The sequence below is a fragment of the Pararge aegeria genome, chromosome 13 (genome assembly GCF_905163445.1).
Source record: "Pararge aegeria chromosome 13, ilParAegt1.1, whole genome shotgun sequence".
Lineage (NCBI taxonomy): Eukaryota > Metazoa > Arthropoda > Insecta > Lepidoptera > Nymphalidae > Pararge > Pararge aegeria.
In genome coordinates this window covers 10,302,718-10,374,806 of record NC_053192.1, presented here as the reverse complement: position 1 = coordinate 10,374,806, position 72,089 = coordinate 10,302,718, and positions in this window count along the sequence as shown.

The window sequence follows — 72,089 nt, the reverse complement described above, 5'->3', positions numbered from 1 at the left end:
AATATCCATTGCATCGAATGCTGTTGGTGTAGATAGCATTACCCGTAATATGATCATTCCAATTCTTGACGTTGTTTCCCCTATTCTAACCCATATCTTAAACTCTTCCATTCTCTGTAGCATGTAATTCCCTGAAGAATGGAAGTTTGCTCAGATTATTCCTCTACCTAAAAAAAACAACCCTTCATCGTTTTCTGATTTTCGCCCCATTTCTATATTACCATTTCTCTCAAAAGTTCTTGAAAAACTCGTATCTCAACAACTTAGTCTCTTTCTTAATAAGAATAACCTTCTCAGTTCTTTGCAATCTGGCTTTCGTCCTGGTCATAGTACGGCTACTGCTCTTGCTAAAGTAACTGATGATATTCGATGGGCGATGGATAACAAGCAGCTAACAATTCTTATTCTGCTTGACTTTAGCAATGCCTTTAATACAGTTGACTTTGACATCTTGCTTAGTCTTTTACGCTCTATTAACATATCTCCATCAGTAATAGACTGGTTTCGGAGTTACCTCAATGGCCGTCGACAGCGCATTCAGATTGACGAGTCCTTTTCGTCTTGGTGTGATGTAGCGGCTGGGGTACCTCAGGGTGGCGTGTTATCTCCTTTACTTTTTTCTATTTTCATTAACTCTATTACTCAAAACATCTCTTCTCTCTATCACATGTATGCAGATGATATCCAAATATATCGCTCATCTACCCTTCAAAATCTTGGTTCTGCTATTGCAGCTATTAATAATGATATGGCTGCAATTTCTGAGTGGAGCAGGCAATATGGGCTAAAGGTCAATCCTGCAAAATCAAAAGCTATCGTTATTGGTAGCTCAGGAATGATCGCGAGGGTTGATTGGCTGAGCATTCCTTCTGTTATTTATAATGGCATCGCTATTCCTTTTTGTGACTCTGTGAAAGATCTTGGTGTATACCTCGACCGGGAATTGTCATGGACAGTGCATGTCAAAGAGCTGAGTCAGAAAGTGTTTGTGGCGATGAGCTCGTTGCGAAGGCTGCAATCATTTCTTCCAATTCCGACCAAAGTTATGCTAGCACATTCTCTTTTTCTATCTATTCTCGATTATGCGGATGCAAGCTTTCTTAATCTGACCGAGGATCAGCTTAATAAACTTGAGCGTCTTCAAAATCTGGCTATTCGGTTCATATTTGGCCTTCGCAAATATGACCATGTTTCCGTATTTCGACAAAAACTCAAGTGGCTTCCTATTCGTCGTCGCCGGGATATGCATGTACTTTCTCTTCTGTACTGTGTGTTATTTCATCTAAATACTCCCTCGTATTTAAAAGAGAAGTTCACTTTTCTTGGTGAGCAATCTGGTGTAAGATCGTGCCGTGCGCTGACGCTGTGTATGCCTTATCATAAGACAAAATTTTATAAGCGTTCGTTTAGCGTACGAGCTGTGGAATTGTGGAATGCGCTTCCATTGAGCATACGACGATCCAAATCACTGGCGATATTTAAAAGAGCAGTTAAGGCCCATTATATTGTTAACGACTTTTAATAGTATGTATATATGTACTTACTCATTTATTGTATGTTAAAGTATTTAATTATGTAAGTGTTGTTATTATATATATTAGTTTATTTTTATATTTATTTATTTATTATATTATTTACTTTTTATCTATTTGTGCACACTAGTTTATGTATTGGCATGTAGTTATTTGCATGTATGTATTTTAATATTTGTACCACCAGCAGTCTATTCTCCTCTTCTTTTTTTTTCCTAATTCTAAGGTTGCCTGGCAGAGATCGCTATTAAGCGATAAGGCCGCCTTTTGTATTACTACTTCTTTCGATGTTTCTGTTTTTGTTATATTTTAAATGTTGTGGTATACAAATAAAGAGTTAAATAATAAAAATTGGTATGCTTATGAATTTTTTCACGGAGAAGGTTTATATGCTATGCCCATTGATGTAACTCCCCACCAGGCGGCGCTGTCAAGTATCGACTTCCGCCCCGTTCAACCGATTGTCATAAAAATTGGTATGACCATGTATTTTTCCACGGAGAAAACGAACATGCTATGTCCATTGATGTAACTCCCCACCAGGCGGCGCTGTCAAGTATCGACTTCCGCCCCGTTCAACCGATTGTCATAAAAATTGGTATGACCATGTATTTTTCCACGGAGAATGTAAATATGATGTCCATGTTATTAAATATCACCATCATATTCGTAAGTAATAATTTCGATAAACAATACAAATTTAAGTAAGATTAATTATAAGTTACAGTGTAAATAGTTTTATAAAGTAACTAGCCGTTTCCAGCCCGCTTCGCTGGGCGAATTGAAAAAGGAAATAAATTACATTTTATGTTTCATTTTTATTTTATTTTTTCATATTTTTACCTTTCCTGACTTTCTTCCAAAAATTAATAATAATTGACATGAAGAAAAAAATTTGAAATGAGCATTGAAAGTTTAAGTTAAAGTCATTGCAAGTCCATGTGAAGTTGAAATCTGTCTAGGTTCAAGTGCGACGAATTTTCTGTTAACTAAAATTTTCTCCGTGACATCAATTTTTTATAGAAAATTAATTGTGCATGTTTTTTATGAATTCTATTAGAATAAGTAAATTTCTTTTCCACATCTCATGTGCTTGGAAAATGCATTCATTTTAATCTGTTACATTTCCGCGGTCCCGCAATAAAAGAATTCGTCGGTTATGTAGTCTGCAAAAGTAAAATGAATGTAAAATTCTTAGTCCGTTGATTGGATAGCTACATGTAAAGTTAAGTTTTTGAAACCTCTCAATGACTTTTTCTCCGCTGCCAAAAAGACTATTGTTGTAAGGAAATACACGAATATCCCTACATACACGAAGATCCCCACCAAATTGGGAGTCTGTAGAAGTTACAGGTTAGAAATAAAAATTTTAGATTTTAACACCCACCCCCGCAATTCCTGTCGGAAGTAGACTTTATTGAAATCCATTTTGAGATGTTCTTTATGTGAATAATAAAAGATTCCTACCATATTTAGAATTTTTAGAAGCTATATTTCGAAATTGAATTTTTTATTGTTAACACCCACCCCCGCGAACCTTATTGGAGGTGATTCATTGTAAAATCCGCTCGAAGATCATTTTTATATTACATATAGAACACTCTCACTAAATTTGGAGTCTATAGGAGCTATCGCTTGGAAATTAAAAATTTTCATTGTTAACGCCCCCGCAATCTTCTTTGGGGTGAAATATCGTAAAATTTGTTCATAAATCGTTTTTACATCACTTATAGAAAATTCCTACAAAATTTGGAGCTTGTAGGAGCTTTAGCTGAAAAATTAAAAATATTAATTGTTAATACCCACCCCCGCAACCCCCTGTGGGGTGAGCTATTGTAAAATTCGTTCATAGCCTATTTCTACACCTCTTACCAAATTTGAAGTCTATAGGAGCTATAGTTTAAAAACGGGAATTGTTCATTGTTAACGCCCCCGCAATCCCCTTTGGGGAATAAATTTCTTAAAATCTATTCATAGCTGACCTCTACATAGCAAAAGTAATATTCCTACCAAGTTTCACGTTTCTAAGTCTTATGGTTCCCGAGATTTCGTGGTGAGTGACTATATAGATGGGAATTCTTCGATTATCATCGAAATTTTTAACTTTTTATCGGGCTTTTTTAAAATTTTCTTACATACAAAACTTTCTCCTGACAATTCTGAAGATAAAAAAAAAGCCCAATTGGTCCAGCCGTTCTCCACTACCGTGAGTAGATTCTTAGCTGAATGTAAAAAACCATAATCCGTTTAATACACTCTGTTGAAATCCATGAAAACAAAAGAATCAAGAGAAAATGCTTATCTTTTGTTTTTATTAGCGGGATAAATGTTCATAAAAGAAAAACAGCAATAAAAAAATGAAGGAATGTTGGAATTCAAAAAATAGATAGCCATAAACCATCTAGGAAAAATTTCGCATCGAATGATGGTAGTTTCATGTCGATGCGATCAGTGGTTTAGGCGTGATTGAGCCTCAAACGTAGACCATTTTCATTATATATATATAGATAATGACATAATAGGTTTTGAGTAAACAACTTCACACTTCTATTAAATATAGAGTATGAAACTGAAATAGATTTTTTTTTATCAATATAACCTGTTTTTGTCTTTATTATTTATAAATAAAAATAACATAAATTAAGCTGTCATTTCAAGCTGAGAAATTATTTTAATCGATTTTTAATTAAATATAGCTACAATTTTAATCTACATTTAATCATTTATTATTCACATTTCTTATTTACAATTATCGTTTTATTTTAATTCATTTTTTTTTAAATATAAATTTAATTTTATCTTATATTTTTAGAAAGAAGATTATTTTATGAAAAATCCCTAATTTTTTTGTTTTAATTAAATTTATCTTTTAAAACATTAATTACATCTAAACGCGAGTGATAATATCATTAATAATTACCATGTCCAAGCTATTGGTTGTACAGGATATTGCAATAGTTGTCTCTGTTTCGTCAACGTAATCTTAGAAAATATTTTTTTTTATTTCAAACGCACTTCATCGATTAAAAAACTAAAAGTTATCATTTTTGCTTTAGTACTCACCGATTACTTGATTGGTAATTGTATATGACCAATTATTTTCACCAAACGCATTATCAGCATAACTGCACAAATTTTCGAAAGTATACCTAACCTACCCTTTTTGCGTAAAATATTTATTGAGCAGCTGATAACTTGTATATTATCAAAATATATAAAAGGTCACTGACTGACTGACTGATTGACTGATCTATCAACACACAGCTCGAACCACTTGACGGATTGGGCTGAAATTTTGCACACAGATAGTTATTACAACGTAGGCGTCCGCTAGGAAAGGATTTTTTTAAATTCCATCAGGGTTAAATATGGGATGAAAGTTTGTAAAAAATTCTTCATTTATCAATTTATTTTTCAAGCTACATCAATTAAACTTTGATTTTAGGTTTTCGATTTATAATAAAGAAATACGTATTTCATAGGGGATCAAAATTTATATGAAAGTTTCTGATTTTCTAAGTAATTTCCGTTCATATTTTTCTATAAGCAGCAAGACCTTTTTTTAACCCTTTGTAGTAAATTTAACAAATCAAAAATAAAACTTAACGTGAGCGAAGCCGCGGGCAAAAGCTAGTAATATTATAAAGGCGAAAGAATCTCTGTTTGTTTGTTTACTTGGCTCCACCATTGAACAGATCTTGATGGAATATGGTACACATGTAATTTGCATCCTGAAGATGGACATGGGATAATATTTATCCCAAGAAAGCTGCTGGTAAGAGTCATCCACGGGATTCAAATAAACAGCATTTTATTACTTATGCATGGCTTGACAGTTTAACTTATCAAGGTCTCATTTTAGAACAAAATCGTTTGCATCCTGCCATAGAATATATTTTATCCCAGGAAATAATGGTCAATAAAGGGTTTCTAAAAACCCAAAAAAGTCGCGAGCGATAAATATTACAAATAAATCCATTGCCTACTTTTTTAGTTTGCCACATGCGTAATTTGTACGTTAAGAGCTTTCTCTACCTTATACGTCTCGTGGTCTTCGAAAAAAGAAGCCTATACCCAGTAACTGGGACATTATAAGATGAAGATGATGATGTTTAGAGCATCTCTCTAGCTGCAGTAATTAGAAGCACTATGAACTGCACGGGCCATGTAGCTACAAATATCAGTTAACCCTATGTAGACTAAGGATTAAATAAATACCATTTACGTAAAATGGAACGCATTGTTCGCAAGCATAGAAACATAGGCAGGCCGCTAAACTGCACCCTTAATACCAATACAAACTGCAGTGGAATGCTTGTTTTACAGAATTTACTACAAACTTTGTTCTAATTTAAATTGCTTTGTGTCTGAGAGGATTCCGGCTACGGTATGCGGAATATTACGAGTCTGTTAATTACAAACAGCAAGTAATAAAGTTTAGAACCATAAGCTGTAGAGCGGTTCTATCATACGGGACGAGATCTCCAAATTCTAAAGGTACTATGGCGTACGTAATAGGTATGTGTAGACTTAAACACGTTTTAATTTAAAATTATCGAAATTAGTAGAACGGTTTAGTCATTAGTATTTGAAATTAGTAAGTACCTATTAGATTTCAAATACTCATATAAAATCATGATTAATCTATAATTTTATTCACGCACTATTTGCACGCAATGCAAACTGAATAACTTCATCTGGATAAGCATTAAGGCGATGCACAAACAAAACACTGTAACTAATCTATAAATTTATTCTTACCCAAAATGAACTACCTGTCAAGTTGTCAACAGATGCTGTATCAAAAGAACAAAGTTTCTGCAGGTACTTGCATATTCTGTTAAACTTAACGTCTCGTAAGAAGCTTATTTGAAAAGTTTCATATACTAGGAAAACATCCCAGTAGAGACTTAAACAACTTTAATTTAGCTTATTTTGACACACTGAGAAAATAATATGAGTGATTTAACTAATCTTTTTATGTTATAAAATTTAAAATGAAATTTAGTCTGTTAATTTAAATTTCAATAATAAATATTTAGTTTATTCAATGGAAATTAAAGCCAAAACAACGGAGACCAAAATAATGGTTTGCATTTAATTCTCATAATAGTATAAATTTTATCGCATCATTTATTTATCTTAAAAAGTCAAGTGGAAAACCTGAATATTAATATTAAAAGTGGGGTATCTTATATCTTTAAAGCTCAATTCTTGTAAATATATAATTGAAATCTCGGAATCGGCTTCAACGATTTTCAAGAAATTTAGTATACAGGGGGTTTCGGGGGCGATAAATCGATCTAGCTAGGAATCAATTATATAGGAGTCTCGGGCAAAAACTGCAAAAAATATCCTTTTTGAGAGATTCTGATGTGTGCGATTCGTAAGTATATCAGAATTGTCGGATTTTGTCGGAATTGTCACGTTTCTTTAAAGTTCTATAAATCAGTCGCGACAACATACGAATATTTTCTTAAGTCGGCTCATTCGCGGCCAAAGTCGCGCGGGTCCGCTAGTGGGGAAATAAAAAGTGGGGAAACTGAATATTAAAATTCAGTTTCCCCACTTTTCATTACTAAAGTAATTTATGATGCTGTGAATAATAACTCGTAAGTATTACATACACTTTGACATATGTAAATATTTATATAATTAGATGAATCACATTATTTATTAATAAACTGAAAGCTACAATTAATTATGTCAATTGCAATACTGATAATAATAAACTTAATTAGTTATACTATATAGCCTCACCATTATAGATCGTAGTTCTTAACATATTGTATAAATACGAAATTTCCATTCACGTAATGCAAACTGAATAACTCCATCGGGATAAGGCGATGCGCAAACAAAACACTTTTTGATATCCCAACATCTGTGTATCCTATCTCACCTTTTCAAATATTGCTTCAAATAGGCCTATGGGCCCATACGACACTTTTGATGGTTACATTACAAAAAACAATTATGATAAGTAAGTGAGATAATTGCGATAACCTCATTCGCAGACTTAAAACTCGGTTACCATCACGCCCTGGTATAACAAGAAGCCCACACCAAATTTGCCGGGTTAGCCCATTATAATCACTTGTCATTTAAAACTACTTTGAACTAAACCTGGCGAGAGCAATAATTCATAACCAAGCTTTGTTTCCGGTAATGTCCGTTTTCACTTAACCTGGTGATGTAGGTGAAACCTACAGACAAAAAAAATGTTTTACCAACTCTTATGTGATGATAAACGACTAAGACACCGGGAGGTATCTTTGCATCGTTCGACTCCATGTGTATTTGTATGGAAATACCCATCGACTCAAATTTAATTTTAATTGTTTCTTCAAACTATTTAATTATTAAAAAATGATTCTTAAATCCTTTTTAATAATCTTGAATAAATATGCAAAATTAAAAGTATGATAATACAAACACAAAATACCACACCTTGTGGCAAGAACCAAAGATAAGTTAGTTTATATGAGTTACTAAGTGAAATACACAGATTTCAATAAATATATTTAAATACATTTTCCTTTCATCTCTCCTTTGGTGAAACGAAAATGTATGCCTAGGAATCTTAAAAACGGGCAAAAGTGCCTTTGTTTGCGCAGAACCTTACTATCGGATGATCAATATTTGATTGGAATTCATCATTTATCAACATTGACACTATCAGTCATTGCAATAATGGCGTTCAGGTTTATTGCCGTGATACCAACGTATTGTGACAATGTTAATTACTGGCTCATGCTATCGGGCAACATACTTCGATTAGATTACACTGCTATTCGTAATAGCGAAATTTAATCAAGTTAATCGTCAAATAACATTTACCGATGCCAAATGCCAATGTACTGTGCGATGATGGGTGCCGTGTGGAGACGGCAGAGAAGAATACCGTTGTCACTGCCCCTCGTCATCCCACAGGTGTCGTACGAGACGACAAAGGCAATATAGCGGAAACCGGGCAGCATCGTCCTCTTAGGTGCTTCCGCCATGTATTGCGATCCAACCAAAGGTCTGCACAGCGAGGTGCTTATGGGTAAAACCTCCCATCGCGAGAGGCCTTTAGTTAAACAGACTTAAACAGTTGTGGATGCCAAATGTAGTGTAAAACAAAAAGCTGTTTATCTGTGTATTATTAGTATTTATGTATATTATGTTCATAAAATATTCATCTATCTTAGTGCCCATAACACAAGTTACGATTACTTTGGGGCTAGATGGAGGAGGATTATTATTTATTATCATTTTTAATTATTGTTCATTCATTCATTAAAATAAGATTAAACCGGCGCTTCTTTGACTGACTAGTCGAAGTATGCTGCTGTAGGTACTTTAACTAAGTCACGTTTGAGAACCTAATGTGCCTAACATTAGGTTAATTATTATGATACAGATTAACATATCTATCCTGCCTTGTATACCGAATTAAAACGTCTAGCGCTAAAAACTTCTAGCATACTAATATTTTGATAAAACTTATAGATATAGATTTGTGGAAAAAGATAAAATCAAAGTATTTTCACACACAATCCCGGAAATTTCCATATCTAAATGGAAAACCGACCCTGCACAATCAATTTATCCCCCCAATATCCTCGAGCGGTTTTATATCACCTGTACAATAAATATTTATATTTCTTTCTTCTCTCGATTTGTATCCTTCACTTTATTCTTGAATAGAATACAAGAAAATGTTAACAAATGTAATCAAACTGCAGTGTATTTTTTTTTACATATACCTAAAGCCAAAAGTGCGGTGCTGCATTTGAATGTTAATAATCTTTTTTTGGGAGCGATAATCCAACAAATTTAGAGAGCGAATTCAAAAATTAAATGCAACGAAAAAATCTGTCTCTAAATACTAACAGACTCGTAATAAATACTAGGTACATGTTGGTTTGTTTATCAATCCTCATTTTCTTATGTAATTGCATGTTTAACAGTTTCCGTTAAAGAAATTACAACAACAAAACAGGCTTTAAAATGGACTGTTTATTTCTGACGCATTGACGTATCACAATGTTTAATGCAATTGTATATCCTGCTCTCTGAGTGACAGTTTTTATTGATTTCGTAAATAAACGTCTACTTTGTTGGGCGCCTCAATATATTTGCAAATCCTATCAAAACAAATGATGTACGACTTATATGAGATGCAATAAGTTTATTTTAATTTAACGTTATAAATATGATATTTATCACACAAAAACTAACAAAGTTTCAAGAGATTGTGCAAGCTTGCTTTAAACAGTACAATGATATAAGCGATTATAAATAATAAACACCAATCATCATCAACCTATTAAGGTCCACTGCTGGACTAAAGGCTACCAACTGGAGGATTTGCCCATAATCACCACGCTGGGCAGGCGGATTGATGACCGCAGTCAAAATCAGAGATGACTCCAAATTCAAATTCAAATTCAAATTCATTTATTTCAAGTAGGCCTACTATATAATCACTTTTGAAACTACCACCGGTTCGGAAAGCAGATTCTACCGAAAAGAGCCGGCAAGAAACTCAGTAGTTGCTCTATTCCAACATCAACATTTACAATCATGTTTCTATCTTGCGGGAGATAAGAGCGAGGCTGGCTGCTTCCTATCTACCTTGTCATTGAGGAATTCAATCAAATCAAATGTATAGTAACCTCGCTGTACTAGATGTGTTTTTACACATTTTTTTAAATGTATGCATTGGTAGGTCAAGAATTTCCTTAGAAAAAATGTTGTAAAAGCGTATACTCAACCCCACAAAGGAGTTCTGCACCTTTCGCAGACGATATGCAGATATCACTAATTTATGTCCGTTTCTGGTAAGTCGATTGTTAATTTCCGCTTTTTGTTTATAAAGAGTAATATTTTGTCTCACAAAGACTATATTATTACAAATATATTGCGAAGCTACTGTAAGAATACCTATTTGTTTAAATTTTTCACGAAGCGATTTGCGTGATCCAAGTTTATATATTGATCGTAAGGCTCTTTTCTGTAGTATAAATTTACTTTCAATATCTGCAGCTTTTCCCCCCAGCCTCCGTTATATTCCCTTAGTCGCGGAAGAAGAGGGGTGGTAACAACTGTATTCCGATCTACCGTCACCACACGGAAAAGGCACGGTTGGAAGGTCCGTAGAGTACCTACTGAGGAAGCCGGTGCTGAAAGGGAGACAGCCTACTTCCAGTACCCTGATAAAACACCTATATAATCAAATAAAAGGTTTAAATTAATGGTTCACACATATTCTTTTGCATCAGTATGAGTTCGCTCTTCCGGCTTCGGTGTTTCCTGATACATACATACAACTTGAATGCTTTCGAGAAGAGTGAATAGGCATTTACTAGGCAAGCGCGACCCAACTTAGACCGCATCATTGCTTTTCAGGCATGATAGTTGTCAAGCGCAAGTCTGTCAAGTATAAAAAAAAAAGAGTTGATAGTGCCACTTATGTGTAGTGTAACTGTTGTTACCAGTCTTATATTAAATTATAACCACAATATTTTCTATTTTTAGTCTGAGAGTTTTTTGTATGTCGTTGGTTCTGTGATAATCATGTTCAACTACGGAACTCTAATCCAGGGTCAGGCCAAAAATTGTTATGATGGGCATTTGTATGTAAAAAAATCTCAGTAGCAGGAATTTGGCAGTGCCAACTATAGTTTTGGAGAGCACGTTAAACCATCGGTCCCGTATCGGTCGGTATAATACAAAAAAATTAAAGATATGATTAATTTTTTTTTTGCCCATTCGCAGCAATATCATGAATTTGCATTTAAAATAAAATATTCGAACCAGCCAACCCTCGACCGGAAATTAATAAACTTTATACTTGTGAACTAACACCATTTGAATTATTATTTAGATTGACATATAGTTTATTCAAATAATAAATGTCTAAATATACCACTCTTTCCTTTACTATCTAGAGTAACCGAACCTTATATTGTGATAACGACACCGGGAGGTATTTTTGCATCATTCGAATCCATTCAGGAAAGAAGTGTATCGATAATGCAGTCTTATTTATATCGAAATACCCACCAACTGATTGTCATGAACATTGGTTATTAATCAAATATAATTTTAATTGTTTCTCGAAACTATTTATTAATTAAATAATAATTGTTAGCGTTATTAGCGTGTGAGAATTTAATAAAATATCTGGCTAATATGAATTTATAGTTATCAAAAGTTTAATTATTTATCTACTTTATAAAATTACTGTAACAGTTCTCATTTGATCGTAATCACTATAACAAATAGGCCATACTACCCTCGGTTTACAGCTGCGTAACAATATATGCACCCCTTTTTTTGGGCGTCAGCTTAAAAAAGAACTCGACTAATACTTTCCTGAAATCCCTAAGATTGTGTCACGTCTACAGTAAGCATTAGATAGGCTTACGCGTAATGAAACCAGAAACTAAAATAAAACTTTGGACTGTGATACTGATAAGAAAGGCTTTACCTTCCTTGGCAGTGAAAAAGAAAGGGATTATAGTGCGGGGAGAAACATAAATAACAAAGTAGATACGAGGAGTATCTTCACTTGTGGTCGGGAAACTTTTTATTAGACCACAGTTTTTGTGACGTTTTGTCCTTTGTCTTTTTCAAGATGGATATGTTTGCCTCTAAAAACTTTGTACCGCAAAATAAATAAAAATACTTATTTCGTACACTGACTCATCACTAGTGAATATCATGTCCACATACATTTCTTGGATGTATTCTATAAGTTTTATTCATTGAAAAGTTAAAATCTCGCAAAATTAAGAGAGGTACTACAACTTATATTTTTTAATGTACGCAACAATCCACGCTAGATTCCAAATAGTTTAAGTTTAAGTTAGAACATATCGTTTAAAATTCATACCAATTGCTTACTGAATAATCCATATCGTAAAGGTCATAAGTTTGCTCAGGGTGATATTATTTTGAGAAGGACCCGAATTCACGACTTCATTACACAGGCTTATAATAAACAAAGTTTTGTAAAACGAGTTACTTTTGCGACTGATTTAAACTAGACTTAAAATACTATATTATTGCTAAACAAAATTTTTATTATAATAATGTTGTATTTTATTAAAATGTTATAATTAATTTATAAGATACATGTTATAGTGATAAGTTCTTCTGTTGCATGATATTTACTGTTTAAAATATGGCAAGATACCTGATTGATTGACGCTGATTCCCTGGGAACAGGGACGGTCGCTTTTGACGAGCGCAACATGCGTTGACACATTGACCTCATCTCAGGGAGACAGTATCAAGAACGGATGCCGTGCCGTAGCTGAGCCTCTCCAAAAGAGAGTCTCAAATTTGTTCCCTTTGCTGTGGAGACCCTGGGGCCATGGAGTCTAAGTGGGAAAAAAAAACGTGAAAAACATTTCACCGCGGTTTATTGAATCATCATTTCTGCGCAAACAATCAGTCTGCCTTTTCAGTGCGTAAATGCTGCCAGCATTTTTGGCACCATTTTTGGTAATTAGTTTAGTTATAAGATTTATAACAATAAGTAACACGATAAAGATGTTTAAATAAAATAACTAAACATTATGTATAAATATTCTGAAAAGGAGGTCATTTTACATTTGTATTTTTTATAGTAATCATTGAAATAGCAGATGGCCTACCTATTAGTATACAGAAAAACCATCGCTTATAATCAGAGCAACTAATCGCAGGGCATGCAAGGAACGTATCCCACACATTGACATGTGTCCGCATAGCGGAAGAAATAGGAATGGTGGTAATAATTACTAAAATTGTTCTAAAATTGTTATATCTATCTTGTATTGTCTCTGTCTTTTATTATTTACAAGATATTTTTATTTTAAATACGTTTTATTTATATCAAAATAGTAGTTAATAGTATTTTAGTAAATTTATATAGTTATTGAGTTGTTCATCATCAGACGCTTAATGAAAACCAGCGTTACAGCTTGTTGCAGCTGATGCTGAATGGGCGACCATAATTGGACCAGTTTCGTTGCGGTAATATAAATTATGTTAAAATAAGTATATGTATTAGCCTAATAAAACAATTTTCCTTTCTTTCTTCCTATCACAAATGCTCTGCTAGTAGTAAAGTATACTTAGTTTTCAATACGAAAGAGTAAACCAAAACCAACGCCACTCGACTGTAAAATACATTAAGAAAGATAGTGTCCATTCTTTAGGCTACGTAGGGAAATTGGTTGAGGTAAAATAGTCGATTTGTTCCATGGCTTTAGTATTTAAATAAGGCACGTCTGGTTTGACAATCCTCGTGGGAAATCAATGAACCACATTCATTGCAAGCTGCTGTCGTTGACCCACTGAGAATTTCTCTTGGTCGATAAAAATTAATGAAGTGTACTTTGAATGAGAAATAAAATAGGTGTATTGTGAAAAAATACAGTTGCCTCCCTCACATTAAGTTATTTATTACCTTTATTATAATAAACTCTTATTTCTCTGTAAGCTTATCTATGCTTCTTTCATTCATCCTTCTCTTATTCCGTCCTTCCGTATGGCCGTCAATTCACTTTTGACTCCTCTTACACGAAAATACGTCATAGATTTGTACTCAATTGATCTGGGGTGTTTGCGTGGGAGGGATGTGGATCAAATTTTATAAATGCTAGGTCCCTGGTTCAATACAATGCAGGTTCAGTTTGTTTTTAATTTTCTTGGTATGTTCTGGCTGCGACTGTGGCCGGACATCCCGCCAAGCGATTAAGCGTTTCAGTACAATGCCGCGTAATTACCAGTAACGGGATAAGCTTAATATGACTTCAATACCTCTAGGAAGTTAGCCCACTCTCACCTTAGACTACATTCTAAATTAACAGGAGGTGAGATTTCAGTCAAAGTCCTATAAAACTTATTTCGGTCTAGCTACCATTCGCTCAAAGCGTTACAGGTTCGAGAAGGAACTTCATTCCAAAATCTTATTGGACACCTTCTTAAATGAGAGCCTTGTCTGTTTTTGACTTTAGCTTATACTTATTAAATATCATCAGACAAAACTATATCTATACATATAAAGGCAAAGGTAACTGACTGACTGATCTATCAACGCACAGCTCTAACCACTTAACCGATCGGGCTGAAATTTAGCACACAGATAGTTATTACAAAGTAGGCATCCGCTAAGAAAGGATTTTTAATAATTCCAACCCTAACAGGGTTGAATGGGGGATGGAAGTTCAGATAAAATCCTTCATTTATCAATTTATTCTTAAGATAATTCTATGAAACTTTGATTTTAGGTTTTCGATTAAAAATAAAGAAATACGTGTTTCACATATTTCAAAAATCCAAAGGCTTAAAATATGGGGATGAAAATGTTCATATACATTTTCAAGTTTCTGATTTTTTAAGTAATTTACGTTCATATTTTCTATTAGCAGCAAGACATATTTTTAAACCTTTGTAGTTAAAATTGACAAAATCAAAAATTGAACTTAACGAGAGCGAAGCCGCGGGCAAAAGTTATTATTATATATTAAGTATAAACTGCTTTCAGGCAAAATTAAAGAAACGTTTCTTCTTTTCTTTCTTCCGAAATTGCTTTTTACCTATTACTCGTTAACAGTGTTGCTCTAAAACGACAAGTATTGGCCTCACAGCGGCCATTCGTTATAAAATGCCTGGGGTAGCGTAAAACACACTAATCCTCACCTGCGCTCAGCCTAATAAATAAGGATGCTTGACCTACTTCAGCTTATGAACAAACTAATGGTGGTTCGTGACTTCGGAACCGTTAGTATAAAATTTCTTATATCTATCTCAACCACAGTCTATTAATAACACAGTCTCACTGTTTCGCATCCTCTCGTAAGGGAGAGAGCCTTTACTCTTCAAACCTCAGCTCTTATAAGGCTTGATAGGTTTTGACGATCATTATACTTACTGAAAATTACCGGGACTTTTTTTTCGAACAGGCTTAGTTCTGCTGCCTATGCAGTAAAGAAGATACGCCACCTGACAGACATAGAAACTGCTAGGCTAGTCTATTTTAGTTACTTTCACAGCATTATGTCATATGGAATTTTACTATGGGGTAATGCTGCTGATATTGGCACTATTTTCGTGCTGCAGAAGAAGGCTGTTCGTGCGATCTATAAAATGGGTCCGAGAGAGTCATTGAAAGATAAATTTAAAGATGTTAAAATAATGACACTCTATAGCCAATACATATTTGAAAATTTAATGTATGTTCACAAAAATATATCAAAATTTAAAAGAAAATGTGACTGCAATAATTTGAACGTTAGAAGCAAAAATAAACTTGCAGTGCAGTACACTAGGCTACACAAAATAAGCAATTCATTTAAAGGAAATTGTATACAATTTTACAATAAATTACCGGTTGATATCTTGGGGATGTCACTAAAGAAGTTCAAAGTTTGTATTAAGCGAAAGCTTATAGAAAAGTCCTATTATAGTATAAAGGATTACGTAAACGATAAAAAAGCTTGGGTGTAAACAATTGCTCTAACCAGGTTGCTTCTTAAATATTTTCTAATGACAATGTGAGATGGTGATAACAAAAAGAACACCCGGCTAAGTTTGTTGTGGGCTTCTTCTTAGACCAGGGCGCGATTGGAACCCTCGTAGCTTTAGTTTTAAGTTTACGATTGTAGTTATCGTCATCACTACTCACTGCTATGTACACATTTTGTATATAATAACGCATCAAAAGTGTCATCTATGTGCCTATTTGAATAAAGAAATATTTGAGTTTGAACTTTGATTAAGAACATACAGAAACCGTGTACACGACTAATATTGAAGCATCAAAAACCACTCCACGTTAGAATGGTTTCTCGAACAAACGGTTGGTCACTTCATACCATTTAGCGGATGGCAGTAATTATTTTACCTCTAATGTTCACCATAAAATTGGAAATAGGAAAAAGTTTGTGAGCTAGTAACATTGCGCGGGTGTCAAGCAAGACGTGTGCCGTTTTCACTGTTTTTGGAGAGAATGCACTGCATACAATAATGGCTGGAATAAGGATTCTGTACGCTCTTAATTCATTGTCAATATAACGTGATCTCAACGGAAGGGGGTAGATTTTACCAATTTCCACCCCAACTCCGGTGCTGTCTGGTACTGTGAATTTCTCGGCACAATACTCACGAAAGTATTTATCCATCACTTTTATCTTATTAACTTTTGAATGGATGCTGAATTCCCATTTAAATTTGCTAGTAATAAATTAGATATCACTTTGACATAGGTGGAAGTACACTCGCATCATGATAATTAGTCTTTTAATATCCCAATGTCGAGTGCTGGCCTCCTTTCCCATAGGAAAGAGGGTCTAGAGCATAAACCCAACACGCTGCTCCCATGCGCGCTGGCTTTGATTTTACCGGAACCGACGTGACCAATGCATACATTTAAAAATGTGTAAAAACGCATCTAGTACAGCGAGGTTACTATACATTTGATGAATTCCTCAATGACAAGGTAGATTGGAAGCAGTCAGCCTCGCTCTCATCTCCCGCAAGATAGCAAAATGATTGTAAATGTTGATGTTGGAAAAGAGCAACTACTGCCGGCTCTTCTCGGTAGAATCTGCTTTCCGAACCGGTGGTAGAGTCACTACAAACTTGACGTTTCAAAAGTGCGTTACTTGACGTTTCAAAAGTGCTTATAAAATAGGCCTACTTGAAATAAATGAATTTGAATTTGAATTTGAATTTGATAACGTGCTATCCGACTCACGGTGGTAGACACCGCCAAATTCTATGCTGCCATTTACCTCATGATATTAGTGCCTAGCTATCTAGCAAAATTGAATGCTTATTTATATTTTTCATCAACAATTTAAGTAAAATAAACACGAACATTTTTTTCGTAACATTTGATCGTATCAAAACGTGTTAAGTGAGCTGTCACTTTTCCTTAACCTTTTAGAATTAATAAGCACGAAAGAGTATGAAATTCGGTACGTATTTAGGACAGAACTTAAGCTTTATTCGGTGTGATGAATAAGAAATAATAAGCTATAATTCTCAGTAACCTTCGTGATTACTGTGAAAACGTAAGCAATAAATTAAATCTAATTGTCTGACTGTGATTTCGAAATAACTGTATATTTCTAATAAAGGTCAAACGAAAGCATAACCACCATAAAAACTTTGTTTTTAAAAATATTTGGAACAGCTAAATCGAATAGAAGCTAGGGTGAGCAAGGTATCGAGTTTTACCAAGAAACCTACTACTAAAGGGATATATACTCGTATATGGCTTTATAGGTTGCGTTTTTTGTATCAAATTCAAATTCAATACTCTCGGACAAAGTCCCAGCACTCGCAGTTTTAAAAATTTCAACTTCAATATAATAAAAAGTTTAAGTCACCTTTAAATTTCAAAAGGTAATTAATATTAATAGGAATAAAGAAATCTCATCAAAGATAGTGAACAGACTAATTAGTTTAAAGCGAACATTTACATTTTAAAGTAATAGCGAAGCGTTTTTCCTTTCATTTCAATATTCGCTGTGTATCTACAAAATGTGAACAATTTAAAAAGAATACCAACTACAATGTCCTCCAAGCACACTGAATTCAGGCACAAAATTGGAAACCAGAAAAAGAGGCCCTAAGGACCACGACTGGGTCTTTATGTAAATTCGAACCGTACAAAAGGTGAAAGTGAGATTGGAATTTCCATACATTTTCACATCTGAACGATAAAATAATCGAGCAAAATTTAAAACAGGATTATTATACTTGTGCTCGTCGTTCATCTCTTAGTTATATATTCTTTTTTTCTAATCATTAATCGAATTTTGATAAGTACAAAGTTTGTGTACATTTAGTGTTTTTTCTCTACAAACTTAATGATATAACCTTGTTACGTATCAGGGGCATCAGAATTTTCAGGTACACTATTGTGACTGCAATTTGTTTTTGTTTCACATAACGTATCAATAATAATATAGTTATTAATTAATGATAAAAGTTAGACAAGACCGACATCGATAAAGAAATTATACCAACTAAAAAGTAAATACATATTTGTAGCATAGCTTGAATGCTTTGTGCTAATTTGCAACTCCTATTAAATTGGATAGACAAGGTTAGTGTACCCCGATAAACTTAATATGACTGTACAGGTGGGATGTTACATTGTGTAATTGCGTAAGCATATTTATGCGATCGCGGTTTATGTGCTATAATTTTTTCGAAGAGTTCCGTTCTCTGTATCCGAAACTTAATCCGATCTATAGCAGCAATTGAGAAAGCAGCACTCACGGTGGATTTGCTGTCGTTTTTTGCAGAGTTCTGTCTCTGAGACTCCTTTCGAACAAAAAAAAATATTGCAAATCCGCCTTAAAATGACGTTATAAATTGGGTGTTTTTTTTATGTATGTTCGTATACATAAAAAAACACCCAATTTATAACCTCCTCCTTTTTAGAATGAAGATGGTTAAAAATGAAACTTCCACCGATACCGATTTCTTTCATATGAGAGGAAACAGACAACGGAATATACACATTTTAAATGCCTCTGAATTGTTTTGCAGATCCAATCTGGCTCAGGTCAAAATCCCTTACCATGTCACGTCAGAATAGAACATAAGCACACATAAATTAATTAAAGTGATAAAATTGCGACTAAAAATTTAATTGAATAATTCTATTTCTAAAATTACTTGAACCAAACACCCTTATGCTTGCAGCAATAGTTACTAATTAGGAGCAAACAACGCCTCTAGCAACGTATCTCACTACTCATTTAGAAGTCTTGTTTGTAGACAAACTAGATTTCCTCGGAACCTAATTTGTCTTAAACCAAAACTGTGTGCTCACAATTTCTAAGTTCTTAAAATGGGAGCATGCTTTCAACTAAAAGTCCTTAATTATTTTTACTACTTATTAATATTATACAAAGAGATGATTCGATATTTTAACATTTCATGGCCAGACACGCCATGCACTCAAATTTTTATTAATTGTTTAAACTTCAACTTCCCTATCCCATTCCCAACATCTGGGCACACGTTACCTTTTTTATGCGGAGAAGGCTCAGCGATTTTATAGACGCTATCTAAATTAATAGTACTAATACCTATCAAGATATCATTGGAAAGTTAGATTCAAACGAAATGTATCGTTTTTTTTAGATACAGATACTATAGTCGTCTATTTTTAGTAACTTCTGAAATATATATTATATAATATTATCACCAAAGAATTCAAAGCTAGCTACATATTATCTAAACTCGGAAACGTAAATGGAATACAAGATATGTTTCATTTTTCAAAGCGGGAAGGATGAACCCCTTGGGAAAGAATCCGGCGAGGCGTTTAACGGATAATAATGTGTATGGAATAGGTGTTCCTGCTTTGAAGATTGCGATGTATCAACAAGAAATGGGTTTTGGAACAGATGAATATCATACAATATTTCGATGACAGAAACACGTTTCAACTTTCCGAATTCTAATATTCAAATAAATTTTAATCAAAACGCTGTTGTTTTTATTGTTAACGAATGAACGAGTACATTTTGCGGTTCGGTACCACGAGTTATAACCTAGATGCAAGGACTTTCCATGCAGAGGGACATAGTTCAATCCCCAGTATCTCAAACTTTTAAGAGTTATGTACATTTTAAGCAATTTAATATCACCTTCAAGGTTAAAACTTTGAACGAAAATGTCGTGAGGATAACTGCTTGCTTACAAGTTTTCGATGTTGTTCTTAAAGGCGTGAAGTCTATCAATCCGTACTTGGTCAGCGCGGTGGACTAAGGCCAAAACCCTGCTCATTCTGACAGGAGACCCATGCCCGGTAGTTGGCCGGTAATGGATTAAATGATGGAAGCATAGTCTCTATAATATTATTAATATCAATATAACTTAATGTTCAATATTCCAGGCACTACACGAGTTCGACAAACTCTGCATATTTTGTGGCTCAAAACATTCAAATACTAGCTAAAGCTATTGAGAACTGTCAAGAGGTCTCATGTTGCCCATGAGTTACTTTATACCTCGGAACATCTGACGTAAACCACCTACGGTACACCTGTGCATAATAAATAAACAAGTTCGACTTCCTACGGGACTATTGATCCTTTGTATTCATGGACAAATGGAGGGTTACTTTGAAATAGGCTTGTAGGAGAGACTCAGAACTTTTAGAACTGGACGATAGCTTGTGACTGCTCTATTAACATTCATACTTACGCACACATCCAAGAATATCCACATACCCACAAACACATAATCTGTAACCTTCTACATAACATATGACTTTTACTAAGATGACTAATGAATAATTTTATGAATAATATACATAAATACTTATAAAATACAGATAATAACTACTTACTACGTTGATAAGGCGTAGCAGGGGCGTGACGACACAAGAGAGCATCGGCGGAGGCGGTATAATATATTACTAAGGCGTTTATATAGACTCTACATCAAATTAAAATGAATGTTAAATTTTACATACGATGTACGTCAACTTTCATACATAGTCGTATTTATATGTTACGGGACAACAACGTTTGTAAATGTCCAAAGCTAAGCACTCATCACGACGAACAAAAAGCCTTTCTCTTTAAAATTAAACTGTAATTTGTATTCTTGATTATAATGGACGTTGACGCGGCTTACAAGGGTTATTAACTCATGAATAAGCTGACAAATTAGATGAAAACAGCAATGTGAAAGAAATAGGTGTTTTTATAAAAGTGCTGCATTTTGGTCTACGTACGCAGTGTCTTGAAGCATAAATCATAAATATTTTTAACCAACTGTTTGTTGCGATTAACAGTTATTGCATCTGATAAGTAAATAAAATAAATAAATAAATATACTACGACTATACTCACATTGCCATCTAGCCCCAAAGTAAGCTTAGCTTCTGTTATAGGTACTAAGAAGACTGATGAATATGTTTATGAATAATATACATAAATACTTATAATATATAAAGATAAACTACAACAGATAAACAGCCAGACACTAACCCAAAAATTCCAGTTGTGGGAAACGAGCCCACGGCCATGGACTCAGAAAGACACTGCGCCAGTTGGCCGTCAAAAATAAAAAATATAAGATGAGAAAAATTCACGCAAGTTAGTCGCAACAAGTACAAGTAGTAGAAGCAGCGTGGTGAGTCTATGGTGAGTGAGAGTATGCTCTTAATCCGACTCTTATTTAGAGTGTTAACTCTGCCGAGCAGTAGGATGTTAACAGGCTGATTATGACAATGGTGATGATGATGATGATAATGATGAGGTCGATGACAGCTATTCTATTACATTTTCGAAGTCAGGACACGCGGGTAATATATCAATGAACATTTAACCAAATACTTGCATTAATATTTGCACCATTATTATCTTGATGTAACCAAATTGTGATTAACAAAGGCTTCATAATGAAATAGCCAAATCTTGGGGCCTTTATGAAAGTATCCTAAGTAAACGTATGATCCTCAAAATTACGACCGATACATAATTCAACAGGTAACGATTACGAATTCAAACAGTATGGGGTGTTCCGAAATTCACACTTCGCGTTTCGAGTGCAAATAAAACTAAGTTATGCCATATTTTAACAGATCCAAAACAAACTTAAGAGCAAACACCCCATGCAAACAACCCAATGGCTATAAATAGTCACGTTACTTTAACCATGTGATTACAGTATTTTTTTTTTCACTACGAGAAAAGACAAAGTAAACAGGCATCTTCTTTCTTACTGTGTTTTCCTGTCATCAAAAAAAAATAATTTGTAAAAATTCGAAAAGTCGCGGTGCGGAAACGAACTCAGTCCCAACGAAACGACTTAAAAAATATGAACATCACTTTTTTAAGTCGTAAACTATCAATATGTAGAATGGCTAAGCAACATAACACAGATTTCCGAATGGCGAACGGAGAATTTCCTCTGGTATCTTATATACTTGGTTCTCGTAAATGAAAGCTAAGGAAAGAAACGGATATGACAAGATAGCTTGGAACATCTCTAATGTTTCCGTAGTCCCGTGGCGGTGGCGCATGCATTACTGGGACTTCTTTGTTTTCCCATATCTGATGACACATTGCAGACTAGCGGTCTGAACGCTAACATTTCATAACATATCTTGAGTATTTGTCAACTTAGTCGATAAGGATATGATTACAAGTGAGTTGATTTGGGTTTTATTGTAAATAAATAAAAGATCAGTACCAGTTCATAGTTTAGGAATTGACGTGCTCTCCGGGCACGTTACGTAATGGGTCACGAAGTTGAAGCTGGCCAACCCATATTGGAGGAGGTTTGTGGGTCTACGTGCATAGCACTGCAATCCGCAAATCTGTGAATACTATTTGAAGAAACAAAAAGAGATTTCGACGCGATGCAAGTTTTAAATATGAGAGTTGGAGAAACTACTTATGTTAAGTAAACCTCATATTTTTTATAACCATCACTTTTAAGCAAACGTCGAATGATTTGATGAATTAGGTAAAAGAAGTGAACTGAGCTGTTACTCCACATATTTATTATTCAAAAACGGTGTTGTCCCCTTTCCCTGTACGAATAACTCAATTATTTAAGTATATACTATACTAATAAATAATAAATAAATAAATAAATATACTACGACAATACACACATCGCCATCAAGCCCCAAAGTAAGCGTAGCTTGTGTTATGGGTACTACGATGACTGATGAATATTTTTATGAATAATATACATAAAATACTTATAATATACAGATAAACACCCAGACACTGAAAAACATTCATGTTCATCACACAAACATTTTCCAGTTGTGGGAATCGAACCCACGGCCTTTGACTCAGAAAGCAGGGTCGCTGCAAACTGATCCAATGGGCCGTCAAATATTAAAATGTGTAATTGACTGTAACATAATGTCTTTTAACTTACCTAGGTATTTTCCCTAATCCTAAACGATAGTTAAGTCATTACAAACATACAGACTTGACGTTTCCAAAATTCTTTTATTGAGCCTATTTGAAATAAATGAATAAATAAAATAAATAATATTTTCTTATCAAGGTTTTTGAACTATTTCTTAGTAACAATAATTATTAAATTATATATATATATATATATATATAAAAAATTTAAGTTATATTGTTAAAATGTGGAGCGTAATAATCATCATTTCACTCGTTGTTAATAATTTTCAAATTCACTTATAAAACCTACACAGTTAAAAAACGCGACGTTATAAACGCGACGTTATAAACGCTTGTCTGCTATTTCAGTTGTGAATAAATCATTTCCCACGGGACAAGTAGATAGTGCGTGTTACTTTACTGTTTGTTTCTTTAAATTTCGTATAATTTATCTTATTAAACTAGTGATTGTCTGCGTCTTTGTCCGCATTTGTTTCGGTTTTATAGAAATTCCACAATAACGATTTTTTTCCTGAATTTAAAAGTATCTTATGCTCTTTTACTAGCTTTCTGCAAGTAACATTTAGGTATGAAGCTGTACATAGGTTACACGCCATTTAAAAGTACTGTCCCGGATCAGTTATTAAATACAATTAATGCATTTCATTTGCAATAATAATATGTCCAAGTATTGTATATATTTATGTATTATTGATATTCATTCTATAGGTATATATTCAGTATCAGTCATAAGTTTATTATATGGATATATTTTATATGTAAACGAGTCGCTGGGAGTCGCTAGAAACAAGCGGCTCAGGACCATAGATTTTGGAATTCCCTACAAAAGACCTATGTCCAGCAGTGGACTTCAATCGGTTGAAGTGATGATGATGAATATTATTAAAGCGACAGTATATGTTTGACAGGTTGTGTATATTATACAGGTATATCTTTCGGTATACTGCCGAAACAACTGCGTGAATCTTTGCATCGTAGAGATACTAACAGGATGCTTAGTATCCCGGAAAAGCACCGGGAACCGTTCAGGTGGGATTTAAAACATAACATTCTATGTATGGCTTAACTGCTAAACCGATCATGGGTAAATTTCGCACTAACATAACAAAGTCTTTAGCCAGGGCAAATAAAAATTAATGCAGAATTTACTAAAAACAAACGCAAACAATAGCTAGTTAAAATACAAAGATTTGATTGTACTCGATTAAGCTGAGGTATAACTAACAAAGACTTAGAAATGCTTTATTTGTCTACCTATAGGTATTGCTGGATCAAAGTAGGTTGTAAAGACCAATTTTCTAAAAACGTGCAGCTCACAGAAAATTGTGTTGCTAAGGTGAGAGACAATCGAAAGTGGCGGCTTTTGATATTATATGAATAACTGAGACATGAGTATAGAATAACTGACATGAGAATATAGCATACACGAAGAATGATCAACGGAAATAATATACTTAATAAATATTCATGTAGATATTAAATTTAATTCATGTATAAAAGGCAGGAACACAAACTTCTTAAATACAAAGCTTGTACAAACTTAACAAATGCCTCAACAAAAACTTAAAGATTTTAAGCTTACTCCGAAAAGTTTGGCAAATGACAGCGCTGTGAGAATATTTTGTTGTTCGTAGAGATGGATTGCTTACGAAAAGTTTTCCGAGAAATATCTAGTAGGTATTAAGTATTCTGCATCAGTTTGCTTATTCTCTAATGATATATAATGTATCATTAGAGAATATATATATATTTGGGTATATATTTTTGTAAACATATATGTATGTACTGTGCCAAGTCATTATTACATTACTCATGCAAGATATTAGTTTCACAACTTTTGCCTAGGGTCAATAAATAATTGTAGCAAAACAACTACCTATCAAGAGCATATAAAAATAAAACTATATGCAGGTGTGCGTACTGTATATTCTGTTAAGGTACATTTAAAGTCAAATCTAGATACGAATAATTAATAAATAGATTTAACAATAATTCATACACATTTTCACATACACATAGTCCTAAGTGTAAATGTGATATCAAGTCATTATGTACAATAAGTTATAGTGGACAGTGTTTAAGGTGACTTTTATGTATAAACGGAAAATAGGTACCCTACTCTATTTTATTTATAATTTGTACTATGGTGTCCTTTGTTTTCCTTCAGGCGTTGTTTTCCTATATATATGTCTACTTAACTCCGAATTTAAGGTCTGCACGGACCTCTAAACGTTATGAATAATATGAGAAATATATTATTTTGCAAGGGCAGGAAGGTATTTTCTAGATGCAGGATGTCTGCGTACCGGGTCCGCTATAGTTATATAATTATGTAAGGTAACTTAACATTTCATAATTTTACTTAACAATTAAATATACCTAAGTAAAAATAAAGTTTGCATCAATTTTTATTAAACTATACTTCTACCTATGATTATGGATACCCCTGTACTGTTACGAGACGCGGTTTTCAGGAAATAATTTCATCTAATGTTTCCGGTCCGGATTCTAAGTTCGAAATGGCACCTTTTGCGGTTCTATCAAAAGAACGGCGTAGTCGTTTTGCCGCCAAATTCTGATTATATAGTCCGCCACACCCGACGCGTCGCATTCAGACTTGAAATGGGAAACCCGGAAAAGAGACCCTGAGGACTAAGGCTGACTCTTTATGTAAATGGCGGATTTTACAAAAGCCTGCTTAATATAAAGTGAGATTGGAACGTACCAGCTCTGTACGTTCTACAGTGTCTAAGTTTTTATAGAACCAATTGTATTGTCGTTACCTCGACTGATCCAGAACTGAAACGAAACGACGGCTGCAGTTATTACTGCCGTTGCAAATGCGGCGTTGTTATGTTGGTACTTATACGAGAAGAAATCAGATTTATGATTAAAGATTTAAAAAATGTTATGAGTTAAGTTCTAGGAACCAGAAATATTCAGCCAATTAATATGCTAATGAAGCGCTCAGGACTCCTCTTTATAAGAAAGATGAATTTAAAGCATATACCCACTTTGCTGCTCCAATGTAGGCTGGTTTTTGATCATTTTTACATACGAGTCGTATAATGAGCAGGACCACGGGCTTATCTTTTTCTAAGGGTGATTTCAAAACTCCGAGGTGGTACTAAACATTGAAACCCAATAATAACCTAACATTTTTTGCCTAGCCCCGGAAATCGAAGCTAGAACTTTGAACACCCACTAGATCAACGAGGCAGTAAATTAAACATAGTGAAGCATATTCTCGAACCTTCGCGCTAGTAAATCAGGCCGTTCGCTGAATACCTATGCAGTAATACACAGTTCTCGATGAATTTTCCTATCACTGCTTTTTATTTTGACCACCCACCGATTTCGATTTTTAAAGCGTTAACGCCTATGCTGGAGTATCTTGTTATCTTGCGAAATGCTGGTCTCTGCTAACTTCATACTGCTATGAACAATACTACGCGACAATATCCAGCTACTCATAATAAAATCATTTATAGCGTAGTCAGAAATCTAGTAATAGTGAGGAAGAATACTTGTTTTTTATGTATCATCAGTCTACCTTCTTTACGGTTGACGACGATCGCAAAAATACCTTGATAGAGGCATTTTCGACTTGGGGCATGGGGCGTTAGGCTGGCCTACATCTTTCAGAAAGGTTATTCGAGTCATAAAATCAAATTGGATATCCCAAGGAGCAAGAATGCCACAGTGCGAGAAGAGTTGAAGATTCTTAACATAATTTTTTGGAAAAGCAAAAATATCTTTTTTCAAGTAGGCCTTCTTTTTTTTATAGGTGGCACTTTTGATGCGTACATAAGAATTACACGGTAGGGAGATGATGGCGATAACCACATTCGTAAACTTAAAACTAAAGCTACGGGGGTTCCAAACGCCTCCTGGTCTAAAAAGAAGTCCACAAACTTAGCCGGGTGTTTTTTTTTGTTATCACCATGTCACAATTTCATTTTAAATTATTAGAAGAGCAACCTGGTTAAAGCAATAATTTGCACCCAAGCTTTTTTATCGATTACGTAGTCCTTTATACTATAATAGGACTTTTCTATAAGCTTACGTTTAATACACACTTTGAACTTTTTAAGAGACATCTCCAAGGTGTCAATTAGTAGTTTATTGTAGAATTGCATGCACTTCCTTTAAACGAATTATGAATTTTATGTAATCTAGTATATTGCACTGTAAGTTTATTCTTACTTCTAATGTTTAAATTATTGCAGTTACATTTTTTCTTAAATTTAGAAATGTTTTTATGAACGTACATTAAATTTTCAAATAGGTACTGACTATACACTGTCATTATTTTAAAATCTTTAAATTTATCTCTCAATGACTCTCTCGGACCCATTTTGTAGACGGAATTAAATATAATTTAGAATCTAACGCTATTCCTAGAAAAACTGTCGTATCCTCCAGTTTCAGTTCCTCATTATTAAGTAGTACAGTGGTTTTCACGTGTTTAACATTAGGTTAAGTGAATTTTATATACTTGGTTTTTTTTCCGTTAAGAACCAAATTATTAGCTTCAAACCACTGTACAACTTTAGCGAGAGAGTTGTTTACGTCGTCAAAAGATAGTTCACGTCGATTTATTTTAAAAGTCAGTGATGTATCATCGGCAAACAGAACTATCCCTTGTTTGTCCTTGGCAAGGTAAGGAAGGTCCTTAATGTAAATAAGGAACAGAAATGGTCCTAATATAGACCCCTGTGGGACACCTATTGTCACAACTGATCCATTAGATCGTTTTCCATTCACGTCGACTTTCTGAATTCTATCGCGTAGATAGCTAATCATTAAGTCTAGAGCTACACCCTGAATTCCATAGTGGTGTAGTTTCCTAACTAACGTTTCGTGTTGAACACAATCAAACGCCTTAGATAAGTCACAGAACACACCAAGTGCATCACGTGACTCCTCCCAGGCTTCAAATATGTTTTGTATTAGCTCAACACCTGCGTCGATTGTTGAGCGACCCCGTGTGAAGCCAAATTGCTTAATATGAAGTAAATTATACTTATGAAAATGGTAAAGTAATTGATTTAAAATGAGTTTTTCAAAGATTTTACTGAAAGTGGGTAGTACGGATACTGGACTAAAGTTAGTGGGGTCAGAAGTACTACCCGATTTAAACAATGGAACAATTTTACGAAGTTTCATTAAGTTAGGAAACACACCACAATCTATACAATTATTAAATATTAAGGCTAAATCGGGTGCAACAATAACAATTAATGATTTGACAACGTTTACGGAAATGCCCCACAGATAATTTGTTTTCCTTTAATAGAGAGAGAGCCATATCTGGTGAAGAGTTCAATGATTCTTTTTTTATTTCTTACTAACTGTTCCTCGCAGTTTTGCTCTCGTTTACAATTTTGTGTAAACCGCGTGGATACTTTACTCATGCGGTGCGTTATTGTGGTTTATTTTTAAGGTATAAGTAGTATATGACGCGGACATTGTTTAGATACACTAAAGCTCTGTATTTTTGCATTCACGAGCGAAGTATAAGGTAAAAAAGTGTTCACGTCAAAATAATTGACGTAAAGTTTCAAGGGTTTGCATGTTTGTATGTGTGGAATTACCAAAACAATTAAAAAATTCTATGTTTTAATAAGAAGCTTTACGCTACGATCTACATATGAACGCGGGTGTAATCGCAGGGCCCATCTAGTAAATCTAATCAAATTAACGTCTGATTATTGCATTGGAACCAATAAGTTGATAGTATGGGCCGAAAATAAATTTTATCATCCTATAGTAAGTACAGTCACGTCGTCGTTGCATAATCTGAGTGTGGTTTGTTCGGGAAATGAAAATCGGCGTCCTTTTCGAGATATTCCAATTTGGGAACGCAGCACCTGTGTCCAGCGAGTTTTTGGGACAAAACATTTCCTACTTCGCTTATAAAGCGTTTACATACTCGTATTCTTGTTTGTGAATGTCCAGAATACTGCAATTTGTAAATTGTCGCTGGTTTAACAAAGTTGTAGTGAAAGCCAATTTATCTACGACCTACAGTATGAATTAACAGAATGCACCCCAACTACTACTATTGGGTTGTTAAATTTTTAACCTGTGGCATCAATTTATAGCCACCATCATCATTAAATGAGGAGGGACACCAATAGTCTCAAATTTCCTCAATATAGCCTAACAAGCGAAGATTTTTCATTTGGATTCAAAACATACAAAAGAACTTTTATATTTGCAATTGCAAGATGCAATTTTATAATTGACTAAGGCACAAGGGCATAAGATACTTATCCGAGCTTCAATAACATATACCTTCAATTCAAAATAGCGCTTCAGACAGTGGTAATTGTTAAATAATTGTCTTTTTATTTAACAATAAAATTGCAAAATTTTATTTAATTAAATTTAATTACGTTTTTAGGCTTAAAAGTCTTCACGTCATACCAACAATCACAGTTAATTTGTTATGTAGGTATAAATTAATAATATGATTTATAAATTTTTCTCTCGCGGCTCTCAAAACCACAAAATCACAATTTATTTATTAAAACAGAGGGCCTATAAATTAAATAAGCTTTAGGATCTTCTCAGCGAGATTTTATTGATGTTCATAATTTATTTGATCGGCGCCCGCAGTGTGCTGAAGAGAAATATGAAAAGCATTACGGCAAAAAGGCCTCTCAGAATTTATGAGGCTCTCTCTCACTGTTTGATAATGTTCAAATTTTCATGATGGCCGACTTGAAGATTCGTTGGCTTGGCTCATAAGTCACAGCCCAATAAAATAAAGTGAAATTATCATATTGGGTAGAAGCTTGAGTTACCGCATTGAAGTCAATACACACACCGCCATCTAGCCCCAAAGTAAGCGTAGCTTGTGTTTTAGATACTTACTCGTATATATATAATACAGGTACTGATAAACACCCAGACACCAAAAAACATTCACGTTTATCACACAAACATTTTCCAGTTGTGGGAATCGATCCCAGTCGAATCGAGCCTTGGACTCAGAAAGCAGTTTCGCTGCCCACTGCGCCAATCGGTCAGATGATACTACGACAGCGATTGTTTTCCTCCTGAGGTTGCTTCGATTTTGGAACGTAACGAGCTTAGAGAATGTATTTTAAAAGTGTGCGTTGTGTGGAGTTTAACGTGGATTTGTTTTGTTGTTCCGGATTATAGCTAATTAAGTTTGTATATAGTTATAGACATCCGCAAATTAAAGCCTGCGCACCATCCACGCACAGATAAATGTTCATCGTTAAAAGTATAGTAAATTGTTGTGATTTTCAGGTCACAATAATTCAATCAGATCGGTACTATTTTTATTTCAATAAAGAGTACTTAAATTATTATATATTGGGTCATTTAATGGCGACTTGAATTTATCAGTTCAAGGTTAGGTACTTAGCTTGATATACAAGCTAAGTACGTAACCTTGAACTGATAGTCTATTTTCAATCAATTGGTTTGAAGGCGTTATTTTATCAGAACACTTAAATCTCATCCAAACACGACTTTTTGCTAGTAATTTAGTAAAACACAGGGCACACAACAGCCCTGTGTGTTGCGGTGAGACATTAAAAATTTAACAAATAATAAGATGATGGTTTATTTTTGAAATTTTTAGTTACATTTTGCCTCCTGTGTGCACTAACTGGATAGCGAAAAAAGGCCCTCAAGACTACGAAACTGGAAATTCACCTTAAAACCGATTAGTTGATAAAAAGTAAAGTAAGATACGTTAAATCGACCACGCCGACTTTAGCGTATTACTTGCTGTTACATTTTAGTAACAGACCGACGGCTAACGGCTTTATAAGCAAGGCCACGCACATACATAGAAAGTAAAATACAAATATTTTCTCTCGTAGCAGATTACGAAACGAATGTGAAAATAATAAAACCAGTAACATTTGTCTCTCACTGATAAAAAGTTCAGCAATATCGAAGCTCTATCTACTTCGTTATTTATGTTACTTTCTTACACTAATCCTTTTATTTTTAACTGATAAGGTAGACTTTGCGAAGTCTAAGGCGAAAATTGTTCATCCTAAGTACCTACTTGTCTCAATGAAAAATAAATTCTTGACAAGAATTACTTACAGTACTTCATAATCATCATCAGACAAGATTTTAATTCTTATGACTATTTAATTTTATGTATTCTCAGTCTATAATGGAAGTCTATTTTTTTTTATATTTACTTAATGTCACATTATTTATTTGTTCAGTTGTTCTTTTGTAAATCACACTAAAATCCATATAAAATAAGTGGGTTTATGTGGGTGCAGTCGAAGACACTATCCACATATCCGTCGCTATATTAAGCGAGATAATTAATCCCGTCTAAGGATATTATTATTTTTTATATTGATGTATTTATTTATTACATTGAGTTTTTTTCTTTAAAGTATTTTATGTGCCTTATATGGGGGCCTGGTTGCCTGAAATAGAAATAAATAAACAAAATATTATCGCAATGAAAAGTGAAAGTTGATCATTATTGCTGCGTTTTAATTATTGTTTTTAATTGGCTAATAAATATTAAATTGTGATATTCTGCTCGATATCTTGAATTACCTTTTCCTCATTCTATGAACAAAGCAACAGTTCAATATGATAACGCTTTTAGAATTATTATGATTCATCTTCATCTTAACAACACATTGCCGGCCTACGCTCCAGGGCACGGGTTCCCTAGCACAATGAGAATGGTTTAGGCCGTAGTCCACCATACTGGCCTAGTGTGTAATGGTTGGCTTCGCACGTTAGAGATGCGTGCTGGGATTCGAACCCAGCCCCGAAAGTGAGCCAATGCCCTAACCACTAGGCTATCAACGCGTTATGATTTCTACAATGATATAACTGAAAACTGTTTCGTTTTGAGTCAATGAGACTTAGGTCAACAGCAGATGTACAGTGCGCAATGCAATAAATATTTTTTTTACGATGTTACGGTACCGATACTTAGTCATGTGTTGTTTCCAGAGCAATGTTTCATCATCATCACCATCAGGTCCCGTCTTAGAATGAGAAGGGTTTAGGCAATAGTTCACCACGTAGGCCAAGTGCGGATTGGTGGAGTTCACACTTATGAAATTTGTGATATATCATATATACGATTACAGTTTTTAGTTCAAGTGGGTAGATTTTTAACGAAAATTGCGCGTTATTAGTTGATGACATAATATCAAGATTCATCATTATCATCTGGATAAATGTGTTTTTGGCAAAATGACCTTTTGATTTTGATTTTTAACTAGGTATGTTTCGTACTTATACGGAGGGAGTACCTACGTTTTATTTAATTGGCGATAATATATTTTAAACTATACAACGTGAAGCAATATTCGCTCAAATTTTATTTCATTACAAAACACGACTTTTAAATAAGAAAATAAAGCCTGTAGAAACTTCTCAAAAGCCTCGGAAAAACTTGAAGATTTTAAGCTTAGTCAGAAAAGTTACGCAAACGACACCGCCGGGACAGAAATATTTTGCAATCTTTCAAAGTCGAGCTGCTTTTGAAAACTTCTCCAACAGGTCTGTAACATGTAGTGAACACGGAAGTGACTACGAGTATATCTTGAGACAACGAACGAAACTAGGAATTACTTCAGATGAGCTGTGTTTTATTTTACTCGTCGTTTTTTTAATAATTGCTTACAATAATTTCGTCACATGATAGAGGCTGGCAATAATGGTTTTTTAAAACCCTTTTGGACGGGTATATTTCGTTGTTTGTTACCCTGCCGTTTCGGTATCAGCAGACTAAAGTCTAAAAAAAGTCCTATTATCTATCGTTCCTCTTATTAGAGGTTCGAACTTCAAAAAAGGAGCTCTTAGCTAGACGTTCGAATAAATTTCTTTGAGCCCTAGGCCTTTTGAGTTGGGAATCGCACCTTGTGCTTTGGTTGCACCAACTGTCCCGGTGAAGTAACTCCGGTAGCTGGGATGTGGTTGTGTACAAATGTGTTACAACAAAACCACCAGGCGAAGCGCTGAAATCCCTGAGAGTATTCAAGGAGTCACTTGCAGTCCAACTAAAACCTAGGGATTTAAATTCACTTTAAAAATAATCTTCTGGCGAAGGTCAAGGTTGCACCAATCCAAAAAATAAAACTAATCACCTACATGCGTGGTATAGCACTTGGTAGATCAACAATAAAAGACATCTTAACTAAACAAAATATTTATTGCTGGCTTAGCTGCTATGTAGAGCAGTTAGAGCATGCTCAAATATAGATCGGGTAAAAAGATATAGAAATGAGAGTCCAGTGCTCAGCAGTGAGACAGCCGATTGGCGCAGTGGGCAGCGACCCTGCTTTCTAAGTCCAAGGCCGTGGGTTCGATTCCCACAACTGGAAAAATGTTTGTGTCATGAACAGGATTGTTTTTCAGTGTCTTGTTTTTATATGTATTTTATAAGTATTTATGTATATTATTCATAAAAAAAAATAAGCTGCGCTTACTTTAAGGCTAGATGGCGATGTGTGTATTGTCGTAGTATATTTATTTATTATTATTATTTAAAGTGTACGGATGATTGTCTCTCGTAAAGTGCTTCAACTTAACTATAAACTACTTCAAGTGGGATCGATGGATTCACAAGTTCTTAACGCAAACTAACTTAATCTATTATTAGTGTTTGATATCATTTGCTTAAGATACAAACCACGAGGATTTATTATCGGTCGGTAGAAATTCCTGGAGCACTTCGAAGTTGGGAATTAATTTATCCGGCTTACAACCTTCCCTTATGGCAACGTTAGATAAAATGACACATTCACGTTTGTGAAACTAAAAGGCAATTGTTATTTCATCTGGTTAAAAAGATTTATTGGCCACAAAGATTTCTTTATGTAAAAGAGCCACGACTGCTCAAACGCTACAAATCTAAGTAAAGTATCCAACTGAGTTCCTTTCCCACAAATTGTCAAACTACTCGTACCTATCTGGAATAGACGAAAGGAATATTGATTGAAAATATTAGTTTTCCGTCCATCTAATAGCACTTCATTTATTACAATCTATAAATACGTTTGTCTCCAGGGTACATACGTACATACAAACATCCGAAAAACATAGTGCTAGGAAATACCTTCACCAATAGCACCGGTTTAAGCGAGACGCCATAAATATACCAGCACCGCAGAGGTCTCGATTTCACTTTTTGTGCGGCGCTCAGAGTACAGATGTTCCTAATATTTAATTATTTTCTTATAACAAGTGGTTGTTAATTGTTAAATACTAATAATGCCAGTAATAAATCGTAAGTAGAATAGTTGAGTTCCACCAACCCTGTTTTTTTATAATATTATGATTTTTAATAAAATATTATTTATACGTACTACTAGTATGCTCAGGTAACAAATATTTTATCTTAAATTTTGTTTATTATGTTTAATTAAAAAAAAATTAATGTTGCAACAAAATTACATTAAATTATTAATGTTTATATATTAGTGGCATTAAAACATATGTGCACAGGTACGTAACATCATCGCATATTGCACTAAATTTACCATTAATCTAGCCAACGCTTCATTTGCCACATTTATCCTTGCCCTCCATTACGTATGCCAATAAGGCTTTTGCTCGAGACCGCACTGTAATCCTACTGAAGGTGATTTAGCAATGAGAAGATAGCATTGCTGCCATATTGTATTATTGATATCAATTATACAAACGCATTGACAAAGGAGCGTTGAAACAATACATACTTATATAGACAGGTATTTATATAAATAAATAGATACCAATCAATCATACTATGAGAGAGATAATAGGTATTAAACAAAAACCAATTCAAAGTAAGATCACTTAAAAGCCATTGTGGGCATTTTTTTGTTTTTGAAGGGCTTGTATCCAAGCCAGTACAAATAGGTACGAAAGATTATCAGGAACTAGCGGACCGCGAACGAGTCAGCTTCAAAAAACAATGGTATGTTGTCGCGGACTGTTTTTTAGAACTTTAAAGAAACAATTCCGACAATTAAAAACAGTCATTAAAAATAAAAATCAGTTATCTTAGTATCCCTAACACAAGCTACGCTTACTTTGGAACTAGATGGCGATGTGTGTATTGTCGTAGTATATTATTTATTTATTTAATTCCGATTTACTTACAACATTCTTCTGCCGTTTGGCGTAACGTTTACCGCTCACGCATCGCACGCATCGGAATCTCTCAAAAATTATATTATTTGCAGTTTTTGTAACATTTCTCAATAATGATAGTAGCCTTTGGTAGTAGCGTGATGTTATATAGCCTTAATTGATACTACGAATCCAAAAAAAAAACGAAATCAAAACAGAATTTTCTGAGATTAGAGCGTTCAACCAAAATTTCATCTAATTTCCCGGAGGAAAGTAATTGTTTATCGGGATAAAAAGTATCCTATATGTTGACCCGGAATATCAGCTACCACTATACCAAATTTTATTTAAATCAACTCAGTAGTTTTCGCGTGATGCTTGGACCGTAAGACAGACAGGCAGACAGACAAAAATTAAATAAAAATCTGTTTAAGACTCAGTAGAGATTTTAAAGCATCCCCCGGTCAAAATTTACAAAATATATTAAATATAGATTATGTTGATTGTTGTTAATTTTTTTACATTCTACAACAAGAAAGTACCTACTACTACTAACTGCACTTTCATATGGAGTTATGAGATAATGTAATATAAGGTGGCTTATCTGTTAAGGTTATGCTAACTACATTAAAACCGTACCCCTAATCGTGAATTCGTCGTGGCAACGTACTAGAACGCCAAATCGGTTCGCGACACGTCTATGCCGGTAGGGTGGTAACTAGCCACGGGCGAAGCCCTTTATAAAAACCACTGATTTCATCAGGAGATGAAATCAGTTGGTTTTTATAAATTAATAATGCGTCTTTAACGATTGATGTTTAACAATTTCTGTAGCATAACAAATAAGGCCTTATTAAAATTTACAGAGTAACTAAATAATTCAAAGAATATAAACTTTGTACTTTGCAGTTAAGAGCACCAGATGCTTGTTCTTCTCGCTTAGAAGTTTCGAACTTGATAAAAATGTAGAATACATTACGCGAAAACTCATTGTTTAATGGCGCCTTTTTAAAATTTATGCGTTCAGGGAATTAGGGAGCACGATCCGATATGAAAATGGAAAATATGGACGATTTTAATATTCAATGGAGAGACAATATTGATGAACAAGATATTATTTCAGATATTGTTTTACATTAAATTGTATAAATAAAAGTTAAATTAGACTTAGACAACGTCATACACAATGCTAAAAATAAGGTTTTGTATTGTAACAATCCAAATTAACGCCTTTTTTCTGGCATATTTTATTTCCGTAACAAAATTGGTAGGACCGTCATGGCGCAACTTAATCTGTCTGTCAAAACTTCATAGCTCATCACTACGTCATCACTATCGATTATCGACTCGCAATTTGTAAATAGAAATACAATATAATATAATACATAAAATTATTTCTGTAATAAGCACAGATTTTGTTTCTAAAAAAGGCAAAAATTGGAGATTCATTATTGTAAAATGGAAATAACTTAAATAAATTGAACATTAAAAAAAGTTTTTGTAAATTTTAAAGCCGCATACATATTTAAAACAATGATATGATATTATTTTGCGTTTGGTTATTTTTAGGTACGAGGTAAATATTACTGCCATACTCACTAACACATTAGCTCGCTACCATCTTAGCGACAACGCGTTATGCAGAAACGGGGCAAGGAAACCGGGTTCGTGCACTAACCTGAATAGATCCGCGAACTAAACCTAAGCGACGAACAAGGTTCACCGGCACAGCACACATTCACTGGTAACACGAAGACACCTCGCGAGATCCGACAGGCATAGGACTAGCACTCACGACAACACCACAATCCAGATGTTGTTATGCGCAAACAGACAATCGTCCGATCGCGAAGCAGGCCGATGCCAACTTCAGGCAGTGCGTCCCGTTACATAAAAGTGACAGGGCGCGTTAAGGAGGGTAGTTGGATAATAACGAGGACAATTGTCCGAATTATTATTTCCAAACGAACGTTGGCGTTAAGAACATATAAGGGTATTAAAAACGGTCAAACACGCTTGCGTTTGACAGTTTTTGTACCAATTAGTTATAACAATTGACAATTAAAAAGCAGGTATCCGACGTCGACATTTCGTACAGCGTCGATATTTGATAAATACAGCTGTGATGGAAAATAAATTAAATAAGTCGTAGGATTTCTCGCTGAGATTTTTATTGATGGTCGTAATTTATTTGAACGGCGCCCGTAGAGTACTCCGGGAGAAATATGAAAGGCATTACGCCAAAAGGCCTCTTCGAATTGATGAACCCCTCTTGCTATTTGATAACATTTGAATTTACAGATGATTTTAAAAAACCGGCCAAGTGCGAGTCAGACTCACGCACAAAGGTTTCAAGCATTATCTGTAATTTGTGGGAGTCCCTTTAAATATTTCAACTGCCACGGTTCATGACATTCAGTCTGGTGACAGAAAGACGGGCGGACGGACGGACAGCGTCTTAGTAATAGGGTCACGTTGGTACAGAACCCGAGAAAGTTCTCAATATCTTTTAAGGAATGAATGGATTTAATGTGATAGGACCCAAGAGGTAAAGAGTCTCTTGAATGCCGTATCGATTTTATTAATACGACTGGTCAATATGGAAAAATTACTGTAAGAGATACTGAGGTTTTTTTTATTCTACTACAAGTTAACCCGTGTTAGCATCTGAACTGCTGGTTAGTAATGATGCAGTCTTAGATGGTTATGCGCTGTAAGAGGTATGGCAGTTATATTAAACCCCTAACCGGTTTTTACCCGTTATCGTACCGGAACGCTAATTCACTCGGCTTTGTCGGTAGGGTGGTATCTATTTATTTGTATACCACATCATTAACATTCACAAATATAAAATAAAAACAGAAACATGAAGAAAGAAGTAGTTACAAGAGGCGGCTTTATCGCCTAATAGCGATCTCTGCCAGGCAACCTTCAAATTAGAAACAAAAGAAGAGGAGAATAGACTGTTGGTGGTACAAATTTTTAAAATACGCATATTCTAATAGATAAACTAGTTTACACAAAAGTACATATATAAATAAACTACATAATAACAACAAATACATATTTAAAAACTTTAACATGCAATAAATATTTACATGAGTGTGAATACATGCTATTAATAGTCATAGGCAATATAATGGGCCTTAACTGCTTTTTTAAACATCGCCCGTGATTCGGATCGTCGTATCCTCATTAGAAGCGCAATCCTCAATTCCACGGCTCGTACGCTAAAAGAACGCTTGTAAAATTTTGTCTTTATCTATCTATGGCGGAAGCCTCCAACCTGTCCAGACAAGAGAAAATTCATAAATTTGCCACTGCCAGGGATCGAATCCGGTATTTCCCATTTGAAACCACAGTGCTCACCGCAGCACCAGGTCATCATCATATAAAGTTTGGTTTGCTTGAAAAAAAAATGTATTTATAACGGAAAACGGGCAGCAGCATTCTCTGTTCTACCAGCATCTTCTAGGATGTCTGCTCAGGGCAGTGATTATGGTCAGATACCACCTACCGTTGGTAGAGGCCTTTAGACCAGCATTTCTAGATGAATACTACAGAACTGCTTATGCATTTATGTTTTAATTTACGTTGCTACTGCTTTGATATTACTGTATAATTGAAATGTTAATTAATTATGCAAATATTTTCATCATCACTTAAACCGATTGAAGTCCACTGCTGGGCAAACCTAGGTCTTTTTTAGGGAGTTCCAAAATCTTCGGTCCTGGGCCGCTTGTTTCCAGCGGCTTCCAGCGACCCGTTTGATGTCTTCTGTCCACCTAGTTGGGGCCGACCAACGCTACGTTTACCTTAGCAGGGTTGCCATTCCAGCACCATGGAACCCCAGCGTTAATCGGTTCTCCGAGCTATGTGCCCCGCCTATTTCTACTTCAGCTTTGAGACTCGCTGAGCTATGTCGGTAACTCTGGATCTCCTCATTTCTGATTGATCACGTAGAAATACTCCCAACGTAGCTCTCTTATAAAACGTTGGAAAATATCAACGGTTGAGTGTTTGCGTAGGCTCTGTCTCTGGCTTACATTTTTTTGAATTTTGAATTAACTAGGGCAACAGAGGATTTTAGTTCTCTATAAATTTATTTCATGTATATATTGAACATTTTCGAATGCACAAAATCTTTTAAGAGTACAAAAGTTTGTAGGTATATTACACACTTCCAAAGCGACAAGGAAAAAATGTGCCATCAATTTTATTTTCCAAGAATATTTTAGAAAATAAAAGATATTCCGTAAAAATGCCCAAAACTTCCCCAAGTGGTCTCTACTTAAGTTTTACAAAGAAAATTACTGAGGGTCGGGGTCTTTATAAGAAGTTGGAAATTGTTCGAGAAGAAAACTGTGGCGGGCGACAAGTTCTTAATATAAACAGTGCTAACAAGAAGCTTTATCTATAAGAATCAAAAGAACCTTACATGGTATATTAAATAATTTAAAGCTTTATGCTTCTTAAGTTCTTACACTTCTAATATCTAGGTATTTAAGCCAATATCATCCTTATTAGAGAGCCATTTTAAGCGGGTCCATTATACTACAATATCCTCAGAAAGGTTTCTAAAATATTTCAGCAATTCTATCCATTCAATGCAATGGCAATTTTTCTTTTAAGGGAGCTTGGAACTATGATTTTAAATTAATTTAACAAAATAAATACTAACCATGTTCTGTGTGTGAATCACTGAAGTTGTTTCTGTCTACTTAATTCGTTCAATCACATCCGTGTATCCGTGTATCCTTAATAATCTGATCGTTCCGGGGCAAGTCACTGTCGATGGGTCTATTCTCGAAACTGTTAAAGAATATACATATCTTGGACAAATCGTTCAGTTGGATAGAAACAGTTTCGAGAAGGAGATCGATAGAAGAATACAGCTGGGCTGGGGAGCATTCGGCAAACTCCGCCGAGTCTTCTCGTCACCCATACCGCAATGCCTGAAGACAAAAGTTTTCGATCAGTGCGTCCTGCCGGTCATGACTTACGATGCCGAAACGTGGACACTGACAGTGAGGCTAATTCACAAACTTCAAGTCGCTCAGCGTGCTATGGAAAGAGCTATGCTTGGTATTTCTTTGAGGGATAAGATCCGTAACGAAGTGATTCGCCAAAGAACTAAAGTAACTGACATAGCCTTTCGTGTTAGCGTACTAAAGTGGCAGTGGGCTGGTCACGTTTGTCGGAGGACCGATGGACGTTGGAGTCGAAAGGTTCTCGAGTGGAGACCGCGTGTCGGTAAACGGAGTGTCGGACGCCCTAGATGGAGCGACGACCTCCGAAAAGTGGCAGGCATCGACTGGATGAGGAAAGCCGAAAATAGGAAAAGTTGGCGCTGCTTGAAAGAGGCCTATGTTCAGCAGTGGACGCACAATGGCTGATGATGATGATGATGATGATGATGATGACATCCGCGTATGCGTGTTTGGTAACGAACTTTAAAGACATTACTTAACAACTAGTAACTTATAGAACATTAATGGATACCTAAGTAAAAATGTTTAAAAACATACGTTACTACAATACATAACATTAAATGAACTTCAAAAGAAAGGACAAAGGAAATAAATGCGTGTAGATCAAAGTAAACAACAGGAAAACGTTCTCAAAGCTACACTATCACGATACATTTAACAAATAAATTCTTTCTTACGCACTAACAGTTACCAAAGAAACCGACATAATGTCCTTCTTAGAATGATTCAAATAGCCCTTTGTTTTATACCAAGTAATATCATATGCGAACATGGAACAACAAGTAACAAGAGGTTCTAAGATTCAGTTCAAGGGTGAAGGAATATATATAGTTAATAGTAATTAATATAATTACAGATGTTACCGTTGAAAAACTAAAATGTAGCTAAGTTCATCGTAAAAAGTGAGCTGGCGGACGATGTATTCCCCTCTCACTCGGTTTCGCAACTACCTTCATCCTATTAAACTCGTGTAATCATGTGCGCGCGCATTTCGTAACATCACCGCTAAAGAAGCACAACTTCAAAATAAAACTTGGTTAGCTAACTTTATTGAAAAAAAAAATGCATAGGCATAACTCGTATTCCATTTATTTATGCACTTTATTTGTACCTACGACACAACATGTTAAGAACATCAAAATGTAAGCAGGAACTTAAAACAATAGGATACAATAGGCGGCCTTATCGCTAAGTAGTGGTGTCTGCCAGGCAACCTTAAGATTAGAAAAGCTAAAAAGAACACAAAAATACATTCACGAGATATACTTAAATACAAAAAAAAATGAAATCGTGAGCAATAGCTAGTAGCTAGTTGCAGTAGAAATAAAATGGTTATTCCTCAAAACGTTATCTTCCTTTTCCTCCTTCTTCATAATCCTCACCTACATATTTTATCTGCTATATTGTGCGACACATAGGAATAAAGGGAATGCGTGATGAACATCACAAATGATTTGATTTGTGAAAATGGGGATTCACCTTTAAGCTTTGATGTCTTTTTGGCGGCCCTAATAAATAAAACGTTCATGAGCTACGGTCGATGAAGCAGACGTTAAAGTCATATTATGAGTATGATTTATAAATTTATTTGCCTACCTTTAGAACGCAGTTTTTTTAAACTTCGCATCTATAAACAAATAACAGGTATATACCTACACCACAGTATATGAAGGCTTAGAATAATTGGTTTCTTATTATAAAATTGTCACTAATAAATTAGCAGACCTATTTTTAATACCTATTGAATTTAAGAAACAAACTATTATAAAGCCAACCCTTTTAAACATTAAAAGAATTAATTAACATTATCGATCTTCGATCGATAAAGAAGTCGGTGGACAATCGTAAAAAATGCATACAGTACAAGTAGGTATGTTAAAACAATGCCAAGGACTTTTTATAGCCCATATTTTAGAAAGATCAATTTTTTCTTTTGTTTCTTTGCCTACCACACCAACATCCGGTGCAAGTTAAAGAAATTATTTTATTTGGTTACATAGCTCACCAATGTGAGTTATGTAGCTAAACTTGTCACATACGAGTATAAACTGGGTAGTAAATGCCTGCATCCGCGAATGTAAGGCCTTTGTGTAGCTCCTGGTAAACCGCAAAGTGTAGGCTCAGTTAACTATTTAGGTTAACTTGACAAAACTTACCAGTATATTGCATACCACAATAGGTTATACATTCTATGTGATATAATATTATGCAGTTTAAATCTCTTTTTTTTTATTTAAAGGGCAAGTACAACGAAAATAACTATTGCAATTTATCGACTCTATCTATCGCACATTGAAGTGAAAGTGAACAAAGCGGCTTGACTGCAATTTCTGGTGACAGTTACTTTAACCCCTAATAGGTAGGTTGGTAACTAGCCACTTAAATTACCCCTACCGTGGACCTATTCGTGGAAGAACGAAAGGGAGGCTTTTGCCCAACAATGGGAAACATCAAGCTGCGAACTATAAAAGTGATATCGACTTACTCACGTAAACCGAATAATAATATGATAAAGACTATTTTTAATTATAATAACTACACATACATAAAAACAGCTACTTTATACATAAAAAGGACAAATCGTAATAAATATACGACAATACACACATAGCCATCTAGCCCCAAATAAAGCTTAGCTTGTGTCATGGGTACTACGATAGATATCTGATGAATATTTTTGTGAATATAATACACATAAATACGTATAACATACAGATAAACATCCAGACACTGAAAAACATTCATGTTCATCACACATACATCTCCAGTTGTGGGAATCGATCTCACGGCCTTGGACGCAGAAAGCAGGGTCGCCGCCCACTGCGCCAACTGGCTGTCAATAAAAGCTGATATAAATGCAAATTCGTTAAATACGTGACACGTGCTGATAGATAAGCAAACAGATTTATAGTCCTCATGGTAAATACCAAGCGAAAGCCCGTTTTTGAACCTATTAACCTATATAAGCGTTACGTTTAGAAGCCCACCATGGGTACAGATATAATAACCTATCATAATACCAATACATCTTATACTGCATCGGGTCAAGAAAAAATAAATAACTTTTCAACTGAAGAAAAACTTTTTTTACAAAATAATTAGGTATTTATTAATATTAGAGTTTGGATCCGGGCTAACAAGGTACTTAACTGCATTGCAGGGTAGAGCTAGAGGGCACTTCATCCCCATCGATCGTAGAAACGCTTATAGATTGCGAAATACTTTAGAAAGCTTTCGTGAGAAAGAGCATTTTCAGAGCGCTATTAACAAATACCTTTTATTCTTCAATAGGTACTACATCTACAGCATGTAACAAAATATCGAAATAATATTGAAGGATGTATCAGTATATTTCATAAGGAATCACACTGTAAAAATATTAATTAAAAAGAAGCATATTTATTTTTCCATACAAACAAATTCAAAACGTTCTAAGTGTTTACTAATGACAACCCTATTGAAAATAAAAGACCGACACGCATACTACCTACGCTACGCGACGCGCACCTAATACAGTCACATGATTTTATTCGGGCTGTATATCGTTTCATTCAGTAAAAACTATGGCAGTGGTTTACTCAAAAACTATTAGTTTTCGGTGTCACAGATACGTCTCAGATGCAGTACATAATGTAACTCGGTTTTCATTTGCACGTTGTATACAAATAAATAATATTGGAATTTTCACGTCAGAAATCTGCCTACTGGGCTGAAATACACTTAAAGTGGTCGTCGTGTTGTTATAAAAGTTACTACTAGGCACTACTCCTCTGTATCCCTACTTACCTACTTTTTCTAAAATTGTAAACTATGATAAAGATAAACCAACGAACAAGTTTTTTCAAGGATCATAATACCATGTGCTTTATCCCTACTTACCTACTTTTTCTAAAATTGTAAACTATGATAAAGATAAACCAACGAACAAGTTTTTTCAAGGATCATAGTACCATGTGCTTTATTTCAAGATGACGTAACTTAACTTCATTAAAACTCGTTTTGACATTTTAGAATGAATACTTATCAGAATTGTTATGCTTTAGATCTATCCCATATGAAAGACAAAAAAACTAAAATATTCTCTTACTTGGCTAAAATTTCGCAACTAGGGTATTCAATCAGCTGAAGGTAGGTAGTACCAGCAAAATCTTACAAAATAGTTTACAAAAAAGTTTCATACAAAAATCACCTACTTTCACTTTTCGTTAATAACTTACTAAAACAATCTAAAGTGTTAATAAAGCTGTTTAAACTGTATTCTCAGTTTACAAACAAATAACTTTGAGTGGGGAAATATGTAGTATAGTTTCTACAGATCTTTTTGGCGAAAAACTTTGTCAACGTTAGCTGGCTATTAAGTATAACTGTAGGTAGAAAATTGTTTCATGTGTTTTCTCGTAAAAAAACATCTAGTCGGTTTATGACGCCTCAGCATACAGGTGAATGAAGTGTGGCTTCTTGTCTTAAAATTTTGCTTATTTTGATATAATTTGCTTATTTTAATATTTATGCACTAAAATTCTTAGTTATTTAATATAATGACTGACTGAATAGTGCGGTATTGGCAAAGGCATTACAATATGTATAAGCTTATTAACCAAACGTTTCGGAATCAGAAAAAAGATATTAATTAACTATGTCTTATCTATTCTTATGGAGCCTTTAGATTGATTCTACCTTTAAATCCATCCGTCGTGGGCTGGCATATGACCGCCGCCTGCCCCCTTGATCAGGATCTCCGGGCAATAGTTTCGAAGAATCTGTCATCCCCCGGAGATAAATAAGTCCTCGCTTTTCCAAGAGCGTTTCGTTATTACTGTTAATATTATTCTTCTTAATAAATTCTTCTTTCATTTTAGGCATAGTGACCACGGCAATTTAAAATGTGAAGCAAAGAATAACGGACACAAATATAGTTTTCGACTATTTTTTATTTAAAAAAATAAGCAACACACAAAGAAAATATCTAAACAAATGTACCTAATCACTATAATTGTTTATTTTTAGGCGGAGATATTATTAAAAGCGTAGAGGTTGAGTCAATCGTTAATCTAATAGCTATCTTGTTTCATTATGGATCTTGTGGATCTCGGTTCAAGACCCGGTTCTTGCCGGTCAATTGTCAGGAATTAGAATTTTCTAGAAATTAACTTTCAGCATCAGCCCGGCGTTAGAAAACTAGCAATGTCGATTCTTTGGTTTGGAGAGTCCGCTAAGTCGCGATTGGTTTTGAATATTGTCACTTATTTTTATTGTTATCGATGAAACCAACCCATATTGAAGCATCGTTAAGGGCCTATATGCTCTCAATCCCTTAAATAGGCTGCGAAGAATGATGATAAAAAGTCATGAGGTTCTAATATCTCTACTAGTTTCATATAAATGTAGTGAAAATGGCAATGATATGCAAGATAGTTTTGATTAATCGCTACATAATTAAATTCATGCTCCACCGAAAATTGCTGAGACGAAGGGGATTATGGTGCATTCTAATTCTAGGTATCTACTACTCTCAAAACCGTTACAACGTTTTGCACTAGTGATATAATATAATTACCGCATTGTTTGTTCGAACCAAACGCTTAAAACAATAGGTCCCAGGTATTATTTAATACAAATTATATTATATAAAAAATATCTATGCAGAGCATGCATGGAGCCAGAGGAAACACCAACACATATAATGCTACAATGCAGGCGAGTAAAGCAAAGCATACCTTGGTTCCCCAGCATCACTGCCAGAAGCACTTGGCCATCTGGGTGACCTGCTACGCTTCTGGAGTAAGCTCGGTTGGCTATAGCCAGCGGCGGTTAATGTAAGATAACAATTAGCTAGGGTTGTCACGTACGTCTATAGATTGCCTTAAAGTTATAACTGAATATATACTTTCTTAAAATTATAACCATGTATCTAAACTATAAGTGAGTATCACTTTTTATGGAACCTTCCAAATCTCAAAGGCAGTTATACTTTTATATCCCTCTTGCAAAGAGAATACAAACACTAATTTTATATGACAAGCTTATATAGGATGCAACATCCCAAGGATGGTGCAACCAGCCACACAAACACAGAACCCTAGCGGGACAGTAAGTTTATCCTATAACTTGCTACCTGCAAAATACTTTCGTGTAAAGCTTACACCAAAATCCCGGTGCACTTCCTTTTATCAAGAAATCATCTTCTGGAAATCCTTTACGTACCACTAAAAGCTATTTTCTCAATGAGCATTTACTAAGTTATACAATTTAGCTGAGTACACTTTTGTGTTTGCCAATATACTTAAGCAACTATTAACGAAAGCTTGTCTTTAGTTTGAACTTAGCGCTCATTCATTAAATACCAGGCTTTCTAGATATTTTATTTTGTAAATATAATAGTAGTAGTATAAGTTGTGTAAAAATTATCATTATCTTATTAATGTCCCACTGCTGGGAATAGCTGCATCAATGATCCCTTTTTTTACAACTAAGCTCTAGACAATATGAACAGTTGGAAGTGATGTCTAGAAAGTTAGCGATCCAACCTTTTGATGGTTATGCTTTTAAATTTAAAGCCATAACCCTAAACGGTTTGTACGCGGCTTTCGTATCGTCAGTAGCCTCCCACAAGTCTAGAAATTAAAAAGGCATCCTAGCCGGAGATAAATTTGACACCCCCACTTATAAAGCGGAGGTCGTCTCATATGGGAGCGGTTTTTCTCGTTGGAGAGCACTCACTCTCCAAGGGTGGGCTTTAACGATTTATAAATCTAAGTTAGTGACAATACCATGAACCATGGCCCTCTAATGTAAATATTATTTTATCCAGATGTCTGAATCTGCAGTTGAATATGCTCACCACTAGACCAACCTTTTTATGATAAGGCCATATTATTCTATCTTGCACGTAATAAATTAACAAAATAGAGTGTTATATCCTCATTATAGCAATCTTACAAAGGAAATGCGAAAATAATGTGGAACCGCGTGGCAATAATAATGATATAGAGGCTTTACGTGCAAATGTAACATGGACTGTAATATAGGAGTACTCACTTCGTGATGCAGTAGCTTATTTTGTTTAATCACTCGTACTCATATTTTGACTATTTTAATTAAAATATAGCCTAAGACTGGAGTTTGATTTGTGATCAGAATGTAAATTTGAGCATTCAAGCCACGCGTTTCTAGGTTCTCCGGGTCTGATCTGAAATGTAGTTAGGAAATCCCGGAGCTTACAACCTCTGTGGGAAGGGTTTTATAAGGTTACAATTCCACATAAATCAAGCCCTCTCCAGGAAGTTTGGTGTCCCTCAAGAAGATTTCTTACTGATAACAAAAGAACGGGATAGTAATCTACAAAATCCGCTAACCAGTATTGGAGCAGCGTAGATCAGGTCTAAACTTTAGATCTCTCTTCTATGTGCCCAGCGGTGAGACTTGAAAAAGCTGAGCGTGATCACAAAATAATAATAATAAATGCTTTTAATTCAGGCTAAATACCCATATGACAAAAATGAAAACCAAAATACAAAAAACACTGAAAATAATACAAAAAAATTAAAAACAATAGTAAAATTTAAAATTTAAATAAACATCCAACTACAATTACAAATTTCTAATGAAACTTTAAGTATAAAATGTTTTTACATTTTTTTTGTTTTATATAGTGCTCATTCGCGGGCATCCGATTAAATCACCCTGCAGAGGTGTGCACTATTAATATTTTTTTTTTGTTATATGCAGATTATTTTAACAGTATCTTGTAAAACTTCGCTTTTATATAGAGAGGTGTCATATAGAGAGTTATAGAGAGTTTGTATTTCTGTCCGACTGTGACCTGATAGCGAATAAATCATGGAATAGATTTTGAGGTGCTGGAAATAGGCTTTGGCGGTCCCGCGAATTTCTTTTAATCTCGCGGCAAAACAAAATTTCGTCGCGGACGAAGTCTCGGGCAACTAATAGTTTTAATATGAAAATTTTTCAGCTTAACTATTGCTTATCGCTCGAAAACACTTTTAAACCGAGCAAAAGAATTATAAACCTGATATTTTTATAGAGTATTGAGTAAAAGCATTGTAAACTTAACATCTCATAAGGATGCTCCGTCCGGCATTTTCAATGTATGTGGTGTAGTGTATAAAAATTTAAGGAATTATCAATTGCACTTTGTAAATTTGTATTGCACGGATTTCAGCTAATTGAGGTTTGTGTTTACTGTAAACATATCTTTATGTTAATATTTATTTTTATAGTACCTACCTAACTATTACATATAGATAACTCAGCATTTTTATACCCAGGCTATTCCATCGTAAAGTTATAGTTAAAGTCTATGTGAGTACGTGAAAGACGCGTAAAATCTATTTACTCAAATATGTATGTAATACGAATGTACGAACCATTATTTGGCTAATGTAATTTGCAGAGTACCGCAAGGATTTATTATCGAAGGGTCGAATTCTCGTCGTACTTCGGAGTTGAGAATTAATTAATCCGGATTTACTGACATTCTAAACGGTAACGTGAGATAAACTGCTACATGCTAGTGCGGATATGTTCTCATATCAACTGGCACAAGATTTAACAATAACAGTTGACACTGCATAAGAGCTGTATAATCCTAACGTCAATAACAATTTTATAAAGGTAATACTTATATTATGATGTGATGAAAGCCTAGTGGTTAAATCAATAAAACCTACTAGGGGGTGTTGTGTTAAGCAAAAACGTTAAACCAGGTGTTGTATGTCGAATTGAAATGCTCAGAATGCCGACAATTTTCATTTCCCGAACAAACCACACGCAGATTTTGCATCCGACGTGGTTTAACTTTGGAATGATAAACTATTCAATGGTAAAATTTTCTGGGAAATAAACAATTTCAAGCCGATGACATATCAAATTATTGTTTAATTTGGTGTAGATAATAAAAAATAACTACAGTATTTTAGTAAACCTGCTCGCTTGGTCTCGTGGAATGTTGGTTCGGATCACGAGGTTTGTCGCGAATAACACGGTTATTTAAGACATGTTATACATAAAGGCAACCATTTCCTGGCCCTAGTGCAGGCATGGTGCCTCTGAGATGCTGTTTAGCCTTCGGGCCCGGTAAATACCACTTACATGTGATGAAAATAATCGTTTAAAGGCTTTGTAGTGCTATATAGCATTGAAGCAGCATGACTTATGCAAGCTATATATTTACGATAATATATTTTTTGCCTCTTACGCAAACCGGTTCATTACCTACCTTAAATGGATCAGCTTTTTTAAATTCACTGATGATGGTTTATCGATTATTTATTTTATTTTATATTATAGCCCAGAGAATAGGAAATCGACTTCACTATCGGGGGGCCGAGTTCAGATCCCATCTCAACCTCTAACTTTACAAAGTTATGTGCGTAATATAAAATATCGCTTGCTTCAACGGTCAAGAAAAACATCGTGCCTGAGAGTTCTCCATAATCTCAAAGGTGTGTGGAGTCCATCAATCCGCACTAGGCCAGCGTGGTAGACTACCGCCTTAACTCCTTCCTATTGTGGGAGGAAACCCGTGCCCTGTAGAGGGCCGGTAACGGGTTGATATGATGATCGTGATGATGATTATAAATATTATTTTATATTATTTGTTTTGATTTACGTAAAAAGTTCCGAGAAATTTTAATCCATCACCTAGATAACGCGGATGGTTGATCGGGTTATACAAAATAGCTTCCGCACCAATAAATCGAGATAGCGATCGCTCGACGCTGATATTCGGGATTTAAGCCAATCGAAAACATTTTAAAACCTTGGATCTTTAGCACTTAGCGTATCTTTATCCAGTTTTATTTTAATTAGCTTAAATTTACCGATTACTATATCTTATTTACTGCGGCCTCGTTCATCTTGAGGGCGGGCTTTTTGATGTTCTTTCACATTGAATATTTTTAGTTCTATTGGTACAGCTCCGGAGAAGTACTACACTGTGCTTATTTCTATCCTAAAGCAGCGTTTTTGCAATGTTGTTTTCCGATCTGATTGGGTTCCGTCGGCATGGTCCGTCAATAATTACTATTAAAAAAAAACGAAAAGTGAATCGATGTTTTTTTATCAAAATGTCAACAACGTAATTACGATACGAGTACCTCTACCAAAACCAATGAGCGTAAGCTCAACGTGTCCTTAGACTTGAGCTAATAAAGAACTACTATAATACACAGTAATGTTTAATGTAATCTCGATCGTGTGTCGTATAAGTATATTAATAACAAAATAAAGCACATTTAGGTCTACTAAATATACTAATTAGGTAGATTAGAAACACCTAATCGCGTGTGCGAACGATAAAGCGCCGCGACTCTGTTGCGGTAAAGTAAACTAAGGGCATGTTGAATATTACGTAGAAATACTTACTCTACTTGGGATAAATACCGGAATAAACAGCGATTCTTTATCACGGTTTTTACCGGAAAGGGTACGCAATGTTGATTTAGTAGTAATCTGTACGCAGGATACCGAAAATGTTTTATTTCGAGAAGTAATTTTATTTATGCGGTACCAACCATAATATCAGCTTTGTTTACAATCAAGGCCAAATAGAATCACGGATTGTCATTTAACAAATAGAAACTGAAAAAAGATTAAAGTTGTAATAAAACAGTAGGGTAGGGGGTTCAAATGAGTTTTACTACGAGATTTATCAGAAGATTCACCCTCTTATTGTTATAGCTCAGTAAGTACAGAACTCGCACCAGTACTTCACAAAATACCCGACATATAATTGAACAATACCACGTAACAATGATAATTAATTAATTTGAGATGTTTCGTACGAACACACATCAAAGTGATGAAATTTAACGAGCTGAGTTTTACATTATATCATAAAATACCATCATCATAATTATTGTATGTAAGGACCATGTAGGTATCTTATAGGAATATTTAGTCGGCAAAGAAAATGCTTCACGCTATTAATTTTTATTTATATGCATACACGCCTAAGAAGAAGCTTTACAGTCATGTCAATGAAATAACATTCTTATGGCAAACCAAAAGGAAAAGTTGAAAAGTTAAGTGTTTTGTTTCTTATTTTTCTAATCATATAATCACAGCTATTTTCATTTAAGCCTAACTACTACAAGTAAAAGGTAAGTGAAGTATCAGTCTAAGATGGTAGCGAGTTAACCTGTAAGGTTTCTACGCGAAATCGCACTGGAACATTAAAAATCGCTTAGCGGCACGTCTTTATCTGTAGGGTGGTAACTAGACACGGCCAAGCCTCCCACCAGACCAGACCAGAGCAAATTCAGAAATTAAAAATTACTAATTTGCTTCAGCCGGGAATCGAACCCGGGACCTCCTTACTTAAATTCACAGCGCTCACCGTTGCTCCAGGGAGGTTGTCAAACTAAACTTATAGTTAAGATATTTATAGCTTTTGGCCCTAATGCTATCATCACCACTAATGAAAATACCAGTCTAAATAAAATAATAAAAGTGTTTAATTGTTGATCCCAGTCTTTTAGAAAGAAGACGATAATTTCCAGTTATAAAAATAATTATTTGTAGTCGCTGTTGCCGCTTATTATAAACATGAGCCATGAGTCAATACTCAATAGACTATCTCGTTTTGATATTCTAAGTACATTTTCGATCAAAAGTTTCATATTGCAATGAGTATTTCAAAGAGACCTTGGGATATACGGAGACATATCCAGAACCCTAAAAACAGTGTTTTATATTCTATGCACCATCTGGTGGAGCGAGCGAGTCTTGCACTGGTGGCCTTGTGACCAAAGCAGACCGCACGGGAGTCCGCGCGCTCGTTGAAGAGACGACTTTGAAGCTGTCGCAGGGCCAACTTGGACGATCGCTCGCCACCAATAGAGTGCAGTCGGGCAACATGGAGGAGGCCTTTACCCGAAGATAAGTGCCCAATTAACTTTAATTCATGTTTATTATTTTTACTTTCTTTTTTGTAATGCATTGTTTAATATAATACTTGGGACTAAATGGCTTATTAATTTTATTTATTCATCATAATTTTTAAGTTCCTGGGACTTATTTTTGTGCGGCAGGCATTGATTGCCTTACTTTTTTATTTAGAAAACATCCTTGAAAATGTGCTGTAACTAAAACTTCATCTCTGTAGTTTACATCTCAAAATTCTGTTACAGTATAAATTTGTTATGCTGGCAGTGACTAAAACTGGTCATCATTAAAATCAACCGACCACGTGAATAGTAATCATTCATGGAATACATAATTCCGTGGTCTGTACCGGAAACTAATTGTCCAGCACAGTGTTATATCAATCCTTTCAGTGTAGATTCAAATGATATTTGATTAGCAATCAAACATGATTACATTGTTTAAGCTCTCAAATCAATGTTGCGCTTTGATAACAATGTAACAGTATGGGCTCCGTATTAACAGTAATTTGAGGGTTCCACTTTGCATTATCTTTATATTAAAGCATCAGTATAGTAGTTGAAGCGGTGATAGCGCATTGGTTTGGAGCTCGTTTTCCCTTTCGGGAGGCCGAGTTCGAATCCTAGCACGCACCTCTAACTTTTCTAAGTTAGAGGTGCGTGCTTCAACGGTGAAGGAAAACATGAAGAAACCTGCATACCTGAGAGTTCTACATAATGTTCTCAAAGGTGTGTGGTGTCCATTAATCCGGCCCGCTTCCTTAATCCCTTCTCATTGTGGAAGGGGACCCGTGCTCGTTAGTGGGTCTGTAATGGGTTAATGTGATGATGATGATAGTAAGTGCTTTTACGGTCTTAAGCTTTTTTGGCAAGAAAGCCTTATGTAATAAATTAATGTAAATACAAAACCGAATAAAAGTGTCGGTATATCTTAGTTATTAAATCCTTTGAGAAAAACACTTTGGCGTATTAGAAAAACTACTCGGAAACTTTTATTATGAACATGTTCAATAATTCATAAGAATAATAATTAATAATGCATGAATCTGGGTAATGAATAATTCTCGTATATGCGTAAATAATGTTATTATTCAGTTCTTACTATGAAGGAGTGGATTGTTAAACTTAGATAAGACATAAATAAAGCGTTACATTTATTGTAACCAAATTCCGAGGTTTATGAAGTATCTTGATCTGAATGGTGCTGAGTTAAGAAATTTTATCGTCAATGGTAACATTTGTAACCAAGAGTTTAACACTAATTTTGCTGAAGCATTTAAAAAAAAGAAAATAACTTTTTTTTTGTTGGTGTAGTAATCAACATATCCCACCTGCTGCCCACTGGCGGCCCACGGAAATTGACGGCCGATTGGCACAGTAGGCACGACCTGCTTTCTGAGTCCAAGGCCGTGGGTTCGATTCCCACAACTAGAAAATGTTTGTGTATTGAAAATGAATGGTTTTCAGTGTCTGAATGTTTATATATATATTATAAGTATCTGTTTATATTATTTATTAAAATATTCATCAGTTATCTTAGTACCTTTAACACAAGCTACGCTTACTTTGGGGCTGGATGGCGATGTGTGTATTGTCGTAGTATATTATTTTTTTTATTTTTTTTATTTTATGGCAAGTTAAAAACTATTGCCCATCCGACTGTCTCTATGGATGGATTTTGGTTACTCAATCACTCTAGAACGGCTGAACAGATCTGGTTGAAATTTAGCACTGACATAGATTATAGTCTGGAATAACAAATATACTACATTTATCCTAAAAAAAAATCGGTTCTAGTGATATAGATTTCTTTTTAATTTTCAGAGCAAAGGATCAACATGTTTATTTGCATATTCGTAGGTCAGGGGTGATTTATATAGGCATATACATTAAAAATTCTACGCAAACGAATTCGCGGGCACAACTACTTAATTATAAGAACACAGTCAGCATTTCTTATATTTTTGCAGTGTAAAATAAATAAAACTAAATAGCATTTAAGACAATAATAAATTGCTATTATAATTCTTGGAAACAATAAACAAGATGGAATGCCATCGTAAGACATTTAAGCACATTGTTTATCTTCATAATCTGCAATACAAATATCAGAACACTATCGATAAATCGAAACAAACGATTGTATCCCGGAAGTATCAGACAAGATGTTGAAATAAATAAAAGAATTGTAGAATCGGCGACAACACTACTTGTGATTTGTTATTTTATAATTTCAACTTTATGTGTGAAACTCTAAGGCTTAAAACTGTGTACTGTGTGTTTCTTCACACATTCCGATTTTAGCTATACATCCGTTTGGTTACGACATTGTTTGGTAAATATATTTTGTTTTCTTTATTGAAAATATAGTAGGAAATTGATCTAAGAGATTCGGAACACCATCGATTAGTGAGTCAGCGTTAGCGAGTTTAGAACCTACACGCTAATCCAATGCAGATTGGCTATAAGAAGCCTGAATGTTGCCAGCACCAATTAAAATGAAGTTCCTGAAAAGTTAATATCTAACTATCAAGCATGATTCATAGACGGATATGCTTGATTTTCTCACTTGACCAACAACGCATTAAGGCAAGATAATATTTTTCTTGTCTAATAAGAATTATTCATTCATTTGAAAGTAGCACATAACAACTGATAATAATATAATATAAATAATAAATAAATAAATATTTATTTATTATTTATATTATATTTCTACGACAATACACACATCGCCATCTAGCCCCAAAGTAAGCATAGCTTGTGTTATGAGTACTTAGATAGCTGTTGAATATTTTTATGAATATAATACACATTAATACTTATGATATAGATATAAACACCATTATCAAAGTTATGTGAGTTTTAATCACTTTAACGGTGAAGGAAACGTGCATACCTGAGAGTTCTCCATAATGTTGTTAATGGCGTATGGAGTACACCAATCCCTCTAGGCCAGCGTGGTGGACTACGTCCCAAAACTTTCTCAATGTGGTAGGAGACCCATGCCCTGTAGTGGGCCGGTAATGGGTTGTTATGATGATGGTTTATCCAGCCTCAAAAGAAAGCACCTACTTTAAATATCATAAAAAACTAAAAAGTCTTTTTATTGTTATCATAGCATTTATCACGCAAATAGAATTATTTTATTTTGTCCCATAAAATCGACAAAAACTGACCGGCAGACGAAAGACGTGCAAACTTCAGAAACGCTCAGTTGCGATCAATACATCAAAAACTTTTAAGTGGCCTTTAAAATTCGGTGAACATCAAATCATATATGTCTTTAAAGATATTAAATAACCTTCAAGGTACTGAAAAGACGAGGATATAACTTTATTTCTTCGTGAAATTTTATGCATTATAGTTTCTTTTTAATTTGAGAAGATATCATCTCTTCAAATCATATGATTTGAAGTTAAGATTTAAGAATACTCATAGCTATTAAATTAATTTTCATTGTGAAATTTAATGCAAATCCACGCAGATTGAGTACGGAACTCCGCGACAAACAACAGTGATTCAATAAGTGATGTAGTTTAGTGACAGGCATTGAGAGTTACAAGGCTATAAGAATTTAAGACTCATTTATAAGGCTGCAGTTTGGGTTTGCAGGTCTTAACAATTATTATCACATTATTATAGTTATATTTATATATATATATATTATATTTATATATTTGTATAATTTTTAAATCTTATTTATTGCACCACCTACCTCTTTTCTACGTTTTTTCCTTTTACGCCATTGGTTGCCTGGAAGAAATCGCTATGTAGCGATAAGGCCACCAAATTGTACTCTCTTGATTGTATTTATATCTTTGTAACTACTTTTTGTTTCTTTGGTGTACAATAAAAGTGTATTCATTCATTCATTATCACATAACTGCGAGAGTCGATTCCTTAAAGGAACTGTGTAAGTACATAAAATTGGTATATACATACCAATATTATGTACCTACAAAGTTACAAGCCCGACTACAATTTTTCATTTTATTTTTGACCTATCCTCATCCTCATAAATGTTCAATTGCAGTTAGAATTATTTAAATTAAATTCCGGCTTTTAATAATTATTATTAGATTTATACGTGTAGAAGAGAAACTAGAGTAGGTATATAAATTTCCAATGGCACTGCAATCTCATAGATTAGAGGGATTTAAAACTTTAGACTTTTTATGGCTTAGAATTATTTAAATTAAATTCCGGCTTTTAATAATTATTATTAGATTTATACGTGTAGAAGAGAAACCAGAGTAGGTATATAAATTTCCAATGGCACTGCAATCTCATAGATTAGAGGGATTTAAAACTTTAGACTTTTTATGGCTTAGAATTATTTAAATTAAATTCCGGCTTTTAATAATTATTATTAGATTTATACGTGTAGAAGAGAAACCAGAGTAGGTATATAAATTTCCAATGGCACTGCAATCTCATAGATTAGAGGGATTTAAAACTTTAGACTTTTTATGGCTTAGAATTATTTAAATTAAATTCCGGCTTTTAATAATTATTATTAGATTTATACGTGTAGAAGAGAAACTAGAGTAGGTATATAAATTTCCAATGGCACTGCAATCTCATAGATTAGAGGGATTTAAAACTTTAGACTTTTTATGGCTTAGAATTATATAAATTAAATTCCTGCTTTTAATATAGTATTTGATTTATATGTTTTGAAAGGAAACCAGATTTATATTGTCCAATTGCACTGCAATCTCATAGTATAGAGGGATTATTAACTAAGACCATAGTTAATAATCCCTTATGGCTTAGGGTTATATAAATTTAAGGTTTAGTTGCAATCATTATTTTATATTTTTCTAAGAGTAAACCACTACCTACAGCTGCACCGGCTTATAGCTAATGGCGTAGTTACACGCTCGCCTGGATAACTTGCTCCAAAGTTATTGTGGTTTTACACTGCAGAGTCAGTTATAAAGCTTGACCTCATATTGCTAAAGGACTCTAGCGTATAAAATAGTTTGTTTATTGATCATTATTTTTGTTTTTGTTATGTTAGAGTCTCATTATTATCGACTTAAAAATGGAGAGGCTTATTCTAACCATATGATGGAGGCAACAAGAATAAATTCAGAGGGAATTGAATTTCGTACGTCGATCGGTCTTTATATATCCGGCGACACAGCCCTATAATATCTAAGTTTACAAATATAATAAAAATATAGTAATAAAATTAGATATTAGGCTTTCTTTTACAATAGTTTCCGATTTGTAGACGAGTCAAAATTAGGGTACCGCGTAGCTTTATGAATAAAAGTTTCGTAATATTTTCGAGCGTTCATAGTTTTCGTCTTAATAATAGATCCCTATTTCTCAAGTTAAATACACTACGTTTCATGTCTGGCTTTTATAACTCACATTTTAATATTCCTTTAGATACGTCTATTTACCACCTACTCATTTATGTATAAAATCTTTTAGGCTTTACTGTCCGAAGCCCTAAAAAGCTGAAACTTGCAAGCAAACATAAATAAAGCAATCTCTCACTTATGCCCCAGCCCCAGCATAGTGGAGACGGGTAAGTCTTTAAGGGCTTAAAGAAGTTTACAAATATAATAAAAATATAGCCGAAAGCAGTTAACTAAATTAGGTATATTTAGCAAAAGGTCAAAATAAAAGGGGGCAGTAAATAGCGCTTTAAATGAATACTTCCAACTACACTCCTTTTAAGTATCATTGTTAAGATCTCTTCGAATAGATCATAAAACTTTTACTTACACTGCACAGTCTTAACGTATAACCACAATATACAGTTAAGAGAAAAGATATTCATTTCGTTTTTATTTCAATCAATTATAATAATGAAAAAAAAAACGATAACGGATCAATAGCTATACGGATAATAAATGCAAATTGTTAGAAAAGAGGAACTGCTGAGTTACTTCCTGCTTTCTTCTCGCTATATACTTACCATCCGAGCCGGTGCATACTACTTGAAACAAATTAATTTTAATTTTTAATAAACTGTTGTTTTCATCTAATTATATCAATGTGGCCAGGCTGATATGATATGATTTTACCACACAGTCTGCTGACAAAGCTGGTGTAGCGTTTAAGCATTTACAGGTTTGATAAGTAAGAAATAAATTGGCACCTTCAGGTGGATTTTACGAGTACTCGTATTTATGAAGGAAATAAGTTTACTCTTCAGTTACTTCAGACGTTATTAAAATCGTTGCCTAAGGTCGGACATAATATTTGCGTCTCGACTACAGTTACCTTCATAACTCCATTGTAAGATAGATATTATTATATTAGCTATCGTCACGCTAGGTACCTAAACGACCAGCTTGGTAGTTCGCATACTTCAAATCATGTTTTACCCAAGTTTCCTAACTAACCTACTGCAGTGCTAGTTAGCCAAACCTACCTTATCCAGTGTCTATAAATTGGTCTGCCAATAGTTAGGTTTTAATTTTATTTAAGCCCTTAGAATAATTATTTTAAAAGTATTTATCTTGCAATAAAGATATAGTTTATTTACTAATGCTCTATTTATTTTTATCGGAGTTTGTTGATAGAAGCTTCATCATAATAATGGCGGTAAAACGTTTTGAAATTAGTTAATCGTTTTCATAACATTTCGCATTGAAAAAACATATTTATTCCAATTAAATAATAAAATGAAATATACTACATTATAGTCTTCATTGTATTAATAATTAACTTAGTTAAAGATACGAGTAGGTCACCATCATTGTCATCACAACCATTGGACTTCCACTGCTGAACGTAAGCTTGGTGTAGGGATTTCCAAATTAGTCTTATGCAACTTGGACTCGTTTGACTACCTAGCAGTCTGCTATTTTCCTACTACAGCATCGATAATGATGAAATGTTCTCACATTTACAACTTATATTCTGGAACCGCACATTAAATACTTTTTATCGTTCAAAAAACACTCTAAAAGTTTTCTTTCGGTATATAGAAATAACATTAGTTACTCAGAAATATTTCTTACTTAGAAGCACTAACCTGATGCATATAGCGTCAGTGCTTAGAAGCATAGCTTAGCAGTCAATCCAATGTTGACGAATGTAGACTTCGGGATACTTTGCAACCCGGTGATATTTTTTAATCCCCGGAACACAAACGATTCCCGCGGGATGATATTGAAAATGTAGCTCGTCATTCCATAATGAAAGTTGATAAACCATATTTAATTCTATAATAGTTAGTGGTTGGCTACTGGTCTATATACCGTAATGCATTTAAATTATAAGGTTGAACCTTATTGTCAAAAACTATACTTCTTTAATTACAGATTTTGTTGAAGCTACAATGTCGAGTTGCCTGTGTTCTTTTTTTTCAAACAAATTATAATCCAAATATTGATTAAAAAAGGATATATATATGCGTGTATATGTCAAATACATGCTACTGTGTGTAATGTGTATCTTATTAATTTAATAATTTTTTTATGCATAATAAAAAAAAAATAGGATTCTGCACTCCTTCTTTATAAAAACTCTAAATGTGGGAAATTTCATACTCCTCCGTCCGCGCAATTTTCGTAAAAAGATATGATAGTATTCGAGACCAAATAGTTCGTAGACATATCGTAAATCACGTAGCTAATACGGCTTTTGCGTTCACTCCATCGCCTCTAACGCATAAACGTTTCAGTCATGGCCGGCGTAAAGACATCAAAGGCACCTACAATGCATTTCCCCCTACTCAGCAGTAATAAAACCATTTGCGATATTCGTCACGATCTACTTACGCCGATACTTGTACCTCTTACATGCCCCTTTTTCTCCCTGGGGAAAGTTAAAGTTATAAAGTGAATTACTCTTTTTTCACAGTATAAACACAAGAAGTTTTACACTGAAAAGTAAGCTTAATTTGCTAGACTTCGCGCAGAGTACTTACTTTAAGCTTAATTGTTATTGTATATCATGGAATTCAACAAAGTAACGCCTGTTTCTATCCAATACAATAAGTTTTAATATTATCAATGAATTTCCTATTTTTCAACCGTTAAGTAAAATATTAAATGTTGATCGGCTTTTAAATATATATTGTTATATGATACTTTTATAACTGTTGCTTATCTAGGCTAAATAAATGTTTGTGCGTTTGTGGCGTTCCCAATAAACCTATAAACACTATTCATGCAGATCCAAGCTGTATTTTTACGATATTTAGCGATAAGACATTAATACTGCTGAGTTTCTTGCCTGCCGAATGTGGTACTACACACAGACAGACTTGACGTTTCAAAGGTGCTTTTATTAGGCCTACTTAAAATAAATAAATTTTGAATTTTTTGAATTTTGAATTTTGATTTATTAAATATTACCACTAATATAGGTTGATATTCGGAAATAATTTTTGCAATAGTTTGTGGCGGCCTCACAGAATAGGGTGAAGCATAAAACTATAATACCTACTTATGAAATTCAGTGGACTTTTACCGTTGGGATACCTAATACCTATCTATTAAACGAAGATAAGGTTTATGAGATCAATAGCCCATGATTGAAAAGACGAATTTCTGGATATTTGTTCCCATCCGAACAGATTGCGATGGGAGACAGGGAGATATTATCCTTTCCGGTTAAATTATATTATCAATAACTTTCGGTTCAGCGATCGTCTTTGCTAACTTGTTATCTTTTGTGTCGTACGAGTATTTCTGGAAAAATTACAAGCCCGCCGAAGCCTATGAAACAAAATTCTTTAATACCTACTGCGTCTATTTGTTTCCAAGAGAGATTATGCCCATAATTCGTCCGTGATTTGTATAGGTCTTCCGTTTTATTGTTCTTTTTTACTTTGAATTCATGCCGCCCTTATGAAAAATCCACTTCTGATTTTTATTACACTTATATATAGGTAAATTACAAATAATACAAATATTATTAGATGGTAATAATATTTGTATAATTTGCCCTTCTAAATATTATACACTAGCATATTGTGATAATATAAAAAATCCGTGATAGCCTAGTGGTTAAGCAAGGCCCTAAAATTAAAAAATGATATGTATCGTCATTTTTAGGCAAGAAAATATATTCCTTACAAAAAAGATCCTATCAACATACACACGATATGTAGTTATACGCTTACCCCGTATAACATGTTACTTTGGCACATAGTTTAGGAGAAAATTAAAAATTAAAAGTAAATTACGGGACGTAAGGGAGGGGTTTAAACTTCTATGAGTAGGAAGGTATCCGCGGGTCCAATACAACATTAAGTTATGATTCTTAGTTAACGCTGTTGAAGCCACGGGAAACTGCTAGTCTAATTTATTATTGATTGATAATTATTGCCAACTAATAATATAAATATATACCACATAATGAAATTATTAACATAATCATCATCATCACATCAACCCATTATCGGACCACTACAGAGCACGGGTCTGCTACCACAATGAGAAGGGGTTAAGGCCGTAGTCCACCTCGCTGGCCCAGTGCGGATTGATGGACTCCACACACCTTTGAGAACATTATGTAGAATTCTCAGACATGCAGGTATCCCCACGATGTTTTCCTTCACAGTTAAAAAAAAAATAAGTGTAGAATAAATTCAGTTATCCGAAAAAACCACTACAATGAGATTGATAATATTATGAAGAGCTATTTTACGCGGCGCATAATTCATAAGAACATAAATTAATAAAACATGAACCATAAAACTGGATAAACATCATAATTGAAATCGTTCAAGAGAAATTATAATAATTATTCTAACCTATCCAAGTACCCATTGCGAAGACGTCTGGAGAATAGTCATTATAATGCTCATATGTCGTATTCAAAGACGAAGACATGCATACTATGTTGGTTTATTGTTTCAACTATGTAATAATAATTTACTAATAACATAATAGTAGTTTTGATTACTCACGTTAGATAATTTTGTTTTGCGGAATTTAGTATTATCTCAAAAGTAAGAACTGTCAAATATCTTATATAGATGTATAGATTTTATAGATACAAAAATAATTGACGGCTAATTGGCGCAGTGGGAAGCGACCCTGCTTTGTGAGTCCAAGGCCGTGCGTTCGATTCCCACGACTGGAAAATGTTTGTGTGATGAACATGAATGTTTTTCAGTGTCTGGGTGTTTATATATATATTATAAGTATTTACGTATATTATGTATAAAAATATTCATCAGTCATCTTAGTACTCATAACACAAGCTACGCTTACTTTGGGGCTAGATGGCGACGTGTGTATTGTCGTAGTATATTTTTTTTATTTATTTATTTAATTTGAAATAGATTTTTCTAGTAACGCTTGAAGTGAATTAAATTTAGTTTTTTGTAGCATTATCTTCGCTGTATTTATCTGGATATCTAGCACACAAATTTACAGCAATTTAAATTTCTGAAAATTCGTGTGTCCAGTCCAAGTGACAAGATGAGACTCACTTACAAGTTTTGCCAGCAACTTGGAAACGAACTGCATAAACTTTCCGCAAAGTCAATTGCACTCCAACCGCATTTGAGAGCTAGTTTGATACTGATTGCGTCAACCATATTATATGCATACCATATAGGCAAATTCCACTCTATCATATTTCGATCGTTCTTGACTTAGTACGTTAACTTGTGTGATAGTCTCAATGAACTTAAAATGTAAAATCACATAAAATGGATATTTAAAGAAAAATTTGCTCATATGAAACCCTAAATACTCAAGCCAGGTTTAAACATTCTTATGGGAACTATTCGAGACTTTTTTCTGACAAATACAATTCTCATTGGTCGTGAAACAGCGTAAAAATCTATTATATGTATGTACATGTAAAAAATAAAAACTCACCGAATTGATAACCACCGACCTTTTTAGAAGTTGGATAGGAATACAAAAAGCTTATTTCTCATCTCATTTTATCATCTCAAAAATACCCCTCTACAAATTGCTGTCATTCTATCTCGCTGCTCCCCTAATTAGATAAAACTGGCAACTTTTAAAATATCCAAATAATGTGCCAATCTCTTGTTTATCTCCCCCTGTATTAGGTACCTTTGCTTTTATCTTGGATTCCGCAGACATGACATAGGGACCTAATGATCGCGGGGGAATGAGGTGGAAGGAAAAGAAAATGAATAATGAATGATCACACCGTGCAGTCTACGGGCGACAAAAATAAGGGAAACAAAGGTTGTGTGTTTTTTTGTTCTGTGGTTATGACAAATAAAGCGAAGAAAAATTGGTGTTTGCATGTTACTTGTGGTTTGTTTGTGTTTATCTCTTGTGAAACGTCTATGTTTATATTTATTATTTTTTCCCTTTCTATCAACTGCCCAAACAAGATGGCGGTTTTAATTCTGTGCTTACCTATTGTTTTGTTTTGTGCGTGCACACACAGTTTTAAAGTCGATTTAAATGAGATTTTCTTTATTTGGTAGGAAGTTTACTCAAATAAATCGCATTAAAGCTTTTGTAAAGTATTTCAATTACCCTTTTTTGTTTTAAATAACGTATCGCAAATAAGTCTTAAATGCTCAGCTCTAATAGCTAATTGCTGATTGCGGAAAAAAAGTCATCAGTCATCTTAGTACCCCTACCACAAGCTACGCTTACTTTGGGGCTAGATGGCGATGTGCATAATTATTGTCGTAGTATATTTATTTATTAATTTAATCAATATATTTAAAAAAAAAGGCACATTAGATAAAAATTTAATATTTTAATATATCCTGGATTTATATACCAAGTACCAAGGTAAACAGCAGTTAATGGTTGGACAAAGGTTGTATTTTTGTAAATACAACGTGAAAAACATTAAAAAGAGTTGATTTAATTTTAATGGTTTAATTTTACTAAAATTCATATCTGTATTTTTATAAACTGAGGCTTATTGTTAAAGTTATTCAAAAAAGTTTTTATAAAGAATAAATGTTATTAAGCTGAACTCAATCTGTACGAATATTTTTCATCGATACCTGTGAATAATTCTCGTGAGCTACGTAATAGATTTCGAGAGACCGGAAGAGGAAGCTATAAATTCACAGTGGAATGAAAAGCCTTTTAATATATCAGGGTAGGTATGGGACATCGGTGTGCAAAAATATCTTTAACGTTTTTACCTATGTTCCCAATATTGCACTGGTATGAAATATATCAAATTAATTATACTTTTGTAAACAGTGAACAGCAAAAACTAACCGTTATGGCTACAAGGCCATGACTAGTTACCGAGTAATCGAACCCTTATGATCTTCGAGATCCATTATTAAACATGCTTACTAATATGCAAACGAGACAGTTGTGGTGAGAAAAAATCGAAGATGGGTTAATAAATATAAAGTAAAAGTCAAAATAATTCTTGATTTTCGTCGACTCAAGTCAGTGTCAGAGACCGAATTTTTACTCCAAATTGTGCCTTTACTCGCCTTGCCTTTATCGCAGAGAAGTCAATGAAGGCCAGTGCCCAGCAGTGGGCACATGCCTCCAATTATTAGGTCGTGGATGATAATGATGATGATCAATTAATTTTACAGTTGTGGCCAATTTTGGAATTAAAACAAAGAGGTAAATACTTTAATTTTACCCCAGAAAAACCGCGCTTTATCTTATGGAACCAACTTTTTAAACAGCTCCAGTTTTAATTAAAAGAATTCATTTATCTCTGTGGCTCTTTTAAACGGGTGGTAAGATTAGTAGGTTTTTTTTAAATTACGGCTGTCTAGACAAAACTTCGCTTTTGTGCGGTCGACATAAGCGCTAACAATAACGTGAATTGTGTAATTATAAACGCACCAAGCCTACGTGCGGAATATTAAATATTTCCTCTTTGTTCAAGACTCGCGCTTATCGTTGCTACCCGGGAGTTAAATATTAAATACCTGCGCGAAAAATTTATACACACATTTTTGACCTGCACAGATTTTCGAATCAGTAGATACTTGACTAATAATACACGAAGAAGCAGTCTAACTAGCTTGCCTAGAAGATACCTAATTACTCTTGTCAGAATCAAATGTTTTTATTATGAAATAGGTCTATGTCAAACCTATTTAAATACCATTGAGACCTGATGCGTAAAACGTATTTTTATATGGTACTGAGAAGATGATAATATTATATTTGTAAACTTGAAACTAAAGCTATGAGGAATACAAAAGCGACCTACGAAAGAGAGAAAGTCTATGAAGAAGCTCACAAACTTAGCCGGTTGTTTCAAAGAACTAGATTTGTAGAAAAAAAATGTAGGTAGTAGGCGCGGAATGCACTTCCAGGGCATTGTGACAGATAATTTGCATTGTTTTAAAATTGTGTAGGTAAGCAAAACACTTCTTGATTGTAAATTAATTACGAATTGAGGAAGTTAATAAAATCCAGCTATGTACATGCTTCGTAAATAGTCTTACTTAAATCCTAGGCTAACTGTTACATAAATCATACCGACATATCTTACTAAGAATGCTAATTGCAAATTACGAATGTGTAGGAATCGCTTAGCTGATTCTTGGCGAGCGAACCTGTCTGGGAAGGCAATTAAGCGGTTTGTGAATTTCATGCAGCTTATAAATGAGTATAACTAAGTTAAAAAGTTTGCTTATTATACCAAGTAAATCATCCTTTTTTCCAATGTAGAATGGCAGAGCTTAGATCTATCATGCTGCCTACTGCGGTCTGGCAGACTTCTTATTAGACTTTAGATTGATTATAAAGCTTAAATTGCTACACCAGACGACGGTAACTCGTGCATCATCAGACGTTACATCGTGCATTATCAGAAGTAACTCGTGCATCATAAGTCGATATAAACAGCCGACTTACTAGAAACGGACATAAATTAGTGATATCTGCATGTCGTCTGAGAAAAGTACAGAAATCCTTTGTGGGGATGGGTATATGCTTTTATAACATGATACCGAAGGTAATATTAGATCAACCTTTACCTAAGTTTAAAAAATATATTAGAACAAATATAACAAATCGTGGTTCCTACACGATTGATGAATTTCTTAACGACAAAGCTTCTTTGGAACCATGCCACTCCGCTTTCAGCTCACAAAACAGAAATATTCTAAAGATTGTTAAAGAAAACTCAAAGTATAAAATGATTTTGGAAAAGAGCAATCTGCTGAGTTTCTTGCCGGCAGTTCTCGGTGGAATCTGCCTTCCAAACCGGTGATGAATCACTACAAACAGACTGACTTGACGTTTCAAAAGTGCTTATAAATTAGACCTACTTGAAATAAATTTTGAATTTTAATTTTGAATTTGAAGTTACCGTCATCGTTATCATCCCCTGTTTATTTACACCCCGCCGCTGGGCATACGCCGTTTCTCACACAGGAAAGACGAATGTAAAAGTAAGATTCACCATTCCGCTTCAATGGTGAGTTTGTGGGTTTTAACAATTATTTTTACATGTCCGTAATATTAACTGGAACCGACGGATTTAGTTCATGGAGAAAGACATTCCTAAATTCTAAATCAGGGCTAGTAACGAGAATTATTCAAAAAGACCCAAGAATCAGACCAGCAAAATATTTGTTATTGTTTAATATTTTATGCTTGTAAGTGTAAGTATACACGCAGGAAATCTCGAACTTTAAAATTTTAAAGTGCATATAAAAAAATCGGATCAGACCGGATTTTAACCTGTGACTCTCTAGCAATCCCAACCTGAGGCGGCCTACGGAGTGCGGTTTTACCACTAATCTACGATTCTCATTCCACCGAAGTCGAAATTAATATATATCCTCTTTATCAGCCTTATAGCGACTGTAGCGCCATCTAGTAGGAGACGTTGCAGTTTCGATCTACTATGCATATTTATCGATTGACGGATACATAGGAACATATTTACTGTCATTACCAATCAGTTACCAATGCGGTAAATAAAATCAGATGGGAAGAGTCTCAACATAAAATAATCCGTAATTGCTCATCGAACAATCAGTCTGATCAATCAAGCACGGAAATTATTTCCCATTTATGAAACTGTGATTTTGTGTTTGATATCCGATTTAAACGGTACGATGATAATATTGTGTTTCACATATTATAGGATTACATAAACGAGTATATAAGTGGTATTTAATAATGTACTGATTGCTAATTCATTCAACTATTTAATCATGAATCTGGTTTAAACTATTTTAAAGGCTCATTAAAATATTAGTCCATAGGTGTTTAAGTCACAATAAACCAAACGATTGTCGTTTAGTGACGCCGAATACAGTTGTCACCATATTTCCTCTTCCAGCGGGTGTCGTACGAGGCTACTTAGGGAATATAACGCAGCACTGGCAGCAACGTTCTCTAAGGTACTACTAACATCTACTGGAATCTCCAACCAATCTGCCCAGCGTGGTAATTATGAAAAACTCTCATATTCTAGCAGTGACTGTTTAAAGTAAATTAAAGGCTTGGGCTAGGCAAGCTTCCGCCAGCTGGGTCGTGGATGAGTTCGAAAGCGTTCCCATGGCCCAGCCACTAAACGACTGGTCAGAACACCGTAGGTTTTAGTCAGTACGAGTCCGACATGACAACTGTGCCTCCCTGTTGCTAGGTGGTATCCATTCAAGTTTCCCACAGCTTTTAGGAAAAAACTCACCGAACACTTATCGGTGAGTTTTCTCCAAAATAAAATTGAGTTATTTAAGTGCCTAATTACTTATTGGCTTTAAGCTTTCTTCATAAGAATGCTTCTGAATAAAGTTTAAACGTTATTATTATACCTATTATCTTGTAATGTCTTAACTTTTTTTGTCAATTACATGACACTTTTTCAATGCTATATGCACTTGTAATTTACGTGCATATTAGTGCAAGTTGTTGTATGTGTGCAATATTTAGTAACGTGTTATATGTATGTAGTTAGTGCTCTTAATAAATAAATAAGTCCGTATAATACGGGTATGTTATCAACTTAAACTATGAACTATGAACTTAATTTTCTTTAGGAATTAAAATAAAATCTGCAAATATTTGTATCAATTCAATATTGAGTTCCAAAAAACAATGACGTTTCATGCGGGTCCTAGAATTTTTGGAATTATAAAAAACATGCATGATACAAATGCATACAGATTTTTTTAATTGAAAAAAAAATATATATATATATTTATTTTATATATATATATATATTGTACGTTTACTTCATTTTGGGGAAAATGCCGGGTGGTATTTTTTTTATTATCTCTTAAATAAAGCTGATAAGGATTACTGTTGAAATACTTATTGGGATTAGATATGCTAGCAACCACAGCGGCATTAATGCTATAATGGTGTGTCCAAAGACTTTAGTTTAAGAAAGACTGAAAAGGCGTGAAGTTGTCTGGTGTCTTTAGCCGTTTCGTACCTTAAATATTTCCAAGCTACATTGTTGACATTGTCCGGACGAAAACTCGTGAAAGTTCCAAGCCTGTAACAAGCGACGTAAAGTATCTTTACTGCGCCGTAAGGTGGGATCGCGTCAAAATTCTATTAAGAGAGGCTTAAGTTGTTTGCCTTTGCCCCGCGGCACTTTGTTTATGATACATTCTTTCTTGTTGTGTGAGTCTCCACCCTAGCTTTGTTAGAATATACTGGAAACCTTTTTCACACATTTGTACTTTGTCATTAGGGACTTACTATGGTATTTATATTGATATCAAAAAAAGGCGCAATGGTTTAAAGAGCTCGCATGGTTTGATTTTTATTTATTTTTCGACGATGCGATATTTTCTTCACAAGTATTAATACAAATAGGGTATTATTCTTCGATTTGTTAAGGCATTTTGCTTAAGCTTACCAAGCATATGTTAGATGTTTCTCTTCTCTATACGTACCTGACTGTATATTATAATTTTTTATCAGCTTTATCGATACTAAAATTAAAAACGACGATATATCAACAATATCAGTACATGGCACGAGTCACCTCCAGCAGCCAAGCCACAAACCAGTGGCCAAGTGCGGATAAAAAGACTTCACGTTTCTTTGTGAACATTGTGGGGAGGGTATGCTTCCTCGCGATGTTTTCCTCCGCCGTTAACGTAGGTAATAGTAAATTACGTAAAATGCACATACCGCCAAAAAGTTAGAGAGGCATGCTCGGTCCTCCCGGAAAGAAAACTGAAACTAGGCTATCACCGCTTGGCTAAATTTATATATAATATTAAAATTATATTTGTCTCCTATTTTATGATCACAAATTTTACAAAATCATAATAATTTGCTTATCAACAACAATTACCCAATGTAAATATTGAATTCACAAAGACTGCACTCAATTTATTTTTAAATCTAACTGTGCCCGCATCAAAATGTAAAGTTCTTTTATACCTACTCGTGTTTTAAAATATGCCTAAGTTACAAGTTCGTGCTTGATTCAAAACTCGGGAAACTTGGTCGAAAGTCATAACGAGCTTAGTAAAGTAAGAAAAATTGATAAGACGATCCGAATTTGGTTTATTCCAATATTTTCAAATTGTATTCGCCGAGCTCTTTTTATTTCAGGTGTTATAACTTTGTACGGGATGAAAAATGAAAATCAACTTTGATAAAACTTTATATTATAAGAACGTTTTAGTTCATTATACTAACTTCATATATTTCGTATTTCCTGTTTTTACCAGTACAGCCATGTAGATTTACTATTAGTATTTTGCCATGCTAGATAGGATTAGGCTGTATGCCACCAGACAGAACTTCATACTTCGGTACTGGATTTTACGTGTACACCAAGAAATAATAAAATAATTGAAAACAATATCCCTGGTGAACCCTCTAGTAGGTAACTATACTAGTCTAATAAATAACAAACGCAGTTAAAGCCCCTCTTCACGTCTATACGTATAAGCGTTAGTACATTATGACTTAGATAAGAAAAACGAGCTATATTATTTAATACTAGCTGACCCGCGCAACTTCGTCTGCACCCAGAAAAAAACCTAGAAACTAATTGCAGCGCTACCTACCAGGTGGGCCTATTTTATTTCCACACTATGTTATTCGCGGCCGTAAGTGTTATTCTATACCCGTCGCAACTTATAAGCGATAGGTTTAATTTGAATATTTTAAAACTGAATTTGCAGGTATAATCAAAAAAATATAATCTAACTTAATATTTATATTACTTTATTTCTTTCGCATTTATAATATAAATATTTAGTAGGATGAAACGCATGCATTCGATCGTTGTCCCATGTGCCTCGCGACTGGCTGTTATCTGTGAAGAGTTATGTCCTTCATCTCCGACAATTTTTATCAGATCTTCATTAAAATTAGACAAAACGTGCTTGATAGTATATACTTTCAAATAAAAACAGCATTATGAAAATTGGTCGAAAATAACGGACTATGAAGTAAAATTGAAAAAAAATTCATCCCATTTACCGGAGGAAACTTATTGTTTATCGGGATAAAAATATGTTGACCCGGTATATCAGCTACCACTATATCAAATTTTATTTAAATCCGTTTAGTAGTTTTCACGTGATGCCCGGACAGACAGACCGACAGACAGACAAAAATTAAATAAAAATCTGTTTTGGACTTAGTGTCGATTATAAAGCATCCCCCGGTCAAAATTTTAAAAATATATTAAATGTACAGAAATCTTCCAGTTACAGTTTTATTACAAGTATAGATTAAAGCTTGACTAAAAATTGCATGTAAGTACTCAAATGATAAAGCCACAATCACATACAGTCGATCCGTATAAGCAGTAAGATAACATAAAGACCTCGTGTCTGAATAGGCAAATATTGAACACTAATATATAGTCACAAATACAATAAATCAGAACTGAAAAGTGGATTAGGTATTTTCCATGGGTAGATTCTAACATTATGCTTCTTGGCTATCTAAATATAGCTGGGTATATCTAGGCGCTCCGCTTCTCAATCAAAAGTCCCAACTCCGGACTTATCCTCCACGCCAGTCGACTCGTGCATTACCGAAATTGCAGTGAACCAATTTTCTTTATGCGATATTCGGATGAAGTCGTTTATCTTGTTTGATCTCGTAGACTTAAATCATCTTTTGGGGCTGATGTGAAAACAAGATTTCGATATAATCTTACGTACTTGATACATTGAAATGATAAATGTACGAGTATGTAAGCATCTTTTACTTTTCCCTCTTAATAAATAACTAAATTATGTTTCACAAGTGCAGGTTTACTTACGCCCGAAATTTACATACCTACCCAATCAAGCTCTAACAAAATATTTAGATGACAGATTGGATTAAAAGTTCTAACCTTGTCCTTCTCTTCCCTTTGGTTAAGGACAGAACTTCAAAGATTAATTTGCCATCTAAAGGTTTTAGATTAGATAGATTATGAATTACTGGCATAAGCCGATTAACATCCAGATATGACAGCATTAGGTTTAATAAAAATTTTACTTGCAGTTTCTCCACCATCTTAAATATGAGATATTTAGAAATAAATTATATTTTATTTAGTTTAAAATATCAACTTTATGATTGAAAATCAATTTAATAATTTAAAAAAGTTTTCTGATAAATTTTATCAAGTATAACTATAACCAATAAAAAAAAACATACAAATTACAGTTTTATTTTAAAAACGGGTCGCAAAAGTAAATTCTTGATAAACTATCCCACGACTTCGATAGTAAAAATTATATTTTAATGTTAAAAGAATCACAGTAACTGGCAAGTAAACCTTAGTGGAAACTGTGTGAATTAACAA